This window comes from Syzygium oleosum, unplaced genomic scaffold (genome assembly GCF_021117445.2).
Source record: "Syzygium oleosum isolate NSW1041296 unplaced genomic scaffold, Sole_v2.1 Sole_v2.17, whole genome shotgun sequence".
Lineage (NCBI taxonomy): Eukaryota > Viridiplantae > Streptophyta > Magnoliopsida > Myrtales > Myrtaceae > Syzygium > Syzygium oleosum.
In genome coordinates, this window is record NW_026607501.1 from 3524275 (window position 1) to 3593483 (window position 69209).

The 69209-nt window shown below is 41.7% G+C and overlaps 8 protein-coding genes and 2 long non-coding RNA genes across 19 annotated transcripts; 4 read left to right on the forward strand and 6 right to left on the reverse strand.

The window, feature by feature from the left end:
* Positions 1-12810: 12810 nt before the first annotated feature.
* Positions 12811-15274, reverse strand: LOC115676538 (lipid phosphate phosphatase 2-like). The gene is made up of 7 exons (XM_030599491.2): positions 14904-15274; positions 14689-14776; positions 14481-14590; positions 14202-14295; positions 13516-13704; positions 13344-13403; positions 12811-13090 (listed from the first exon to the last, which is right to left on the reverse strand). Exons 1-7 carry the CDS (start codon positions 15192-15194, stop codon positions 12879-12881), a joined length of 1044 nt encoding a protein of 347 aa, XP_030455351.1. The 5' UTR covers positions 15195-15274; the 3' UTR covers positions 12811-12878.
* Positions 15275-19440: 4166 nt separating this feature from the next.
* Positions 19441-23687, reverse strand: LOC115676537 (lipid phosphate phosphatase 2-like). 2 transcript variants are annotated; one of them, XM_030599489.2, is made up of 9 exons: positions 23600-23687; positions 23196-23318; positions 21738-21963; positions 21514-21601; positions 21306-21415; positions 21019-21112; positions 20231-20419; positions 20058-20117; positions 19441-19829 (listed from the first exon to the last, which is right to left on the reverse strand). In XM_030599489.2, the coding sequence occupies exons 3-9, from the start codon at positions 21951-21953 to the stop codon at positions 19618-19620; spliced, it is 969 nt and encodes a 322-aa protein (XP_030455349.1). In that variant the 5' UTR covers positions 21954-21963; positions 23196-23318; positions 23600-23687; the 3' UTR covers positions 19441-19617. The 2 variants fall into 2 exon arrangements, with proteins under 2 accessions (XP_030455349.1, XP_056175033.1); XM_056319058.1 differs by lacking the exon at positions 23600-23687 and adding an exon at positions 23444-23473.
* Positions 23688-33881: 10194 nt separating this feature from the next.
* On the forward strand, positions 33882-36446 carry LOC115676615 (uncharacterized). Its single transcript, XM_030599559.2, has 2 exons — positions 33882-35257; positions 35465-36446. Exons 1-2 carry the CDS (start codon positions 33882-33884, stop codon positions 36333-36335), a joined length of 2247 nt encoding a protein of 748 aa, XP_030455419.2. The 3' UTR covers positions 36336-36446.
* A 2755-nt stretch (positions 36447-39201) lies between these two features.
* Positions 39202-40369, reverse strand: LOC130140260 (uncharacterized). Its single transcript, XM_056319243.1, has 3 exons — positions 40226-40369; positions 40069-40141; positions 39202-39822 (listed from the first exon to the last, which is right to left on the reverse strand). Exons 2-3 carry the CDS (start codon positions 40085-40087, stop codon positions 39362-39364), a joined length of 480 nt encoding a protein of 159 aa, XP_056175218.1. The 5' UTR covers positions 40088-40141; positions 40226-40369; the 3' UTR covers positions 39202-39361.
* Positions 40370-40872: 503 nt separating this feature from the next.
* On the reverse strand, positions 40873-43631 carry LOC115669025 (uncharacterized). 4 transcript variants are annotated; one of them, XM_056319242.1, is made up of 3 exons: positions 43349-43631; positions 41716-42073; positions 40873-41617 (listed from the first exon to the last, which is right to left on the reverse strand). In XM_056319242.1, exons 2-3 carry the CDS (start codon positions 42037-42039, stop codon positions 41030-41032), a joined length of 912 nt encoding a protein of 303 aa, XP_056175217.1. In that variant the 5' UTR covers positions 42040-42073; positions 43349-43631; the 3' UTR covers positions 40873-41029. The 4 variants fall into 4 exon arrangements, with proteins under 4 accessions (XP_056175217.1, XP_056175216.1, XP_056175215.1 ...); XM_056319241.1 differs by having other exon boundaries at positions 41716-42493; XM_056319240.1 differs by having other exon boundaries at positions 41716-42732.
* Positions 43632-45681: 2050 nt separating this feature from the next.
* LOC115676773 (uncharacterized) lies at positions 45682-51062 on the forward strand. 5 transcript variants are annotated; one of them, XM_030599757.2, is made up of 10 exons: positions 45682-45961; positions 46092-46169; positions 47971-48244; positions 48331-48554; positions 48705-48807; positions 48998-49102; positions 49215-49379; positions 50177-50347; positions 50443-50543; positions 50734-51062. In XM_030599757.2, the coding sequence occupies exons 1-10, from the start codon at positions 45689-45691 to the stop codon at positions 50791-50793; spliced, it is 1554 nt and encodes a 517-aa protein (XP_030455617.1). In that variant the 5' UTR covers positions 45682-45688; the 3' UTR covers positions 50794-51062. The 5 variants fall into 5 exon arrangements, with proteins under 5 accessions (XP_030455617.1, XP_056175070.1, XP_030455619.1 ...); XM_056319095.1 differs by having other exon boundaries at positions 48343-48554; XM_030599759.2 differs by having other exon boundaries at positions 47971-48112.
* A 1267-nt stretch (positions 51063-52329) lies between these two features.
* Positions 52330-56716, reverse strand: LOC115676670 (uncharacterized). Of its 2 annotated transcripts, XM_030599632.2 has the most exons (5): positions 55896-56676; positions 54705-54860; positions 53086-53184; positions 52826-52981; positions 52330-52700 (listed from the first exon to the last, which is right to left on the reverse strand). In XM_030599632.2, exons 1-5 carry the CDS (start codon positions 56475-56477, stop codon positions 52566-52568), a joined length of 1128 nt encoding a protein of 375 aa, XP_030455492.1. In that variant the 5' UTR covers positions 56478-56676; the 3' UTR covers positions 52330-52565. The 2 variants fall into 2 exon arrangements, with proteins under 2 accessions (XP_030455492.1, XP_056175073.1); XM_056319098.1 differs by lacking the exons at positions 52330-52700; positions 52826-52981; positions 53086-53184 and adding an exon at positions 53213-53494 and having other exon boundaries at positions 55896-56716.
* Positions 56717-56738: 22 nt separating this feature from the next.
* Positions 56739-57330, forward strand: LOC130140238 (uncharacterized). The gene is made up of 2 exons (XR_008818256.1): positions 56739-56870; positions 56983-57330. It is a non-coding gene; the product is annotated as an uncharacterized LOC130140238 (long non-coding RNA).
* Positions 57331-63991: 6661 nt separating this feature from the next.
* Positions 63992-65186, forward strand: LOC115676671 (uncharacterized). Its single transcript, XM_030599633.2, is given in 3 exon segments — positions 63992-64259; positions 64778-64863; positions 64865-65186. Coding segments are annotated over 3 exon segments (354 nt in total). The 5' UTR covers positions 63992-64081; the 3' UTR covers positions 64955-65186.
* Positions 65187-67502: 2316 nt separating this feature from the next.
* Positions 67503-68056, reverse strand: LOC130140198 (uncharacterized). The gene is made up of 2 exons (XR_008818210.1): positions 67914-68056; positions 67503-67834 (listed from the first exon to the last, which is right to left on the reverse strand). It is a non-coding gene; the product is annotated as an uncharacterized LOC130140198 (long non-coding RNA).
* Positions 68057-69209: the final 1153 nt, after the last annotated feature.

The following is a 69209-nucleotide window of genomic DNA, read 5'->3' on the forward strand; positions in this document are numbered from 1 at the left end:
CACATGCCGACACCAGATTGATCCATAGCTATTTCGGACCGTTCCACTAAGGGTCACTTCACAGTCATATTACTCTAATCGTCTTGTGTGCTCAGGGAGTCATTCCATTGTCGATCCCTAGGCCAATTCATAGACAATCTTTCGATCGAACCATGACCAACCCTCAGTACACTCGTTCCGACCATATTGTCCATTCCATTACCGATCCTCGGCTCGGACTACCTGCCCCATTTATCCCTCGTTACCTTTGGCCACCGAGGTCCAAATTCGAGGATGTCACAATTCTCCCCCTCTAATAAAATTTCATCCTCGAAATTTAAACGTGTACCTGGTTCCTCAAATAAATGCGGGTACGGACGCTTCATAATTTTCTCACCTTCCCAGGTAGCTTCTTCTATGCCATGATGACGCCATAGGACATTTACTACGAGAACGGTCTTATTTCTCAACACTTGCTCTTTACGATTCACGATCCGCACTGGCTCCTCAACATAGGACACTCTGCTGTACAATTCGACCTCATCGAAACTCAGCACGTATGTCGGATCGAGCTCATACTTTCTCAACATAGATACATGAAACACATCATGCACCTGAGCAAGTTTTGGTGGCAATGCCAATCGATAAGCCAAATTCCCTATTCTTTCTAGAATTTCGAAAGGTCCTACGTACTTGGGACTGAGTTTGTCTTTCTTCCCAAAATGCGACACACACTTCATGGGTAACACTTTAAGAAACACATGGTCGCCTACTTGAAATTCTAGAGGCTTCCTACGTTTGTTAGCATAACTCTTCTATCGGCTTTGAGCAGTTCTAAGTTTATCCTTAATCACTTGCACCGCTTCTACTGTAAGTTGGACTAGCTCTAGACTCGTGACCTTCTTTTCCTCGACCTCATCCCAACGGACTGGAGTTTTGCAAGCTCAACCGTATAGTGCATCGAATGGTGCCATTCCAATGCTCTGCTGGTAACTGTTGTTATATGCGAATTCTATGAAATGTAAATGTTCATCTCAACTCCCTTTGAAATTAATGACACATGCTCTCAGCATGTCTTCGAGAGTTTGGATGGTCCTTTCTGTTTGACCATCCGTCTGCGGATGATAGGCTGTGCTGTATCGCAACTTGGTTCTTATAGCGGTTTGAAGGCTCCACCAGAAAGTAGTTGCAAACTTAGGATCTCGATCAGATGTAATCGTTACTGGGACTCCATGTAGTCGCACAATTTGGCGAACATATAGCTCGACATAATCTTCCAACAAAAAGTTCTTTCTTATCGGAAGAAAATGGGCTGATTTTGTCAGTCTATCAACAATCATCCATATTGAATCATTTCCTCTCTGACTTCTTGGCAATCCCATTATGAAGTCCATTGTGATATGTTCCCACTTCCAATCAGGAATTTCCAGTCGGTTGCAATATTCCTCCAAGTCTGCAATGTTAAGCCTTAATTTGCTAACACGTTAAGCATTTATCAACGTGTTTGGCTATGTCCGTCTTCATGCCATGCCACCAGAAATGTTGTCGCAAATTCTGGTACATTTTGGTACTGCCCGGGTGAATACTATAATTATTCTTGTGGGCTTTCGTCAGGATTTCTTCCTTAAGTTTTTCATCGTTGGGCACACATAGATGTCCATTGAACTTTAATAATCCGTCTTCGGTTATATGGAAGTCGATTTTCTTCTTTTCTGATAACTACTTCCGAATTTTCTGACTCTCCGGGTCTGTTTGTTGCAATGCCTTAACTTTCAATATGATTTCTGGTTCAATTCTGAGAGCAGCTAATAAACTTTGCGGTCGTCCAACTTCAAGTTTGAAATCCAAGTCCCGAGCTTCTTCAAGCAAGGCTCTTTCCTTGACCATTAACTGAGTAATAGCCGATTTTCGACTAAAAGCGTCGGCAACCTTATTTGCTTTGCCAGGATGGTACAATATTTCGCAGTCGTAGTCCTTAAGCAATTCCATCCAGCGTCTTTACCTCATATTCAGTTCTTTATGGGAGAATAGATATTTCAAACTCTGATGATCCGTATAGATGACAAATTGCTCTCCATATAAGTAGTGCCGCCAAATTTTTAAGGCAAACACGATCGCAGCCAGCTCCAAATCATGCGTTGGATAATTCAATTCATATGGTCTTAATTGTCTTGAGGCATAAGCCACCATCTTACCATACTGCATCAATATATAGCCCAGCCCTTTATGAGAGGCGTCTCTGTATATTTCAAATCCTCCTAGTCCTTTAGGTATAGTCAGGACAGGTGTAGTAGTCAGCCTTTGTTTCAATTATTGGAAACTCCGCTCACATTTGTTGGTCCATTCGAATTTTGTTTCTTTCTTTAGCAATCGCGTTAGAAGAATAGCAATGCTAGAGAAGCGTTTCATGAACCTTTTGTAGTATCCCGCCAAGCCTAAGAAACTTCGAACTTCTGTTAAGGTCGTTGGTCTCGGCCAGTTAATTACCGCTTCTATTTTGGATGGATCCATTGATATGCGTTCTCCCGAAATCACATGGCCTGGAAACACCACGCGAGATAGCCAGAACTCGCACTTGCTGAATTTTGCATAAAGTGTGTGTTCCCTTAGTGTCTAAAGCACTAATCTCAAATGTTGTTCATGTTCAGCCGAATTCTTCGAGTATACCAGGATGTCGTCAATAAAGACTATGACGAAACGATCCAAGTATGGCTTGAATACTCGATTCATTAGATCCATGAAAGCAGCTGGCGCATTTGTCAAGCCGAATGGCATAACGGTGAATTCATAATGGCCATATCGGGTTCTGAACGCCGTCTTCGGAATATCTTCTTTCTTGATCCTTAGTTGATATATCCTGACCTCAAGTCGATTTTGGAAAACACAGATGCTCCTTGAAGTTGATCAAATAAATTGTCGATTCTCGACAGCGAGTACTTATTTTTTATAGTAACCCTATTTAATTGCCGATAGTCAATACAGAGTCGTAGTGATCCATCTTTCTTTTTCACAAACAATATTGGTGCACCCCAAGAAGATGCACTTGGACGGATAAATCCCTTGTCAAGTAACTCTTGCAGCTGTACTTTTAGTTCCTTCAACTCGGTCAAAGCTATCCTGTAGGGAGCTTTGGAAATAGGCTCCGTTCCGAGGGCTACTTCAATAGCAAATTCTACTTCTCGTTCTGGAGGTAGTCCGGGTAATTCTTTCGGAAAAACATCCGAAAATTCTCGTACCACCAATATATCTACCAACTTTGGCTCTTCTTCCTTTGACTTATTTTCTATTATTGCTAAGTACCCTTGACACCCCTTTTTCAAAAGTTGGGTTGCTTCTAACGCAGAAATCAGAGGAGTAGAAGGTCCTCCTCCATTTCCCACAAATGTATATCAAGGACAACCAGGTGGATTAAACTGGATTACCTTGCTATAGCAGTCTATATTGGCCCGCTGTTTACTAAGCCAGTCTATACCTATGATAACATCAAAATCATACATGGCCAGTACCGTTAGATTTATAATATCCTCCATCCCACCTGTAATAATCTTATACCCTTGGCATCCTAGAGTAGTCTGCACTTCATCTTTCATGGGAGTAAAAACATTAAGTGCATTTTCTAACGGTTTCATCTCAAATTTTGCCAGGCGTACAAATTGCTTAGATATAAACGAATGCGTAGCTCCAGTATCAAATAACGCATATGCAGCATGGTTGTTGAAAAAAACCGTACCTGTAATCACTGCTTCGGAGTTCTCAGCATCTTCTTGAGTAAGTGCATATATTCGTCCTCGTGCTGGGGAACGATCGCCATTGTTATCACGGGGCTGAACTCCATTTGATGTCGTCGCTTGCCTTTATTGTGAAGGCATTCTCTGTCGCCTTTGTAGACAGTCTCTTACCATGTGACCCTGTTGGCCACACCCGAAGCATGCTCCTGTGCGAATTGGACACGGACCATCACCATGTCGTCTTCCGCAAACAGAACAGGCATTAGTAGTTACTTTTGGGAAATTTTGTTTCTTATTAGAAATGAAAGGACGCTTTCCTTTTGCCAAAGGTCTTTTGCCCAGGGAGCAAAATAGTGGGGTTTTGCCAAAATCGCCCTCTCCAGCAAATGCTCCTCGATCAGTTGGGCTCGTTCATATAACTCATTATAGTCCTTTAAGTTTAAAGGTACCAGCTGACTCCAAATATCAAGTATTAAACCATCCTGGAATCGCTTTGCCCTATCCACCGGGTCTTCAATAAGTTTAGGGACGTACCTCGATAGTTGGGAAAATTTCGCCTCGTATTGATTCACCGTCATATTGTCCTGTCGGAGTTGCAGAAATTCCTTCACCTTTCTATCCTGAGCACAATCGGAAAAATACTTTCCGTTAAAGGCCTCGACGAAAGCATTCCAAGTTATAGGAGTATTTTCTAGAAACACAATTTCCTTCGTCGCCTTCCACCAATGATTGGCGTTACCCTGTAATTGGTATGTTGCCAAGGTCACCTTATCTTCTTCGAAACATTTTAGTAGTTCAAATATCTTTTGCAGTTCGTCTATCCAGTATTCTTCTTCTTCAGGATCTCCTGTTCCAATAAATTTCTGAGGCCGCAATTTCAAGAATTGCTCGACTAACCCGTGCATTGTACGGTCACCATTCCCATTTCCGTTTGTCGATGTATTCTCAACATTTGGTAGCCGTTGCTGAACTTGTTGTCCCAACAGATCTCCAATGATCGCAAGAGCCTGCAGAATTCCGTCTATTCAGGGTTCTTGCTTTGACTTCCCTTTCGAGGTCGTAGCTAGGTCCTGAACACTCATATTGCCGTTGGTATTCTACTAGAGCTTTCTACAACACAAGAACAAGTCAGTGATCAAACTATTATCAACAAAAACTTATTCCACCAACAATCAGTCGAACAATCACATGCGCAGGGTGTTTCCTAGCTAACTACCCCAACTTCAGCGCACCTTATCACTCCAGGTTTTTATTTTCGCTTGGCTTTCCAAACCGTTTTCCACAATTCGGTGCACAGTTCAGTTCTTCTCGTTCTTTAGCCATCCTAAAAGCCTGCCAGGAGCCGCTCAATGTTCAAGCCCTTCACCCCAGCGCCATTTCTATTTAGAAGCCGCTCAATGTTCATGTGGTTATACCCAGGCACCACTTCTACCTAGAAGCCGCTCAATGATCAGGCCTTCTGCCCCGACGCCACCTCTGTCAGAAGCCGCATAATGATCAGGTATTATTACCTCGGCGCCACTTCATTTTAGAAGCCGCACAATGATCAGGCATTTCTGACCCTGGCGCCATTTCTATTTAGAAGCCGCTCAATGTTCAGGTGGTTATACCCCGGCACCACTTCTGCCCAGAGGCCGCTTAATGATCAGGCCTTCTGCCTCAACGCCACCTCTGTCAGAAGCCGCACAATGATCAGGTATTATTACCTTGGCGCCACTTCATTTTAGAAGCCGTATAATGATTAGGCATTTATGACCCCGGCGCCACTTCTATTTAGAAGCCGCTCAATGTTCAGGTCGTATGGCCTTGGCGCCACTCCCCACCCTCATCGGATCGTCCAATTGCAAGTTGTCTCGAACTGCACCTACTGGAGAGAAAACCTGCTCTGATACCAAAAACGACACTACTGTCACGCCCCGACTCGGAATCATGATCGATGCTTGTTAATCGATCACGACCTGTTCGAGCCCGTGACTCGCAGAAATAAATTAGTGCGTCCCGTTCATTTTGAATACGCAAGCGGAAGCAATATTAAACGAGACCTCACAAAACATCATAAGCAAACATCGCACGTTATATTTACATTATTCGTGCTTTTTTTAACAAGGTTATTTCACAAGCCCTTGCAAGCTACGCTCATATTTTACATGCCTATTCCAAAGGCATTTCCGAACAAGGCCGATTATGAACAACAAAATTTCGGCTTGGGGTAATCCAACTCCACTACTCTGTCTCCTCGCGCTTCCGTCTGCTCGTGCTACTCCTCCTCATGACCCGTCCGTCTTGCCGTCTCACACCCCACCCGCAGCTTGCCCCGGAGCCAGCTAGCCCATACCATCGAAAGGGCCGTTGAACCCGCGCAGGGGTCCAACCCAATCTCCGTTAGCCAGGCCATACCATGCCACGTACGTATGGAGGACCAATTCCTCGCGGCCCTCATCCACCATCACGTACGTTGTAATCCGACGATAGGCGCGGCTTTCATGGGCATCAATCACGGTGAGCAACTCTGCTCGCATCTCTATGGGGTTGCTAAACCGGGTTGGGCGAGAGGCCATCCTACGGTCCTAAAAAGAGAAAATAACGGGGAATGAGTCAGGGGACTCAATGAGTGAATTCACTAATGTCAAGCGAGGATGAAACGATCGCCATTAACATGAGTCGGCACTTACCGCATCGGTATCGATGGCAAATCAATAGCAAAGGTCATGCTAAGAACTAACAAAAGAACATCGAGCATGGCTACCTTACGTGAACATCATAGCCAAGCTCCGTTTTCTATATCGAGATGTGAACATGAAACACAAAACATAAGCAAACAGTGAGCATCAAACATGAATATAAGGAAACAACCAAGTGACCGAGAGACGGTCCAAGCAACCACGTCACGACGCATCTCAACTTCCTTTCCCGATATTTGGGAATCCACTTACACAACGCACTAGAACACGTGAAAATAAAGAAAGCAAGTGACGTGTGGCTTAAGCACGTGAAAGGCGGGGTCTCGGACGCGAGTTTCCTAATGGCCGAATAATAAGGAGGAAGAGGATGATCGGTGGGTGTATGTATGTGGGCGTGTGTGTAGGCGTGAAAGGGCTCCCTTTACATGGGGGTTCCTATTTATAATGGTCCAATACTTGAAGATGAAGTAAAGCCATAATTGTATGCCCCTAAAGTCAAGTGAGCATTAATGGCATTTATGCACAATGGCCAAAAGAGCATGATGAACCATTAAGGGGTTTTAATGTGGCCTTATCCTCTCTCTCTCTCTCTCTCTCTCTCTCTCTCTCTCTCTCTCTCTCTCTCTCTCTCTCTCTCTCTCTCGGCCGATTCTCTCCCTTGTCCCATGCTAATTATTGGTGACCATGAGTCACCATGCCTCCATTATGAGGATAGACAACTCAGCTGGTCCCAATAATGAAGGAGGAACACCTAAGCTAAATCCAATAATGGTGGCTTTTAATGAAAATTTGATTTGGTCAACTTTTATCTCTTAGTTCCCTCTATTTTTGAAGCATAAGACCTTCTTCTCGTCCTCCATAAGTGCTGGTTTTGCTCACAAATAGCTCGGACCATTCAGCTTACATGATACTGACTAATCGATGTCTAACTTATAACCCCGCATCATAATTACTCAATGTATTTTCTGAGGGTTTTCGCAACAAAGCACACTTATTAAACCTGTTCGATTTGAGGTTTGGTGTAAGAAACCCTCCAAATATGCCCAAAGATAACCATGCAAAAGTCCAAGGCTAAATTTTGCTAGTTCGAGCCGGTCGGGTTGCCTAGGCGCGTGGTCTGTGCAATCAAGCCTGGCCCGGCACAGGGCCGGGAACACTGCCGGGCTACACGGGCACGGTGCCGGGCACATGGCCGGGCACGGTGCCGGGCTACACGAGCGACGCGCCGAGCACGATGCCGATCCACACGGGCAAGGGGCCGATTCATGGGTTCAACACATGCATTGGCTTATGCATAGGCACAATACATGGCTCACGACCAAGTTTATTGGGCACGGAATTAGATCGGAACCGGATCTGACGGGCACATTACCTGGCACAAGGGTCAGGCACAGTGACCGGCACACGGCTGGGCACGTAGCAGGTCCGTAGCCTAGCTGACGGGTACAATGGCCGGTCATGTCCGAACACAAGGTCTGGCTGGCACGACTGGCACATAGCCTAGTCCGCGGCCAAGCCATTGGGTTCGTGGCTTGACACATGGCTCGTCCATGGCTTACCCGACACAACGCGACGATCCGTGGCCGATCGACGTTCAAGTATCAATAATCCATGGTCGACCCTCGATTGTCATGTAGCCTCATGGAATCCAGTATCCCGGAATTAACTCATGGTCATTCGCGACCGATGCATGGCCGTGCGGAATCACCCGCGATCGACACATGCCGACACCGGACTGATCCATAGCTATTCTGGACCGTTCCACTAACGGCCCTTATGGTCAAATGGTCATTTCACAGTCATATTACTCTAATCGTCTTGCGTGCTCAGGGAGTCATTCCACTGTCGATCCCTAAGCCAATTCATGGACAATTTTTCGATCGAATCATGACTAACCCTCAGTACACTCGTTCCGACTATATTGTCCATTCCATTGCCGACCTTCGACTCGGACTACTTGCCCCATTTATCCCTCGTTACCTCTGGCCACCGAGGTCCAAATTCGGGGATGTCACAATAAGTCTCTATTAACAAAAAAAAATAAAGAAATGTAACTTATCCTTAATGGAATCAAAATGCTCTAGCATGAAAAGTAGCTTTAAATACGAAATTGTGAAGCATTTATTCTAAAACTACAATGAATATCCTTAGTATTTTTAAGATTAATATGACAAAGAAAGGAAATTGTCAATTGATTAAGGACTCTTAAGTTGGTGGTGTTACCGTTCAGTGCTTTTTTTTTTTCGGTCGAACCATTCAGTGTTAGGTTATTATGTAAATGTTTTTCTTTAAAGGTTTTTTCAGGCTTAGCCCAAACCGAATTGGCTCGAAAAAATGATGCCGTACCATTTCTTTCTATAAAAAGCCCGGCCCACCCGGCCCATTTGCATTGCTATGCCGAAAAGGGTTAGGGGGTCGAAAACCTATTGCACAATCAAAAAAGAAAAATAAGATAAACGCAAAAAAGCCGATGAAATGCTCTTTAGAATCTCTCTTTATTCTAGTCGCCCAAAAATATCTTTCTAGAAAAATGATAACTGTGGCACGTGTGACCCAAAAAATTATTCTTACTAGAAAATTAATTCTTTTTCTCCCAAAATCATTTCCTCAATTGGAAAATGCTCTCCTCATCCTGGTTACTTCAATCTCTCTCATTAAATTATTCTTATGGAACTAAGTTCTCATAAACAATCAAATCCAAAAAAGAAAGCGCCAATCTGACAACTATTTTGATTTATTGAGTCCTGTTCTCCAAACCCAATCATTTTTTATTTAAAATATGGATAAAAATATTATGCAATACACTTTAGAGTGGTGTTACCGTTCAATGTTAGGTTATTATGCGAATTTTTTTTGTTCGTTTTTAAAAGTTGTTACGGGCTTAGCCCAAACCGAATCGGCCTAGAAAAATCATGCCATGCCATTTCTTTTTGAAAAAGCGCGGCTCGTCTGCACCGCTACACCGGAGAAAGAAGGTCGGGACTCAGAGACCTCTTGCACAATCGACAAAAAAAATTACAAAAAAATTGATAAAATGCTCTTTAAATTATCTCTTTATTCTAGTGGCCCAAAAACCTTCTTTCTAGAATAATGATAATTGTGGCCTTTGTGGCATAAAAGAATTATTTTTTTTCCCTTTTTGCTAGAAAAAATTAACTCCTTTTCTTTCGAAATTATTTCCTCAATTAGAACCCTCATGAATCATGATCACATCATGTCTATTGCCTTGTCACCACTCCCCTCATCTTATTTACTTTTATTTTCTCCGTTAATTATTAATATAGTCTTTATATTTTTGCACAATCTTTATTCTGATGGAACTAAGCTATCATATTACTTGAAAAAGTCCACACCAACGACAATAGATCCGACATGATGATCAAAATCTTGTCCACGGTGAAACTTGACTCCTGTAGAAAGAAAGCGAGAATGATGGAACAATGTAATCCAATGAAGAATGCACCCATCCAACAACTAAGTTTTGATTTATTGATTTCTACTCCCCAAATTCAATCATTTTTTTAAATCCAAATTTTAAATAAAAATATTTTGCAATACATTTTAGAGTGATATCTCCTATAGTGAATATGATTATTGAAGTTACTTAAATAAATCTATTTAATTCAAAATTAAATTAAACTATATATATTTCCAAAAACTATAAATATTAATAACTTTAGTTACCTCAAAATTAAATCAAATGCACTAAAAGTCGTAAAACTCTTCATAAAAGTACAATTGAGTCATAAAACCTATAAAAAGTGTAATCAAATCTTAAAACTTCTCAAATTAGTGCAATTAAGTCATTCCGTTAACTCCGTTTAACTTAGGTAATGAAAAATACTGACGTGGTTTTTTTTTATATTTTCTCTCTCCTACTTGGCGATGACGTGGCTAAAACATAAAATTTAAGGCTAAAACGACGTCGTTTTGGCTAAAATCTAATTTTTAACAAGTATTTCATTTAAATTAAATGAAAAAATAAGATAAATTTTAAATTCAAAAAAGGGAAGAGGAAAATCGGCAAGGGCCGCTAGCCCTTGTCACCGTCGCCCCACCATCGCCAGAAAGGGCCAGCTATGGTTGGGGATAATTTGCTAGCGGTTGGCGAGGGTCGCCAAGCCCCGGCCATTGGCCTGTGAGGCTGGCAATGGTGGAGCGGCGGCGAGGGCCTCGTCGCTTTCCTTTCTTCTTCCCTTTTCTTTTTAATTTAGCTTATTTTTTCATTTAATTTTAGTAAAATACTTATTATAAATCAGATTTTGATCAAAACGACGTCATTTTAGCCACGTCAGCATTTTTCATTAGCCAAATTGATCAGAGTTAATGGAATAACTTGATTGCATCAATTTAACAAGTTTTAAGATTTAATTGCACTTTTTGTAAGTTTTAGGACTCAATTACACTTTTGTTACAAGTTTTTAAGACTTCCAGTGCACTTATCCCTTAAATCAAAACATAAAATTTCAAAATAATATACTTGATTAATAGAATTACCATTTGAAGTGTAAGTTTGAATTCGTAAATGGCTTTCACCAAAAATAAATTGAAATTAAATTGCAACGAATCCAGTTATTTCAAATTAAAGTAGAATTTTAAAATGGAAAAACTAAAATAATACATAGATAAGATAAAATTCTTACAATTACAATTATAATATAATTTCCATTCAGCAATATATTTTTTCTCTAAAAATATCAATTCATTTCATCGAAGTATTTTACAGTACACTTAATTGAACGACGGAATTGAAAATCAAAAAGGGGGAAATACATGTTTGTACATATGAAATAAGGTATGCAAATAATTAAGGCAATATGAAATTGCAGAATGCAAGAAAAAGGAAGGCTAAGTAAGAATCCACTTTGTATAACTTGATATCACAACAAAAATTACCCAATTCAACATAACTGGCTCGGCTACAATTCAGAAGCAAGCCTGCAAGACGCACCAGAGGACTCCTATTGGTTTGCATATATGAATTATCAACCAAAAGGTACATGAGAAACTCTATAGCAGGCACCACATAGCAGTATCATATGTATTGGTTCTTGATTGTCTTATTGATGGCATGCATATGAACACTTCCAGATGGGGATCTCCATAGGTTTCTGGCCCAGTTTGAATGGGGAGCCTTCGGAATATTTCCGGAACGGATTGCCATCGCTGTTCATTGGGACAACACCCAGCAAATCGCACCATCTTTCTGACATAAGCATCCCGGATCCTCTTTAACAGCTTGTTCGACATCGTGATCTTCAGTTGCCATTTCAGAATCCTCTTGATCTTTGAAACCCTGGAACTTTTCCCATCCGGCAGAGAAATCTTCTCTTTTTCCAGCCTCTGGTACTTCCTTCTCTTCTTCATTTCATTCCCACTAAGAGCACTGCTAAATGCCACCATCATGCAGAGAAAGAGAGAGAGAGAGAAGTGGTAATATGAATGTTAAGTGGTAACTAGTCAGGGCATTATAAAGCTAATTCAAAGTGAACTGAAGCTTCAGGGAAAGAGGCCTCAATGTAGAATAATGAGGACTTAAACACCGACACTTGCAGAAATTGACAAGAAACACCAAATATTTTCTACATTGATTGGCTATGTTGACAATGTACTTTGACAATTTCACTTCAGGAGCAAAGTTTTTGGAATGCACTACATTAATCAGTATTTAATAAAGGGAACAAGAGGACACCGTTCTGAAACCATAATGATGACTGACAGATAGGGGCATGCCTTAAGTGGAAGGGCCAAGCTCAACACACATCATGTGGAAGATTCGAAGGTGTGGTTTATTGCTGCCTCCAACAGATATTTAACCAAAGCACGCCCAGCTATCAAGAACATGATTTCGTGCCGGAACCTGCAATAGGGCTTTCTCTACAAGTAGTTGTAGAAGCCCTGTCGCTGCAGCTTGATCACTCGGTTTAAGTCGAGTGTAAACACCAGCCTCTGTCACAGATGATCTCTTAACCAATGCATCATTGTCTGACCGATCACTCGGTGTAAGTCAAGTCTTGACATTAGGCTTGTCATATAGGTAAGTTTTTGACAGGTACATCACCGCAAGCAGTCACGGAGACAATTGCGTATTTGTTGATTCAATATCCTTTGGTTCTCTTCATAAATTTGTCGTCCTTTTTCTATTATATTTACTTCATAAAATTGGTGTTGAAATTATAAACTATCAAAGGAGAAGCTTAAGCCAAACACTCTCTCAATTTGCATGTGCAACAAGTCTAAGATCTATGCTCGATCTTAGCCAAAAGGCCGCGAAAGAGATTAACAAATCTAGAATCTAGAAATTAGAATAAACGTGCTTATATGTTGAAGGTGAAATGTGACAACATTCTATGTTATCCCAGGGTATGAAAAAAAGCCTCACCCTCAGATAGTTTCAAGAAGGATATCTACAACAGAGGGTAAAGAATTCACTCGGACATCCACTTACAAAAATGTGAAGATACATTGTTTCGACAAATTTTTTCTTACATCAGTATTTTCTCCCAGCTTCCACGGTATCCAAAACAGGGGTAGTATCATGCTCACGCGAGCTTAATTCCATACTTTCCATGCCATTATTTCTTCTCATAAATGAAGCTTCGACTTCTGGTTGTTGCGGATGAAAAGAGTTAACCCTTTGAGCTAAAGAATGAGCCCCATTTCTCTCTTCCATCATCTGAAAAAATGTGTGAGGCGCCCAACCTGCTTGACCATTTTACGGGCATCACTGAATGGCATACTGGACAATGAACTGAAACATGTGAACTAGACTCTGCTGTGCCCTCCAATCATTTTAAATCCCGAGAAGTTTCTTATGACATACTGATAATGAACAGTGATATGAACATACAGCTAAAGTAGGATATATAACCCATGAGGAACATAACTTAAAAGAAAGAAGTTGCTATTGTCAGAGCTTTATTGTATGAGCTAGCTGAAAAGCGAATAGACATACCATTGATATCATTTGGCCAAGGGAAGAACTGCAAGTAACAAAATGCAGCAATGACTGATCCTGCACTATAAAAAATTAGAAAGGTTGTGGATGAAAGTTATGTATTTCATCTGCAAAGACTAATTTGCATGACCTTTTCTTTTTGATCATTCATGCCACTTCTAATACTAACCTATAAGAGCACCAGTAAATACATCCTGCCAATGGTGCCAATAGTCATCAACACGAGAAATAGCGACAAGGGCCGCAAGAAGCAAAGGGAAAAGTATGATGCAGAGTTTTGCAATGTGGCCTCGACGGTCAAATGCTCTAAGTTTCCCTGCTAGATACCATGAAAGGTAACTGAGACCTGCAAAGGACCCTGGATGTGGACAATCAATGAGCCTTCTGCAAGGTCATCGCATATAAACAAGAAAATCAACTACAAAAGCTGATTGCTCTCAGGTTACTGTCTAATTTCACCATTAATTTGAGAATTGTTGAGAGATTTTCATTGCAGTTTGTGGACCAATCTGGCATTCCAGCAAAAAACTCTGCAGATATATCAAGATTGCTCTGTTTTTTCTAATTCCAGTATCACAGTCTTTACCATTTGGGCGAGAATAGTGTAGAAGTCTGGCATCGAGTACAATTAAGAGAACTAGTGACCTAGTGAAGAGGGCGTGGTGGAGAGTGACGTTATTTAATGTTGGCTATTTCTCCTATCCAGGTGTTCCAGTTAAAAAGGCCTTTCAAGGAGAACTCCACAGTGAGGTTGACATTTATTGATTGAACAAAGCCACGTTATGAGAATCGAATTGACCCTTTTTATCTTTTCACACAAGCATGATGAAAAACCAGTCATTCACATATACTCACAAGAGGAATGCCCACTGGGGAAGCTTTTGTAGCCTTCCTTTATCACGGCCTTATCTCCATGACAGATGACATTTTTCGTTATAGGATCAAAAACCTGGCATGCAAACGACCATTGGAAGTTAAGGATTGAAGAATGCTAGAAAATTCTTTTGCTTATGCCTGTAAGGGTATCGGTTTATTTGAAGAAATTTGATCTCTCTGTGTCCTGTCATGTCACGGAATGGGGAAGGGAGGGGGATGTTAAGCGAAAACCAACTGAATTATGAGGATCGAACTCACCCCTTTTCCATCAGGGAAACACCGCCAGAAGAAGTCTGGTCTTGGTCGTCCAACAGCATCTTTTATAGCATCGGTAATCACCGCAGTCAAGAGTATCGAAAATAGAAGGCCTGCAACTTGCATATTCTCCACATCAGCTAAAATTTCTCTCAAACAATATTTCAGGACGAACAGAATATTAAATCAATGGAAAGGATAGAGGAAGCACCCAAAATCGCATGATGGAAATCATAAACGTCTTTGCGGGTGAAGTAGATAACAAGAAAGACAACCAATGGAAGCACTATGGCGAGAATCTGCCCAAGACAAAAGGTCAGGATTAGTCTTCTTTCTCGAGAGAACTTGGCCATTGGGATAAAGATTATGTCGCAGTATGGCAGCACCTATGGAGTGAATATTTCAAAGGCTGGCGAGAACACTTACTGGGACAGCCCAAAAGGGCACAGTATTGGCCTTCAGAGGATATTTCATGTCTGTCATCATGTCTTCTCCAACAAAACGGTGAAATGGTTCTATCAAAAGTAAGACGGCTTCTATCACCATAAGCAGCAAAAGAATGAGCCAGTCATGCTTATGCGTTGTTGCCACCTTGAATCCATGGGATTTAATAGTGTGAGATCCCAACTCAATGTCTGGCATTTCTGTGTGCCTGTGCACAACAGAACTGATTACTTTGGAAGCAAAAAGGAAAACTAGAAAGCCATGAAAACTCATCAAAACTCAGATAACTAAAGGATTGCACACACGAAGCATGGGACTTGAAAAACACCTGGATACTTAACAAGTGATCTTGAAAGCCACGAACCAGACAGATAGTTAAACAAAGCACGTTATGTTACAGGACAATGTTCTTTCCCCTAGAACTGTACCATTTGCCCATTGGTCAAAAGCTTTTAGTGCTGAAAAAAAAGTGTGGCAAGATAAAAATAGACAAATAAGGTACATAAGATCTACAGGTATAGGAAAAAAGATTATGAAATTTCTACTCAGGGAATTGTAAAAAAAGGGAAAGAGATTTAAAAGATATTTATCCTAAAATTCCTGCTTGGCCCATTAATTTATATATTACCTGCCTTCGATAAATATTTTCTATTACTATTTTATTTAATAAGAAAAATAAGAGGAAGAAATATACATAAAAATTTTATATAGAAATAAAAAAAAGAAAATAATTATAAAAATATATATAAATGAATTGCCCAGATTTAGTTATAGATTGGAAGACATTGTTGTTTAGCTCAAAAAGTCAAAATAGAGAAAAGTTGCAACTGTTGGCCGGGTACGCCTATGTGGGCCCAGCTAACTTTAATAAGAGAAAAAAGAAAGGTCAAAAAGTCAAAAAGAAAAAGAAAAAGAAAGAAGGGAGAAAAGGCTTGAATTATATTTCTAAATCAGTGACTCTTATTATAGAAAACAGCACAAGAACTTAACCAAGAAAGTTTCTAAGTAATGACAACAGAGGCAAGCCAAAAGGAGGGCAAAATCAAGGCCAAGGAGGACTATGAAGTGTTATAATTGTCATAAGATGGGACATTATTTAAAAGAGTGATAGTTGCCAAAGAGAGATAAATCACATAAAAGAAATGGAGATCGAAAGAAAGAAGAGAAACAAGTTACAGCGACAATTGCATCCGATCGCGATATTATGTTTATTTGTGATGATGCCTGTGTAAACCTTACATGCCAAAACTCTAGTTAGATTGTTGATTCTACAGCCTCATTTCATGTCGCCTCACGGAGTGACTACTTCACTTCCTATCGCAACAATGATTTTGGTTGTGTTAAGATGAGAAACAGTGGTGTTTCCAAGGTTATTAGCATGGGAGATGTTTATTTGGAAACCGATATTTGGTGTAATTTGCTTTTGAAAAATGTGAGATATGTTCTGGACATTCGACTTCACTTGATCTTTATATGTGCCTTAGATGATGATGGTTATTGGAATTCCTTGTATGACCTCCTCCATGTCGACTTAAGACAACAAAGATGAGAACCTGGCCAATTTCCTCAAGTCTGAGATCCTCTCCAAGATAAAAATCCGACCCCTATTCATTTCAACTCACCTTAATATTTGATTTTTTTCCTCAATTTTGATTTTTAGAGTAATTCGATTTGATCTCCATTCTTTTCCCCAGGAGAGCATCGACGCCGTCAAGACGGAAGCAAAATGACAACGTTTAGGAGGAGAAGAAGCGCAGAAGGAGAGACAAGGTGATGGCAAAAGTAACAGAAAAATGCAGCCTCGCCAGCAACGTCGTCGTATAAGGTGGTGATAATCTTTTGAGGTGTCTGGCAGAGGAGAGGCAAGAGAGAGGGAGGAAATTCGATGAGCAAGAGAGGAAGAGAGATTAAATTGCTGGGGTTCTTCCAAGAACACTCCTTGTTGGACACCTGTTTAGCACAAATACAGCACACGCAACGGCTTCTGCCCAAAACTTCTTGGGTAAATTTTTAGCCTTTAGCATACTTCTTGCCATTTCAAAAATTGTCCTGTTCTTTCTTTCTGCTATACCATTTTGTTGAGGAGTATAGCTGGCAGTCAACTGACGTTTCACTCCATGAAATTTACAGTATTTGTCAAATTCATTCGAAGTGAATTCTCCTCCTCTATCTGATCTCAACGTCTTTAAAATAAAGTCACTATGCTTTTCAACATAGACTTTAAATTCTTTAAATTTACCAAAAGCTTCAGATTTTTCTCTCAGAAAATATACCCATGTTTTTCTGATAAAATCATCCACAAAAATTAACGTGTACCTTTTTGGTCCGAATGATTCCACCTCAACAGGGCCACAGATGTCTGTATGTACCAACTCCAATGGTTGTTTTACTCTTCTGGCTTTTCCAACTGGAAAGGATTCTCGATGTTGTTTTCCAACAAGACATCCCTCGCATGGTCGATCTGGACTATCAATCAGAGGCATGTCGGTCACCATCTTTTTCTGGACTAGTAATTTTAGTCCACAAAAATTTAGATGACCGAATCGAAGATGCCACAACCAGTTTGTATATTTCATCATCGCTCGAAAACTCAAAAGATTCTTCGTCTGAAGAGTCAAAAGGAACATTCGGTTCTTCGTCATTTGCACCATCGTAATCAACTTATCATTCACACCTTTGATGGTGCAAACTCCATTTTCAATATGGACTTTATGGCCTCTTTCGGAAAGTTGTCCAACACTTAACAAATTCCAAAAAAGTCCCGGTACAAAGAAAACATCTGCAACAGTAACATTAGTACCATCTTTTGACTTGATATTAATGTTACCTTTGCCCATTACGAGAACTTTGGATTTATTCCCAAAATTAACTTCACCACGAACCGTCTCGTCCAATTGCGAGAATAACTCCTTTCGGCCAGACATATGATTACTACACCCAGTATCAAGGTACCAGATGTTGGTGTCCACGATGCTTGAGTCATCCTTCTTACACGCCAGCACCACATTTTCCTCGTTATCAATGGCATGTGCTTGTTGTTCTTGCTCGTACGCTACCTTTGCTTTACATTCGGATTTGTAATGTCCGAATTTGTTACACTTAAAACACTTGACCTTTGATTTGTCATGTGTTTTATATTTTCCGGTGAAATTAAAATTTCCACGTCCACGTCCTCGACCACCTCCATGACCTCGGCCACCTTGATAGCCTCCTCAGCTTGATTGAGTGACCCGACTCTGCAATGCTTGCTCGGGAGTCGAATCGACGGACTTTTGATTCATTCTTTGCTCATGCGAGCACAATGAACCCATCAACCGCTCCAACGTCATGGTTGACACATCTTGCCCTTCTTCAATCGCCGCGACAACGTAGTTAAATCTTTCGGTCAAAGACCTTAAGATCTTTTCTACAACTCGCACATCTTGGAGTTCTTCACCATTAACCCTCAATTGGTTAACAATGGTCTGCACACGGTCAAAGTACGCCGAGATTGATTCAGAGTCATTCATACGTAAAGACTCGAAATCTCGTCGAAGTGTTTGAAGCCACACACATTTGACACGATCATCGCCTTTGTAGGATTGTTGCAAAATATCCCACGCTGCTTTCGCGGTTTTCGCGCTCGATATTTTTTCAAATATCATTTCCTCTACGGATTGAAAGATCGCAAACAATGCTTTCTGATCTTTTTTCCGAGATTCCACCAAAGAGTCTTTCTCCTCCCTTCTCAAAGCATCGAATTCTTCAGCATTGGCCACTTCGGTGTAGCCGTTTTCCACCAAGTTCTACAAATCTTGCGATTTGAAAAGAACCTTCATCTGGACAGACCAGTTATTGAAATTCGTCCCGTTCAACTTTGGAAGTTGTAACTGAACGGAACTAGTAGATGTCATTTCTAGCTCTGATACCAAATGTTGGAACCAAAAGAATAATAATAAACTTTGGAAACTTGGATTAAGAGCACAAATAATTATTGGAGGGAGAACTTTTTATTCAGAATGCTTTGTCTTTGTGGCTTCGTGTTTGGCTTAATTTACAACTCACGACTTCATCCCTTTATATAGGAATCGAAGTTCACAAACTCCAATGATTACATTTAATAAAGAAAACATAACAATCCACAATCATTAAGAAAGACAATAAAACAGATTAATCTGTTGAAGAAAAATGAAGCCACGTTGAAGTCTTTATGACTCTTCTTTAACGCTTGTAGCTTCCAGCAACCGACGTGCTCAATCACACCAATAATCAATTTTATGTTCTTCCAATACACTTCCAGATGGCGATCTACAAAGTTTTTGACAGATACATCATGCAAGCCGTGACGGGGACAATAGCGTATTTGTTGATTCAATAACCTTTGGTTCTCTTCATGAATTGTTCCTAAAATTCGAGTTGAAATGAAAAACTATCAAAGAAGAAGCTTAAGCCAAACACTCTCCCAATTAGATGAACGAGTTTAAGATCGACACTTGATCTTGGCCAAAAGGCCGCAAAAGGTATTAAGGAATCTACGATCTAGACATTAGATAAACGTACATATATGTTCAAGGTGAAATGTGACATCATGGTTATGATAAAAAGCCTCAACCTCAGAGTGTTTCAAGAAGGATATCTACAACAGAGGTTAAAGAATTCACTAGGACATACACTTACAAAAATGTGAAGATACATTATTTCGACAAATTATCTTACATCAGTATTTCCTCCCAGCTTCCATAGCATCCAAAACAGGGGTAGTATCATGCTCGCGTGAGCTTGATTCCGTACTTTCCATGCCATTAGTTTTTCCCATAAATGAAGCTTCGACTTCTGGTTGTTGCGGATGAAAAGAGTTAACCCTTTGAGCTGAAGATTGAGCCCTATTTCTCTCTTCCATCATCTGAAAAAATTTGTGAGGCGCCCAACCTGCGTGACCATTTCACGGGCATCAATGAATGGCATACTGGACAATCAACTGAAACATGTGAACTAGGCTCTGCTGTGCCCTCCAATCGTTTTAAATACTGATAATGAACAATGATATGAACATACAGCTGAAGTAGGATACAACCCATGAAGCACATTACTTAAAAGAAGAAGTTGCTATTGTCAGAGCTTTATTGTATGAGCTAGCTGCAAAGCGAATAGACATACCATTGATATCATTTGGACAAGGGAAGAACTGCAAGTAACAAAATGCAGCAATGATTGATCCTGCATTAGAAAATATTAAAAGGTTAGTGAATAGAAGTTATGTTTTTCATCTGCAAAGACTAGTTCGCATGACTTTTTTCTTTTTGACCATTCATGCCGCTTCTAATACTAACCTATAAGAGCGCCGGAGAATACATCCTGCCAATGGTGCCAATAGTCATCAACACGAGAAATAGCGACAAGGGCCGCAACAAGCAAAGGGAAAAGTATGATGCAGAGTTTTGCAATGTGGCCCCGACGGTCAAATGCTTTAATTTTCCCTGCTAGATACCATGAAAGGTAACTGAGACCTGCAAAGGACCCTGGATGCGGACAATCAATGAGCCTTCTGCACGATCACCCCATATAAACAAAAAAAATGGACTACAAAAGCTGATTGCTCTCAGGTTACTGTCTAATTTCGCCATTTTATTTGAGAATTGTAGAGAGATTTTCATCGCAGTTTAGATAGTCTCAACATCCGCTGCATCTTATTGACCGTCATTTTTCACTTCTTTCTGAAAGGTTACGAACCATACTAAGCTGTTTCAATTCCCGAGTCAAATTTGTAAACAAATCTGGCAATCCAGCAAAAAAACCCTGCAGATATATCAAGATTGCTCCGTTTTTCTAATTCCAGTATCACAATATCTACCATTTGGGCAAGAATAGCTTCGAAGTCTGGCATCGAGTACAATTAAGAGACTGGTGACCCAGTGAAGAGGCGTAATCGAGTGTGACATTAAAAAATGGTGGCTGTTTTTCCTATCCAAGTGTTCCAGTTATAAAGGCCTTTCGAGGAGAACTCCAGAGTAAGGTAGACATTATTGATTGAAGAAAGCCACGTTATGAGAATTGAATTGACCCCTTTTATCTTTTCACACAAGCATGATAAAAAACCAATCATTTCACATATACTTACAAGAGGAATGCCCACTGGGGAAGCTCTTGTAGCCTTCCTTTATCACAGCCTTATCTCCATGACAGATGACATCCTTTGTTATGGGATCGAAAACCTGGCATGCAGATGACCATTGCAAGTTAAGGAATTAAATAATGCAAGAAAATTCTTTTGCTTATGCCTGTAAGAGTAGTGGTTTATTTGAAGAAATTTGATCTTGTTCTGTTTGTGTCTTGTCATGTCACGGGACGGGGAAGGGAGGGGGATGTCAAGCGAAAACCAACTAAATATTGAGGATCGGAACTCACCCCTTTTCCATCAGGGAAACACCGCCAGAAGAAGTCTGGTCTTGGTCGTCCAACAGCATCTTTTATAGAATCGGTAATCACCGCAGTCAACATTACCGAAAATAGAAGGCCTGCAACTTGCATATTCTCCACATCAGCTAAAGATTCTCTTGAACAATATTTCAGGACGAACAGAATTCCAAATCAAGGGAAAGGATAGAAGAAGCACCCAAAATTGCGTGATGGAAATCATAAACGTCTTTGCGGACGAAGTAGATTACAAGAATGATAAAGAATGGAAGCGCTATGGCGAGAATCTGCCCAAGACAAAAAAAAAAAAAGGTCAGGATTAGTCTTCTTTCTCGAGAGAACTTGGCCATTGGGATAAAGATTATGTTGCAGTATGGCGGCACCTAGGGAGTGAATATTTCGAAAGCTAGCGAGAACACTTACTGGGACAGCCCAAAAGGGCACAGTATTGGCCTTCAGAGGATATTTCATGTCTGTCATCATGTCTTCTCCAACAAAACGGTGAAATGGCTCTATGATAAGTAAGACCGCTTCTATCACCACAAGAAGCAAAAGAATGAGCCAGTCATGCCTATGGGTCGTTAACACCTTGTATCCATGGGATTTAATAGTGTGAGATTCCCACTGAATGTCTGGCATTTTTTGGTGCCTGCATAACAGAATTGATTACTTTGGAAGCAGAAAGGTAATCCAAATGGCGTGAAAAACTCGTGAAAACTAAGAATTCACACACGAAGCATGAGACTTGAAAAACACCTAGATACTTAACAAGTGATCTTGACTAGGGGTGAGCAAGATGGTCCGCCCAAACCGAGACCAAACCGAACCGGACCAGACCAACCGGTGTGGTCCAATTCTCGGGAATATCGGTCCGGTTCCCGGTTCTTAAAAGTGGAACTGGTTTTCGGGCGGTCCGGTTCCCGGTTCTAGGGTGGGAACCGGACCGGACCGGACCGATAAATATATATATTTCTAATTTTTTCATATACATTTATTTACTTTTTAAAATTTTTGAAAAATATAGAAAGCCTAATCTGATATTCCCAATTCTCTCTTGCCTTTACCAATAAGTGATTGGTCCCATTGGAACTTAACCGGACCGATGGTCTGGTCTAGTCCACGGTCCCAAGACTAGCCGGTCCGGTCCCCGATCCTAAAAACTGGGAACCGGTCCTCCCGGTCCGGTTCCGATTCTTGGGTTAGACCGGATCGGACCGGGAACTGCTCACCCCTAATCTTGACAGCCACGAAGCATGCAGATAGTTAACCATACAGACAATGTTTTCCCTAGAACGGTACCATTTACCCAGTGCTCAAAAGCTTTTGGCGCTGAAAACTAAAATTCACTTCTCAAATTTAGCTATGGATCGGTAGACATTGCTGTTTAGCTCAAAAATTCAAAATAGAGAAAAGCTGCAAGCAGATTAGAAAAGCTGTGGGCAGACAAAACTTCACTCCAGAAAGTAGAGTCCAAAAGAATCTTAAAACCCCCTTGTCCATCTCTCAATACACTAGATGACATAAAGTTGGTGAACATGAAAGTAGAGCCAAAGAGTAAGAGTGACGACAATGCCTAAACCATTTGTCTGATTCTGAAACTACCCTTTCCTCGTCCGACAAAAAAAGCACAGCACAAGCAAAATCCTTAGCGCATCGCATACAAAGGTCAGAAAACCAAAAAAGGGTTTGTCAAGAAGAGCTGAAATTGATCTTTTGCCCCGTCACTCCATCTTCAAGAACCGTCACCACACCATGCAAGAAGACCATTTCCGGAAACCCATTACATCCGACCCAAACCAGGAACGAAGAGCCGAACAGCGCACGACACAGACAGCGAGCGAGATCGAGCAAGAGCGAGAGAAAGCCGAAGAAGGAGCTGACCTTGCAAAACACCGATTTCAATCCGCAAGAAGCCTCGAACACAAGCAAGAGCCGAGGGAAATCCTCTTCAAGAATGCCCGCTTTTGTGGGTCCACTGACAGATACAGCGTCACCGGATGAAAGCTGCACAGCATACGACCCATCATCAGAAACCCAGTTGACACGATCCGAGTTCCAACCCCCATAAATGCATAAACAAAGCGGAATTGGGGAAGCCGCGACGCTCGTAGCTCCCAACGACGACCCACATGGCAAGACGGACGTGTGATGACAAGATTTGAATAACAAATTACATTGAAAAAGGATTGCTTAGCGAGCAGGAGTTGTGCCGAAGTCAAGTGGACGGTATCCATCAATTCCATCGACGCACGCAAAGCGCTATCAACAGAGGGACCATCACCTACCCTGATAGACCCACCCGGCCCTTCAGTTATCCGAAATTGGTTTAGTCGCCCTTCGACGAGGGGCAAGCCAGCGCGCGGCGGCGGCGGCGGCGGCGGCGGTGGCGGCTGCGGAGGCACCTTCGTTCCTCCGGCCTCCGTCGACAGCCGGCCCAAAACCGATCCGAAAACTGAAAAGAAGTTCGAGGGAAGTGGCGCGAACTCGCCAGTATGAGTCGAACCATTGAACCTCCGCATGCGATTTCGGAACTCGGAACGTTACGATAACGGACGGAACCGGAGGAAGGAAATCGCCGTCGAGTTTTGGTTCTTGCGGCTTGCGTGGTTTCGGAGTGCAAACGGCGGAGTTCGTCGGCGGCGACGGTTGGAGTTTCAGTTGTAAACTGAGGACGCTCGAGCGAGTAGTATTCATCTGACACATGATGACGATGATATTTTATTTACTTATTTATTTATTTATTTTGATTTGATCATACTTGGGGTGAAATTGGTTTTTTTTTATTTTTTTTGCAACTAACTTTGATTACAAGGAAAGCAATCCAGTTAAGCAAGTTTACTTTTAAATTTTTCTAGTTTTTTTTCTTAATTTTATGGCTCGCGTGATTCGATTTTTATTCAATACCGAATACTTGATATCTTTCGAGACATACGAATATTAACAAGTAAAATCACGGATTATTATTTCGAAGTTTCCCTAAAAAATTTTGGAACCCGCTTTCAAATTTTTTTTCGAAGGAGAGTGTGTAAAAGAGAAAGCAAAAATTTCTTTGGAGACTTATATGCCCTAAAAAGTAGGGGGCATGTCGACCCGAATTTGAGCCGACACACAACCGAGCTCGACTTGTATATTGGGTACCTCGAAAACTGGCTCGGGCACAATCGAGTGTTTAACTTTTCTGCTCGAGCTCAATTCGATCGGAAAATCGAGATGTCCGAGCTTGACTTGATCCGGCTATTACGATCAACTTATAAATGAGCTCGAGCTCGAGTTTAATAAGCTCAAATGCAATGTAATTACGAGAATTTTTGGGGTCATTTGTACAACTTTACGTATTCTTTCAAATAATAGGAACCCGACCAACTTGATTAGACACTTGCTAATCTTGTATTGAGTTTGAGCGGGTCGACATTTGGACGAGTCCACCTTGCAAACTTGAAAATAAGAAGAAAAAAGGGTGTGTGGGGAGTTGATTCAACTTGCACGTTGCAAGCAAAACTCATATCCACCTTGCACACTTAGATTTTTCTAGGAATAAATGCATTAGAAGTCCTAAAATTTATAACGAAAGTGCAATCGAGTTCTAAAACTTTTCAAATGTGTAATTAATTCATAAAACTTGTCACGAAAGTGTAAACGGATCCTGAAACTTGTCAAATAGATCCAATCAAGTCCTTCTATTGATTGCACTTTTTAAAAGCTTTAGGACTCTCATTGCACTTTCGTGACAAGTTTTAGGATTCGATGCACTTTCAGAAAGTTTTGGGACTCGATTACACTTTCGTGATAAGTTTTTAGGACTCGATTGCACTTTTAGAAAGTTTTAGAACTCGACTGCACTTTCGTGACAAAGTTTTAGGACTCAATTACATGTTTTTGAAGGTTTTAGGACTCGATCATATTTTCGTGACAAGTTTTAGGACTTGCAGTGGACTTATCCCGTTTTTTTCTAACAAAAAGCATGCCATCTAATTGGTAAGCGGCTCTTGGTAAGAACTTAACAAATATGTATGTAAATCATCGAATTTCTAATCCATAGATTACATACTACGTGGCGTGGAGACTTGGCTAAATGTTACTTCTTCATTTTCCTATCTTATGAAATATTCAATTGATATCATGGACCGGGTACGACACGAGATAGAGCCTACATGGGTAGCAAAAGATGAAATCGGTCAGGGAATAGCCGAGATCTAAAGATGCGTCGCGTGTCTTAGCTCACCTTACAGATCCGCTCAACCACTAATTAAATAAATCAGGCTCGTAGGGACATGTAGGTCAAACTTTTCCCGTGTCGAAGAAAATATTGCGTATGAAATTGAGTGTGCGTATGTGTGTGTCCACGCTCATTATATTTTACGTGAAGCGATGTTTTAAAAACCGTACCGGAGGGCCATACGGATGGTGCGAACACTACGCGGTTCAACCGAAAAAAATCGGGTGGCTTGAAAAATAATTGATATATAAAGTGTAGCGCGAAGGTTAACGAGTATTTGCCCATAGTCAAGCTGGTAAAGTCACATTCGTTTATTTTGGTTTTTGGTATATGGAGAAGCCGAAATTCGTGTTTTGGTTCATCACCTTCATCTGATCCGACAGAAAATTATCCAAAAAGTCTTAAATTAATTGCGCTTTTGCCAATTCAATTCTAAACATTTTAATCGTGTCAATTGAATCATAAACATTTTCACGTTTTGTCAATTAAATCCATCCGGTCAATTTTGGCCAAAAACCGCTGGCGTGGACACCGGCTATCCTATGTGGCACGACCGGCGCTGATATGAACAATTTTTAATAATATTTTTTCGAAGTTTTTATTAAATTTTTTTTGTTTTTCTTTTCTTCTCTTTTCCTTCTTTATTTTTTTCATTTTTTTTCCTTTCCTTTTCTCTTCTTTTCTCTTCTTTTTTCTTTTTCCCTTTTTCCCTCTGTCCGGTCTTGTTGAACCTCCGCCGGCCTCAGGCGAGAGCTGTCCTTGCCAGATCGAGCGAGGGTCACCATCGATATCCATAAACCGATCGGCATTTTCCTCTTGCCGATAGTTTTATCCATAATCAACCAAACCCAGTTCCCATCGACTAAGTTTATCGATTATAGTCAAAAGTTTGTTAGGTGTAAACACGATCACAAAGACAGAGCGAGAAAGAATCGAAGAACCGAACCTTTCAAAACCGATTCAATCCGCCCACAGAATCCTCTTCCAAAATGCGGCCTAAATACAGCAGCACCATATGAAAGCAACACAGAATATGACCCCATCAGAACCGTGTCGAGGTGGTCAGAATTCAAACCGCATCCTTAGGCATCAACTACCACATGGGCCAATGAACATGTAATAATAGCTTCAAGAAAACAAAGACTGCTTAGCGAGGAGGGGGAATCATCCACCAAAAGTCAAATGGACGGCATCAATCAATCAATGCGATCGACACACACACACGCAAGCGCATTTGCATTAAGAGAGAGAGATCATCACGTACCATGTTATAGACGCGGCTCTTCAATAACAAGCAAATCATCCTAAACTTGTTTAATCCATAACGCCAACGGGTTCCAATCTCTTCAACGAGAGCCAAATGCAACCCTTTTGTTCCTCGGGCTCGGTCGATGGTGTCCGCACGGTTCGGAGGAAATCGACGCGAACTCGGGAACGGTCGAATTGGAATCGAAAGTCGCTCGGCCTCGCCGTGGAATTGGAGGAAAGGATTGGGGCTAAATGTCGTGCTTGTGATTCGCGTGATTTACAGTGTGGGTGAGTTCATGATTTCGGCGATAGTTGAGAGTTTCGGTTGTAACTAGGGCCAGCATAATGGGTTAAGATTTAATGAGCCTAGTTCGGTATGGGTAACTCGTTTTTTTTTTCCACGAGTGATCCATATTTTTACCCATTTTTCCAAAGCCCGCCCTGCATAATTTTAACTCATTTTTTTCACGTGCTCGGATTCGCAAATTAGGGTCTCCTCTTTGCTCCATGGATCAATGACGCCGTCGACAAATTTAATGAGCCCAATTCGGTAGGGGTAACTCTGTTTTTAGTAGGATTTCCCTTTCGTGTCCATTCTAATATGCTTTGATGTAAAGTTCTTATCCAAGTAACATATACACGTTAAGGGCTTAAAGTAGGATAAATGTGATAGGAAAATTTGAAGGTGAAAACGCTCACACAACTCAAGGAAGAGAAGGAGGTGAATAGGCTTTTTGTTTTCATTTTTAGTTCACCTTATCAGAAATGATCACAAAACTTGTACGGGCTTGTTCCATGACCATTACTCTTAAATGACTCATAAATATATTTAGCATTTCGAGAAGATAAATTCCTGAGAATTTGCAAAATATTAAACTAGACATAAAAATACGAAAACTCTTGAAAATAACATACAGAGATGAGGGACGAAGATGGAAGGAGAAGGAGGAGAGGGTCGAGACTGAACAAGAGATTCTTGGACAAAGCAGGCGGAGGAGAAGTTGACTACAAGACCAAGGCGGCCACGGCTTGGAGCCACTCCAACCTCAACCAGAAGCCCTCACACCCGCTCTCCTACCCTAACCAGCCTCGCCAGTTGATCATCGAGCAGCTCCAAGCCGAGCGCAAGCGCCGCACTGTGCCAACGAAGTTGCTCGCAAGTTCTCTCTCCTGTTCATCTCGTGCTTTTCCGATTTGTTATCCAGTATGATTCGAACAACCGGGCAGAGCATTGGCTGAGCATGGTGAGAAGTGGGGTTGATTGAGAGGACGCCTCCTCTTGCCTATAGACGAAGATGGTGGTGGCCAAGTGCTCCGGCAGCTCACGATGGTGCCGAGGCACTCTCATTCCCCATCTGGCCGAGGAACGGCGGATTGCATCTTTATTTTTTTATTAATTTTTATTATGTTAAATTTTGATAAATGCTTAATTGGTATAGATGAAAAAAAAATATGAGTTATATATGTGGGGTTAGGTTGGGTATGGGCCATGTAAATTGTATAGAAAATAAATGAATCAATATAATATGAGTTAAATTGGTGAATTTGGGTTGAATCCATTTATCACCCACACAAATCCAACTTAACCGTTCATAGAATTTGATGGAGATTTAAGGTATTGATATAGAGACTTAAATATCTCGAGACATATGAATATTAACAAGTAAAATCATATATAATTTTTCAACTTTTTCTCGAATTTTGCAACCTGCTTTTAAATTCTGTGAAGGAAGTATTTTTTTTTTTATAATAGAAACAATCAGACTTGATTCAACTTGCAAGTTGCAAGCAACCTTCAATCCACCCTATTCCAGCATAGAATTCTAAAGAGAGAAAGTGTTTAGAATGAGAAACTCTAAAGAAAACTTATATTGCTCAAATCACTTATATGATCCAAATGAGGGTAGCACACTCAATATATACACGAGTCTCTCTCTTCACAACTGTAGATCTACAATCCGATCTAACGGTGGAGATTGATGGGAAGTCTCTAGAATGCAATTGTATATTTCTCGTATTACCCACGAGAATAGCCTATAATATCATTATGTACATTTTCTATATTGCCCAAAAGAATATTCCAAAGTATTCAAAAAATTTCAAGGTTTGCTCAGTTACCTAGGCCAGATTCTTGATCCATTGGGCCTCGAAACCTTTGGTCAAGGATGAAAGGCTTTTGCTCCCCATTCAACATAGATAGAGGTGATTAAACAATTTTATAGATCATGCTTAAAGTATGAAAACTTATTAAAATGATCTTTAGAGCACATAATAATTTAATCCTTTTGGGGTTTGTCCCTTGACTTTTCTAGAAAAGAAGATTTAACCCGTTGACTTGGTTAATCTTGCATTCTCCAAACTCCTCTTCTATGTATTCACGTGACGAGGACTTTGTTAAATGTTTCTTTCTTATCGAGATAGGTCGAGTTCGGCTCTATCATTCCACTACCCCGACTCCATATATATGCAGATTTATACTTAAGTAGGTCGACTTTATTTTTAAAGACTAGAAGACGAACTGTGAGTTGGTACATCTCAAACTCATAAAATATTCAATTAGCATCATGGATTAGGTAAGACACGAGAAAAAAGCCTTCGTACACGGCCAAAACATGAAATCATTTGCATGAAAGTAGAGAATTAAACATGGGTCGCCCGTCTAACCCACCATACCATTCCGCTCAATCGCTAAGGGTGCGCATGAATACCATTCTGTGCCCGGGCGCTATTTCTGAACAGAAATGATTTTTTTTTATTCTGTGCCCCGGAAATAATTTCTGAGTATTTGAAGGCGTTTGATAAATGTCCAAAATTTCTATTCCTAGAGTAGAAAAGAACAGAAATGCGTTTGGTAACTACACAAAATTTCTGTTCCCAAATAATATTTTAATAATATTTTGAATTGTTTAAATTTTTTTTTTCTTTTTACTTTCTTCTTTGGCCATGGCCGGTCGCCGGTGGCCGGCCGCTGGTCGCCGGCGGCCGGCTCAGCCAAGAACAACACCACAAAATAAGAAAAGAAAAAAAAGAAAAAGAAGAAAAAAAACTGATTCTCAAAATTGTGCCGAGAAATAAGAAGCAACTTTTTTTTTACTTCTTATTTCTCTTCCAAAACTGTTTCTCGGCACAAATTTTTGCAAAAATGTGCCGAGGAACAAAAAGTTTACCAAACGCATTTCTGTTCCCAAACTATTTCTGGGAACAAAAGAACAGAAATTTTCACTATTTGGCACGTTACCAAACGGGCCCTAAATCAGTCTAATAGAGTCTTGTAGGTCAAAACTTTTTCCATGCGTAATAGCGTTAGCATGTGTGCCACTTATTATATTTATGTGAAGCAACATCTTGAAAATCGCACCAAAGGTCATATCGACGAGACAAATAGTACACAAGTTCAATCTTTAAAAAATCGGATGGCTCGAAAAATAACTGGTATATAAAGTATGGTCAAGTTAGTAAGGTCGCCTCCATTTATTTTGGAGGTCATGGGGTGGAATCTCACCATGTGTTTATTATAACCTTTTATTATAAACTTAGTTATTTTCCAATTATAGAGCAAAAGCTATATTCAGCTCTAATCGTAAAGTGAATGAATGGTGTTCGAGAAATTAGAGGCTCGAATGATGCCCTCTACAACAAAACTTATATCGTAAAGTTCAACAATTGTTCAAAATGGACCGGCCCGATCCGATCCGGTTCATACCGAAACGGTTTGACCGGCAAGGCCGATTTTCACTAGCTTGGCTGGCTTTTTGGCCATCCACGGTAAAAGGGTGTGAACCGGACCCGTGGCTCCACGGATACCGGGTCGAACCGGTCGGTACGACCCGATTTTCAAATATTGGCGTGAAAGGCACAATCTAAAAGCTACGCAACCAACATCTTAGACGTGTTCCACATCTTGAAGTCCCCTATCCAAGCCCGCCCATTTCGAACTTCGGGCCCAACGGGCTTGATCAGGATTGGGTGGGCCCCATCGAGGTCCCTGGATAGCAAATAGGATTTCCACCGGAAGCACTAATAAAGAACCACTAAACATAACCCGCAGATTAATGGAGAAATTGAGCTCAGAAGAGCTCGACTTCTTTTAACTAATTCGAAAATTGCTCAATACATCTCCAAAATCCGTCTCCAATTAACGAGCGACGCACTTCGAAGCTGTCATGTGTCAAGTATTGTGTGCGCGCTGTGTTTGATCACGACACCATTCACCGATCAGACGTTATTTGAGAGCCAATCTCCGTTGGTTTTTTTTTTCCCAGGAGTAAACCTGTCGAAATAGATCAAAAACCCATTTCTTAATCCATATTTGATAGGCTGAGTTGCTATATAAGTTAGTTATATTCGATAAATTGATCATAAATTGATATAGAATGGTAAAAACTCGAAACAATATAGATGTTAAATGGGCTTACAACTTACTTAGCTGCAACCCACCTCAATGACTCTCTCTTCACTTTTTCTCGGACGATTACTCACTGGTCTCTCATCTCATTTTGTGTATGAGTTTTCCTAAATTAAGTTTAATATGAAAGTGCTAATAATATGGATCAGGTTGGATCGAGTATTGGTCACTAGGTTTTTATTGCACTGAAATGGGTAGAAACGGGTTAAATTAGCCAATTTGGATCGGATCATTTTCGACCCGACCCCAACCCAACTCGACCCACCCGTTTGACAACGGGATCCAGCCGGGAACACCACGTGGTCGCGATTATCGCGGTTAATGTTTCGATTAAGAAGAGATTAGCGAATCTAAACCTTCCTTGTCGTCCGTGGGTGGGGCCCACCGAGGCCCAAAGGGGTCGCCGGCATTGGCGCTCTCGGGTTCCATTCCTGACCAACACCTTCCTCGTATCCGAAACGAGCAAAAAGCCGTTCCCCTTTCTTTTTTCTTCCTCTTTTTTTTTTCTATTTCTCTATTTATTTATTTCGTCCGGCGTGTACACGTGGAAAGAGAGAGGGGTTGCTTTGACCGTCCGCCGCTTCAGATGGAAGCGTCGTGCGGTGGGGCCGCGCCCGTGCCCCCATGGACGCGCACGTGCGCACTCCCATTCACGTAGTCATCTTTGTGGTGGTACACCTTGCACAAACTTGCATGGCATTGGCCAGCTCATTCTCCCACTCCTTCCAAGTAATAATAATAATAATAAAAGGTGTATGCTTTGGTTTTTATTAAATCCGGGATCAAGCGACCAGAACAATTTGAACTTAGTTGATGAGAGCGAAATTAGGGATGAGTATGGTTCAGGTGAGCAATTCCTATTTTTGGAATCGGAAACCACACATTAATAACCAGTTTCCAAAAATTGAAATCGAGAACTGTTCGTTGGTTCCGTGGACCGACTCAAGAACCGAACCGTTCTTAGATGGGTCCATGGCACCAAATCAATCAATACCATAATATACCTAGTTTCTATGTAGGCATTTCTTCGGTTTCATCACACAATTAATCAAAAAAGTAATAATTCTAAGCGAGCACATTAAGACAAGGTTATTCTCAAGGGAAAGCAAACTAGAAGCCATTCTCCAAATAAATATTTCGTCACTTCATCGAATAAAAGTTTTCCTTGTCAGCTTCTAGAATTATTGGACTTTGTGCAGGAATATTACTTCTTGTGAAATCAAATAAGCAAGTTTCACAATATAACTACAACATGTAATTTTTAAAAAAATATATTTTATATAAATATGTACCGGTCTGGTTTGGGGAGGCGGTTTCGTACCTGGAACTGGGAATCGGACGGTATGCACCGGTTCCAATAAATTGAAACCAAGAACCGGACCGGTCCTCATGGATCACCAGTTCCAGGTCGGCCCGGTCCGGTTCCGAGCGGTTCCCGATTCCTTTGCACACCCTTAAGCTGAACGAAAGATCTCCAGTTTCTCCAATCGAATTTGTTCTCGACCCAAAAATACGATAATCTCGATTACTTTATTCAATTTGTACTTTTTATTCGAATTATGACATAATCATGCCACAGGCATAGAGTCGTAACTACCGAGCTCCTCCCAATCCCAAGCTTCGCAAATAACTCCGTCAGAAATTGCTTTTTCGGTGTCTCTTGCTCCTTTGGTTAGGTTCAATATGAACGGCATTCACGAGCACTATCGTTATTTCTTTCGTGTCATCAAATTCATGAGAAGTGTGTGGTTGAATAGGGTTAAAACGGCCCAAAGAAATCATTCCGGACTACCTAGTTGAACCGGACATTGTTCGACTTAATTTTGTGAAATGAACTTTAAATGTTTAGCCAAATGTCTGTCTAGGGTTTTTCGATTTAGATAGAATCTTTCTCTAGATAGATTGGAATCTTCTTTTGGACAGAAAAGCATCCTACCCAATCATTCCAAGATACCATGTTTGAAATCGCTTTTGATCATATTTCTAGATTTCTCCTTTTATTGCTTGGCTTGAGGATTGCTTGATCTTCACCATACCATTTTCTTTTAGACTAAAATACAATCCTCTTTTTTTTATGTTAACTTATCAAATTAGCCTTGATGACACATCTTTTTAGGCAAATTAATGATGTACGAGTTATTACTTTCCCATCTCGATTTATTTCGAAATTTCCCTTTTGACCTTTCGCGAACCTAGCTTGAAGAAAACAATTTATTTTTTCTTTTTGAAATTGCAAGGAACATCAGTTCGAATGCCAAGAAGTTATAGCTAGATTTGGACTTCGGTCAAGATCACTTAAAAATAGAGTAAAGAACAAATGAACAATTCCCTAACAACTCGAATTAGCAACATTATCAATTTAAATTCACGATCGAGGAAATCACTTAGAATTAAAGAAGACATCTTTCTGTCTTTCCCGATTCAAAAACATCTCAGAGCTAATTTATTTTGGAAATAAAGCAAGGACATAGTATGGAAGGAGCGAGGCGACGAGATTAATTTTTTTCTTTTTTGAGAGAGAGGTGGGGGTATATATTAATAGTAGATATTAAAAAAATCAATCGATCGACACGAAAAAAGACACGTCTTAATTAAATAAAATGGGACGTGAAAATAGCGACGGCAGATATACAATTATTGTTATTATTATTTTTGGGTGGACAGAAGTGCAATTATTAATTAGCAAAAATACCAGCCAATGGAAATAAAAGGGAGGGGCCCCACCTCGAGCCTGGCATGGGGGGGACTCTCTCTATCCAGTCCAGTCCAAGAACTTGCCTTGCTCGGAGTCAAAAACAGAGACGATCCATCGTCGCACTCTTCTATTTTACCCCCACACGCCGGAGACCCCAATCCGCCGCCGCCGCCGCCGCCGCCGCCGATGGATCCACCCCCCCTCCCGCCGCTCCCCGCCGCCGCCGTCGCCAACGCCACCGGCATCCCCCTCTCCTACCCCTCCTCCCCCCGGGACGACGCCGCGGCGTCGGCGGCGGCCCACGACGACGACCCACTCCCGCCGAAGCTCCGCCTGATGTGCAGCTTCGGGGGCCACATCATCCCCCGCCCCCACGACAAGTCCCTGTGCTACGTCGGCGGCGAGACCCGGATCGTGGCGGTGGACCGCCGCTCCTCCCTCGCCGACCTCTCCGCCGGCCTCTCCCGCACCCTCCTCCACGGCCGCCCCTTCGGCCTCAAGTACCAGCTCCCCTCCGAGGACCTCGACTCCCTCATCTCCGTCACCGACGACGAGGACCTCCTCAACATGGTCGACGAGTACGACCGCGCCGCCTCCCCGCTCCGCCCCTGCCGCCTCCGCCTCTTCCTCTTCTTCGCCAAGCCCGAGACCCCCACCTCCATGGGCACCCTCCTCGACGACTCCAAGTCCGAGACCTGGTTCGTCGACGCCCTCAACAACGCCAGCATCCTCCCCCGCGGCTTCTCCGACTCCGCCGCCGCCGCCATGGACTGCCTCGTCAACCTCGACCCCCCAAACCCTTCCAGCGATCTCGCGGCCCAGATCGAAGATCATCACAACAACGCAGCCGCCGCCGCCGGCGCGGCCGACGACATCGGCAAGCAAGTGAAGGCCGTGCAGGACGTGCAGTTCGCAATGCCCGATTCGCCGGTGGTGGAGAACTCCTCCTCCTCCTCCTCCTACGGATCGTCGTCGTCCTCGCCCTCGATGTCGAATCTGCCTCCGATAAGGGTCCGGGTCGATCAGAGGGCCGCCGGGATCGAGGACCAGTTCGCCCAGATGAGCATCGCCGCGAGCCATCCGTACGACGTCTACGGGCCCTTCGTGGCTCCGCCGCCGCCGCCGATCCCGAGCGCGATCATGACGGGCGCGGCAGTGAACGCGGCGGCGAGCGCGAGCGTCGTGGCGAATCAAGCCGGCGCCTGCGGCGAGAGCATGAGCAACAGGGCGGTGTCGGACGACGAGAGGTCGGATCACGGAGCGCCGCCCATGTCGTTCCGGAAACCGCCGCTGCCGATGCTTCAGCCCGTGCAGGTTCAGCAGCTGCACCAGAAGGCATCGGTCGCCTACAACTTGCCTTCCCCGGATTCGGTCGCCAGGTATGTCTTCTTGCCTTTATTTTATGTTTCTTGGGGTGGTCCGAAGTTAGATTTTTCATTGGCCAATTTACATATAATTTAGGTCTCTCGTTTGGATTGAGACAGACTTAGCACAAACGCAGCACGAATCAATCTGACATGAAACGGTTTTTCAATATGAATATCTTACGGTGAGATGGTTCAACAAGTTGTATGTGATTCATGCAGCGATAGTAGCATTGCATCCGCAAGCTCTCTCTCGAGGCCCATGTACTTCGAAGACCAGTCTCAGTTTGGGCTCAAGGAACAGAGGAGTGGCCCTCTCAGCCCGACCCCGAAGACCGATCCGGCCGACCCGGCCCCCCAAGCCCTGGTCCCGCAGGCGGCGGATCCCGGCTACGCCCTGCCCCCGCCTTCAGATCATCTGCCCCCGTTGCCCCCGCAGCCGATGCAGCCGCAGCAGCAGCAGTTTGTGCACATGAGCACGCATTACATCCCGCACCCGCACCAGCACCCGGCCCAGAGCCAGAGCCCCGTCCTGGTCTCGTCGTACTACCCGGTCTATTCGACGCAGTCGCAGCATCAGCAGCAGCAGCAGCTTCACCACCCGGTGTACGTAATGCCCGACGGGTCGGTGGTGGGCCAGGCCCGGCCCATGCCATCTTCCAGCCCGGCCCTAGTCCAAACGGCGGGCGGCTACAAAGACTTGAACCCGCCGTTGTATCACGCCAAGACCCCGGCCCAAGCGACGCACGAGATGGCGTCCAGCATGTACAACTCATACATGGCCTCGCCTCAGCAGCTGATCCAAGTCCCGGCCGGGCAATACCAGCAGCAACACCCTGGGATGCTTAAGCAGATCAGTCAGCAGCCCCAGCCCGCCACCGCCGCCCCCGCGACGGCAGCCAACAACTACGCGGGGTTCGACTACTCATACTCCGCTCACGATCTGGCCTACTACTCTCAGCACCAGGCTTCCGCGTTGCCCCCTCAGTACCGGAACTTGGCGACCGCCGGCACGATGGCGGATGCTCCGAAGCAGCCTTCCGGCGACGTCGCGAAGCAACAGATCATCATGACATCGCAGCAACCACTTTGAATGCCACCCGAAAAATTCGAAGCATTAATTTCCCCCCATGTTAAACTGTGTCCATGCATCGTTGCTGCCTCATGTGTGAACAAATTAATAAGAGAAGGACTAGATTTTTCATCCTTGTGTCAATAAGGACAAGATTGGTCTTTGGTTGTTCAAGATGGGCTTCATTAAGGCACGTCTGTCCAGGCCCAGCTCATTTTCAGTTCCAGGCATTGTTAGGCGAAGATCTCCATTCTCCCCATTTTCCATCACTGATTTATTGTAATTGTATCAATTTAATTCTAAATCTTTTTTTTTTTTTGCATAAATTCAAAAGGCTTATGATTCAATTTGTAAAATAAAAAGACTTAGGATTGAATTGCGACAATCGCAATAAGTTTAGGTTAATTTTGGTAATTCTCCCACGATAAAGAGACGATGGACAAAGACTAATTTGTTATCACATGTATATTTCATAGCTTCTTTCTTTATTGTTTCTTCACCGATGATAAAAAGAATGCCCGATAGCAGAGATGCACATTGATTTTTTTTTTTCGTGCTTGGGATCATGCATCCATCTGTTCCTGGTTAAAGATCAACTGGTATTTCGAATCGTTTAGCTACGAATACGGACATCACTCACATCTATTCGAAAGGTATCTCTCTCTCTCTCTCTCTCTCTCTGGGGCGAAGGAGAAACTAGAAACCTTCCTCTCTAGTGCTTTGATGGACGGGCCGTGGAACATGGGGTCGACCCTCAACCCATTATCTAATTCTAATTAAATTTGCATTTGTATGAAACGCATGTTTATATCGACAACATGATCAAATAAAAGGGTCCGTTTGTTTCACATTTTTCATGAAAAGTTTTTATCTATCTGGTAGTTTAGGGAATGTGATTTTCTTATTACCCAAAGGAGGAGTTCGTTTTTTCCCAATCTAAGTTTTTTGTTGTTTGTGAAAAATAATTTTCGTACATTAATTAGTTTTTCGTCATCTAAATATCGAAAAGCTAGAAAATAATTTTCCTAAAATAGTTTTCTTTCAAATAACTGGACCCGAAGCACGGGAGATTAGCACTTTCGTCCTACAAACGCAAACGGTCGATCGGGTTGGATTTTTTTTTTTTTTTGGTCAAAACACATTTCACTTCATTCATAAAACGATGTATTACAGGGGCCAGATTGACAAGAGTCTAAACAAAATAAATCCCAAAGAGGTTGGGGTGGTCTAGAACCCCAATTGGAGGGGAGGGTCCCTGTTCGGTGAGTCTTGGTGACCCAATCCGCGGCTTTGTTGGCTTCTTGAGAACAGTGGGCTAGAGAAACATCTTGTAATTGGGCAAGCAGCTCATGGCATTCGTCAAAGAGGCTTCTCAAAGCCCACGGGCTCAGAGAAGGATGAGCAGCAAAATTCACAGAGGAAACGTTATCAGATAGAATAATCACATGTTCCACAGATTCCTTCCTCTGTTCCGACATATCCCGCAGCCAAAGCAGAGCTTCCTTCACGGCCGTGGCTTCAATTTCCAGCGGAGAAGATCCTATCGCCCTCTTAGCAAACCCAGCCCTGAGCAAGCCTCTGTGATCCCGACAAACCCCAGCCGCCGATCCCTCCGTTGATCCTTCGATCCAAGACCCGTCGACATTGAATTTCCACGACCCTGCTGCTGGTGGCGTCCAGTGTTCTGGTAAGGTTTTCTCCACCCATCGACTCTGCTGAGATGAGTTTAGCGTGCGATAGTTGCTGCTGAGGAGGAAGGCGTCGTCAACAATTGTTCCTGGGTTGGGTGTTCTGTGTTGGAAAATCTGGGCATTCCGTTCCTTCCGGACCAACTAGAGTATTACTGCGACCAGCTCTCTTGAGGACTGATTTGCGCCACCAGTAAGAGTTTCTTCAATCCACTTGTCCATTCTTGTTAAGTTTAGGGGTGAGACGTCCACCTTTAGCCTCGGGTCTGACCAAATCTCCTTGGTCCAGTCGCACAAGATGAAGATGTGCTCTGTGGTCTCAGGATTTTTCCGGCAAATTGGGCACAGCGGGTCAGGTAACGCCTTTCTCTTGAATAAGTTTTCTGTTGTGGGAAGAGCATTACGGCACACACACCACAAGAAGAAACGGATTTTGGGCTCGGTGTGTAATTTCCAAATCTTAGTCCATAGGGCTTGGGGTGGTTGATATGAAGAAGATGGTTGTTCTGCGTTTTGCTTTGGTGTAGATGCACGGAGATTGGAGTACCCATGTCTGACTTTGTACTCGCCTGTTGAGTTTCCTGTCCAAATGAGTTTATCCCTTTGCTGGTTTGGCTTGATCCGAATGGCAAGAATTTCTGTCACAATGTTCTCTTCAAAAAGTTCATACAAATGGTTTTCGTTCCAAGTATTAGTCTCGTGATTAATCAATTCGGCTACTCTTTGGGGGTCTTCTCGATTTGCTGGACCCCCGATAGTTCCTTGTTCCAACCACTTGTCCTCTCTAATGTTGATATTTTCTCCATTCCCCACCAGCCATTTAGGGTGCGAATGGTAACCATTCTGCTCCAGAAATCAATTTCTTGCCAGAAATTGATTTCTGGAGGAGAAATCTGTTTGGTAAAACATGACTAATTCTACTCCAGAAATTGATTTCTGGAGGAGAAATCTGTTTGGTAAAACATGACTAATTCTGCTCCAGAAATTGATTTCTGAAAGAGAAATCTGTTTGATCAAATAAGAGGAAATTTCTACTTTTGGATGAGAAATATATTTGATAACGACGCGTTGGTTCTATTTCCGCAACAAATATAGTTCGAACTCAATTGCAAAATTTTATTTATCTTAACCTACAATGCATGATATTTAAGATAAAATCTAGTACATTTTTTTAAATCCTCAAATAAAAAGAACGGAAATTCCAAATTAACATGTCATTACAAGAAGACCTGGAACCAAATCCTCAATTACACATAATACAAATCCTACAATATAACATTATATTACAAAAGGCAAAAAAAGCAAACAATCCTTGAATAATAATAATGGAAGTACAATACAATAGTGGAAAACCGAACTTCATGGAATCTCCGGCATATGATTATCCCTAGCCATTTTATTGGCAATACGTTTCCTAATAATGTTCATCTCGGTTCCCTCTTCAATCGTTGCTACATCGTCTGTACCCTGTTCAGTAGGTTCATACACATAATCCGGATCTCCATATATGGACAAACACTTATCCATCCTTTCTTGCTCAATGATGTAGTTATGGATCGCACAGTATGCAATTACAATCTGTGCTTGTTTTTCAAATTTAAATGGAGGCATCTGTCTCAAAACAAAAAAACGATTCTTTAAAGCCGCAAAGGATCTCTCAATGATATTCCTTAATGAAGAATGCCTGTGGTTGAACAATTCCTTTGCTGTTGTTGGTCCCCCACTTCGTCGAAATTCTGGTATATGGTACCGTTCGCCTTTAAATGGTGTTAAAAATCCTGGACTTGAAGCATAACCAGAATCGACGACGTAGTACTTGCCTACAACAAAGTATTCATGGATTGATCATGTAATGCAATCCTAGCAAAATCATAAACACAAATACTCATTATATGTCAAAATAGCACCTGCGGGTGGTCAAGGAAATTGTAGGTGAGGTGTGCCAAGTGCAGCTGACAACACCCGACAATCGTTGGCTGATCCTTCCCAACCAGCATATACAAAAGTAAATCGCATATCAAAGGAACACACACACAACACGTTCTGAGTAGTTGTGCCTTTTCTACCTCTAAATCGTGGCTGCATATGTTCAGGTACGGTAGCATGAATATGGGTGCCATCAATAGCACCTACGCACCCCTGTCATTTAATTAAATACATACATTAGACAAGATTGTGAGCAAAACTAATCAAATGGTGCATGAAAATGTACGAAAAACATACCTTGAAGTAACGATTAAACTTTGGCTCAATCCGAATTTCTTCTGGGACAACATCAAATGAAGGAGGTACGATAATCTCCTTCGCCAATTCTAAAACAGCTTTCAACACCGCTACAAAGTACTTGCTAACAGTCTCTCCTGAACGTTAGAATCTCTCACATAAAGCTCTGTTGGAGTTCTTGTGATAAATTATTAATAAAAACATGGCAACCTGTTCATCTACTCTAACATATCGACTGTCTGCCAACCAACCTCTTGACTTGAGCAAACCACAAAGGTTAAGAAAAACATGTCTCTCCATTCTAAATGCTTCGTATACTCTATCTGAATGTCCATGAAGAAGCTCGCTAACCCATTAGGGTCCTGTTAATACACTGTCCCTAATACGTTCTGTCCTGTGCATGGACCTATGCAACCAAGCAGTACACAACCATGCCAACAATATTTTCAACTCATCCTCATCAAAGTCTTGTTCACCTGATACAATTGTTTCACTTGATGCTACTTGATCATTAGACCAGCTACTTTGACCTCCTTCCATATTACCTAGGCCATCATCCGAAAGAAGAAGACAAACTCAACATGTTAGTAGGGAAGCCAATACATTTGAACTGATATGTTGGGAATTTAATACCACTCAACAGATAATTATGGAATTCAATCACATTAAAGCAAAGTTTCAACATTATCACAAACGCATAGTCATAAAGACAAGTCAATGTCTGAAATACATAAGTGAAAAGCTGAAATGAACTCAAACATAAAACGGCATACTATAGCCTAACAACTACTCAACAACCCCCAACTACTCATCCATAGCCTCAATAAAGGCAATTCTCATTTCGGGAAGACATGTTAGGAAGCCCTCTCTCCAAGAGGCATTACTAACAGCATGTTTCATAGCTTTGATGTAAAGAACCTTGTTCAAGTCAGGCATGGCATTTAGGACAACACCCACATTTGTTATAGAGTAAGGGTCCACAGGTGTTGAGGACTGTGAGGTGACGGAGGCACTTGATGTTTGAACCGTCTTAGCTTTGATCATCTCTTGAATGGCTTTGCAAGTCGCGTCAAATGAATGCGAACTGCTCTTTCTCCTCCTCTTGGCATTTGGAGTCCTATCCAACATGTGACTTTTTGGAGGTGGGCTCGTCGACACGTTAAATTGTTCCGCATCAGCTTGAGTTTCAAAAAACAGTTCAGGTTCGCTTAGGTTGACATGAACATCATTGTCACCACCACCACCGCTGTCACCTGTACCCTCCGACGGTGCCACGCTTTGCGCATTTCCCATTGCAAACTCCCCAGTGGCGTATGTATCCCCAAACACAACACAAAGCTGTGAATACAAAGGAAATCCGTCCTTCCTGAACTTGGCCCATTCAGTATTATCCTACACCATTTTAAAAATAATGTCAGGTAGTACTCAACATTTTATAAATCTGAAATTTGAGGTTACAATAATAAGATGACCTAAGTAAGTAACATCACCTTAATGTGATTTGCCCAAACAGTTTCATCATCCACAACAACCTTCTTGCTGTCATCGTCCCATCCAAATCCCGTTGTTGAAAGCAGTTTCTTAAAACTACCATATTTTCTCTTCAGTTTATGTGCCTTGTTCTTGAACTGTGTTAGACTAAAGTGAAGTCCTGTTTGTTCATTGAATTTTTTTTCAATGTTAATCCACCCAACTTTGTTGTAGGTACATGACGTGCGAGTTCCCATTTTTACCTCATCTACCATCAGACTTACAAACAATTCGGTCAACGGCTCAGTCCACTTTGCCATGTACGTGCATTTGGAGGATTCCATTTATGTAAAATCGATGAAATTTCAGGGGCAAATGCTGGTAATGGCGATTCAACAAACAAACAAGAATTAAATAGAGGAGCACATCTACAAAAGAGAACATAAATTGTACCTGAGCAGAGAATTTCACACCCTAATGTCATTAGTTTCAAGCTATTGAGAAAGGAAGTACACCACCAGCCAAACTTGATAATCACTATTCAATCAAAGAGAACATAAAAGGTGCATAGTCCATATATCAAATTATGTAAGGGGCTTGCCTACTGGTGGAAACATGCAAAAAAAGCCGAAATGAACTCACGTTAAAAAAAATTATGCTAAAATTTGAAACAAGTCCCAAGCTGAACTGCACCATCAACCAAAGAGTGATTTGTAAAATTAGAGAATGAACTCACTATCTTAGAATCTAGGATCAAGTCCGATGTTCTTCAGAATCTGGTTTGTGCGAGAAAAATGCCTATTTGATTTGTAAAATCGGGTTATTGTCTCAATTCACAGCGAGATGTCGACCACCGAGTATAAGCCCTCGAGTCGCTAGTCATACACCAGTTCTTGTGGTCAAACAGCTCGAAAATGCTGATCCGTGGTAGCGGAATTGCAATTTCGGTATAACCATTATCATTCGCAGGCTCGTTGAGATGCTAGCATAGTCCACGAACAATTTGCAAACTCTGGAATTCTTAGCATCCTATCCTACTACACAACATCAAGATTGCCCAAACATCGGACGACGAAAACAAAGGTTCCGATAGGCAACGAATGCACCAGAAGATACTTTCCGACGATAATCAACAATCTCCCACGAAATTAATCAACCGAGCACCCGGAAAGACTCCAATTACAACCAAGCAACCCAGCAACAAAATCCAATCTTTAAAACCACTAACAAACCAAATACAGGGGGGGCTGGAACCCCAAAATTTACATACCAGCACACATCAATATCAACACGACGAAACCCACGGCCATTTCTACACATGACCATCAATTACCCAGCACATACGCCGGCAAGTTAACCCAACCACGCCACGAAACATCAAAAAAAAACTTTAAAAGAAATCGAAAAATGAAACCCTAAACCGCGCGCCGCCGCGGCCAAAAATCCGGGCGAAACCAATCGGCGCGCAGGGACGAGGAGCGCATCGGGGGCGCGAATCGAAACCCTAACCCAATTCCCCCCCCCCCCCCCCCAAATCGAATCCGAATTGACCTAGATCTCCCCGACCCAGAACCGACGACCCCCCCACAAAAAAAAACCGAAGGAAAAAGCTAACGAGAGGAAGTGAAACGGTTGGAGGAATCAAAGACTCACCAGGGAGAGCCAAATCGATCTCCGCCGTGTGAGGTGATGGTTTTGGTACAGTCGCGAGGAGGGATGGAGAGCATGAAACTGAAGAGGCGGAGATATAGGGAGGGCAAAATCGATCGCCGCCGCGTGCAGTAGCCGTTCCGGTGCAGTCGTGGGGAGGGAAGGGGAGGGCACGAAACTGAAAAGTTGAACGAGATGGATGACAAAGAAAGAAATTAGGGCTAGAATGAATTCCAAAAGAAAGAACAAAGGAAGAGAAAGAAAAGGAAATGAGGGCAGAAGAGTTCCGGGAAGAGAGAAGCTACTTTTTGTAGCTTCTCTTTTTTTGTGGAAAAGTCATTCTGGAGTCAAAATTTGATTCTGGAAGCAAAAATAGAATGTGTTTTTATCAAACACATTTTTTTTCCAGAATGCAAAAATTACTCCAGAATGCATTCCGGAAATTTTTTAACAAACGCATTTCTGTTCCGGAATGCATTCTGGAGCAGAAATTTTGCTCCAGAATGGATTCCATGCGCACCCTTAACTTCTGAACAAATCGCATCCCTTCCCATTAACAAGCTTTGCCGCCACCACGAAGGGCGAGAGCCCTTCTTCGCATACCATAAGCTTCCGTTTGGGAAGTAAATTCCTTTAATTAGCCGACTCCATAATGCATTCGGATCTTGTGCAAGTCTCCATGCTTGTTTTCCTAGCATTGCCTTGTTAAAGATAACGAGGTCCTTGAAACCCAAGCCTCCATCTATTTTCCTCTCTTTAAGGGTCTCCCACTTTTTCCAGTGGATACCCGATGTGGAAGAGTTTTGTTTCCACCAGAAGGATGCGATTTTTTGCTCAATTGCCTTGCATACCGATATGGGGATTTTGAAGATCGACATGGCATATTGGGGCAGTGCCTGTACCACTGTTTTGATTAAAATCTCCTTGCCCGCCTTTGAAAGCAGTTTTTCCTTCCAACCCTCCATCTTCATATTTACCCTGGCTAGAATCCACGCGAACATTTGTTTTTTTGTTTGCCCTCAATCTGATGAGATGCCAAGGTACTTGCCAGTTTTCTCCATGATAGGTACTCTTAGTTCGGCCGCCAGATTGCTCTTAAGGGACTGAGGGCAGCCAGCACTAAAGAATATCCCTGATTTGTTGAGATTGATTGCTTGTCCCGAAGCAAAGCAGTATTGATTTAAGATATTGGTCAAGTTCTGACACTCCCTTAAATTCCCATCCAAGAAGAATATTGCATCATCGGCAAAAAGTAGGTGTGACAATGTTGGGCAATTCCTGTTCATGCTGATCCCCTTCAAGTTCCCATCCTCCACAGCCTTATTTAGGAGAGACGAGAGCACGTTGGCCATGATAATGAATAGATAAGGAGAAAGTGGATCACCTTATCTAATTCCCCGAGATGGGTGGAAATACTGTAAGGGCTCCCCATTTACTTTGACACTAAAAGTTACAGTGGATATGCACTTTTGCACTAAAGCCACCCATTCTGCATAGAAACCCATTTTCAGCATACAGGCGCAAAGGAAATCCCATTCCACTCTATCATATGCTTTTTGCATATCCAGCTTGAGAATCGCCTGGAACTTCCGTTTTCTTTCCCTGATTCTCAGTTGATGAAAGATCTCCTGAACTATTAGAATGTTATCTTGAATTTGTCTCCCACAAACAAAGGCGCTTTGTTCTTTTGCGATGATGTTCGGGAGTCAAGGCTTAAGTCGATTCGCCATCACTTGAGAAATGGTCTTGTAGCTGAAGTTACAAAGGCTAATGGTTCTGAATTGTGTGATACTTTCTGGGGTAGAGACTTTGGGGACGAGAACTATATGTGTTTTATTGATTTCTGGGTCAAGGTAACCTGTTTGGAAAAAAGTGCTGACTAGCCGGTGTAAATCGTGTTGAATGTCCTCCCAATGATGTTGATAGAACTGGCCATTCATCCCGTCAGGTCCCGGGGCTTTTGCTGCCCCTTGCTGAAAAGTTGCCAGTTTTACCTCTTCCAAAGACACCGGCGCCATTAATGCTTCATTCAAGGGTTGGATTTCAATCGGAGAATTTCTGATGCCTGATCCGCCAACTCAGCCCAATGCTGATAAGCTCGATTTTTCCATTCACAAATATCATCTCCATTAAATCAGGCGCGAAGAGATGGGCCCCGCCGCGCAAATAATTTAATCAGATGCGTGACGTCCCAGCAACTCCTCCAGATCACGGCCGTCCATTACGAAGACCCGCCCCCCCGGTCAAATCATGCCGCCCCAACTCCTCCGCCAAAACTACTAAAAAAAGCCCACTTCAAATGCACGGAAGGATCGCTCCGCCAGCCCCACCTACCCCCAGAAAATGGCGGGTCTTCGTTCGGATCTCCTCCACCCGGTGACCCGCTTCGCCGGTCCTTCCGGAAGAAATGGCGTCGCCGATCATCCGCCGGCCGTCCGGTTCGGTCCCCCGCCTGCGAACCGGCGGCCCGGATCCCCGGCCGCCCCGCGGCTGAGGGCGGCATTGGTCGCCGGAGGCGAGAAGCCGGCGGTCTGCACGGCCGACGAGCTCCATCGCGTTCCGGTGTCCGGCTCCGAGTGGAAGCTCGCGCTCTGGCGCTACTTCCCGTCGCCGAATGTAGGATCCCGCTGTCGTCGTCGCCGTCGTCGTCGTCGTCGTGCTGTGTTGCATGCGCGATTGCGAAGAACGTCGGTGATTATATCTTTGCTTTATCGGGTGATGATTGCTTCCTTGTTCTGTTTCGCAGGCGCCTCGGAGGAATCACCCGCTTCTGCTGCTATCCGGAGTTGGAACCAATGCAATCGGATACGATCTCTCTCCCGAGGTTAACGTTACATCCGTATTTCTTTGTTCCGATAGCATCTCGTCACGTATCCTGATTTCAACTTGAGCTTCTGTGATCTGTCTAGCTTAGGAAGCTGGTTTTTGCCTTGTCTTGTATGTTCCCCTCGGTCAAAATTGAGATGTGCAGGGTGGTTTCATGCTCTGTTTGGTTAGAATTCTTCTCGGCTCTCGTCCGGTTTGCCGAATCCCTTTTTGGATGTCACGTTATCTTGGGCTCTTAATTATGGAGTTCATCTATGGAAGGTCCTATTATTAATTTTGTGTTTAAGAAAAAGGAAGCAACCACATGATGTATGGACACTAATGGAAATTGCTCTTGAGGGCTTGGATTGGACGTGACGAAATGAATTTCGTGTGAAAGGAGGTCGTGCTTCGTTGCTCTGCCGAGCGGTTGGTATTTCTTTGTTCCGATAGCATCTCGTCACGTATCCTGATTTCAACTTGAGCTTCTGTGATCTGTCTAGCTTAGGAAGCTGGTTTTTGCCTTGTCTTGTATGTTCCCCTCGGTCAAAATTGAGATGTGCAGGGTGGTTTCATGCTCTGTTTGGTTAGAATTCTTCTCGGCTCTCGTCCGGTTTGCCGAATCCCTTTTTGGATGTCACGTTATCTTGGGCTCTTAATTATGGAGTTCATCTATGGAAGGTCCTATTATTAATTTTGTGTTTAAGAAAAAGGAAGCAACCACATGATGTATGGACACTAATGGAAATTGCTCTTGAGGGCTTGGATTGGACGTGACGAAATGAATTTCGTGTGAAAGGAGGTCGTGCTTCGTTGCTCTGCCGAGCGGTTGGTATTTCTTTGTTCCGATAGCATCTCGTCACGTATCCTGATTTCAACTTGAGCTTCTGTGATCTGTCTAGCTTAGGAAGCTGGTTTTTGCCTTGTCTTGTATGTTCCCCTCGGTCAAAATTGAGATGTGCAGGGTGGTTTCATGCTCTGTTTGGTTAGAATTCTTCTCGGCTCTCGTCCGGTTTGCCGAATCCCTTTTTGGATGTCACGTTATCTTGGGCTCTTAATTATGGAGTTCATCTATGGAAGGTCCTATTATTAATTTTGTGTTTAAGAAAACGGAAGCAACCACATGATGTATGGACACTAATGGAAATTGCTCTTGAGGGCTTGGATTGGACGTGACGAAATGAATTTCGTGTGTCGTGCTTCGTTGCTCTGCCGAGCGGTTGGTGTTTCTGGGCTCATTCATTTTTTTCGCTGATTTTACAGCGGCTCGGATGGTCGGGTGATTTTGTTTCGCAAAAGGACCGGGTTAAACTAAAACTACCTGGCTGTTTTGGATACCGTTGATTATAAATTGCTCGTGGTGTGTTGTCCCATATCTAGAGTGGGTGAGCATTGCATAAACAGTCACTAGAAGCTCGAAGTAGAACGTGATTATCACCGGGTGAAGTTTCCTTGCTTCCGCGGCCGACAGCATGTTCGAGGGAGTTGAACAAAAGTTCTTATTGCCTTCCCCACTAACGAAAATTATTTCCCGCCAAAGCAGAATTGACTTTGCTGATATTGGGGCCGGCCATTCACATATTACAATGCCTAGTTTGTCACGCCTTTTATCTTTAAAGAGGTCTAGTTGGAAATGTGATGCTTGATCAATTTGACGAGCGAGTTTGTTCCTGATAAAATTTCTGCCATATTTTGCTGGAAATAAAATGTGGAAAAGTCTATATGTGTTGCGCTGATTGTGCAAATTGTCACGTGCAAAACTCAATTGCAGCATGTCATTGTTCTCCTTTAAAGGACATCGCTGATTCTGATTTTTCCAGGCCTCTTTCGCACGACATATGAGTAGCCAAGGATTCGATACATGGATACTAGAAGTTCGAGGTGCTGGGCTGAGTGCAAGACAAATGGACTATGAAGAGGCTAAGCGATCCCTTAACAGGGTGTCTGATTGGACAGAATCAGGTAACAAGTATAGAACCCCTGTTCTATCAGCATCAGGATTGCCATCAACCAGTGCCACTGATTTATTTGCTGCCAAAGCCTCTCCATCCAGAATGAACGGAACTTTTTTGAAGTTAATTCAGAATTTATCAGGTTTTATGACTGGAGGTTACTTAGGAACTACTCTGAGGATTAGTAGTAATGCTTTATCCTTAATGTCTTTATTCCCTGAATTTCAGTGTTGTTAGCAGGGCAAAGCTCTAACATTATTAGCCAACTGAGGGAATTGAGTCAAAAACTAGTGCATATCATCGGAAAAGGTCAAAACGTGGTCCCACCACCATTGGTTGGCCTGCAAGAGCACCTTTCCAGCACATTGGAAGATTTCCAAAAGCAACTGGATGTTATTGAGAATTACGATTGGGACTTCGACCACTATCTAGAAGAGGATGTGCCCACTGCGGTGAGGTGACATTTCTTCAATTTGGAAATCATATTTAACTACTTGGCTTTTGATGTGAGCGTTCTTTGCAGGAGCTAGGCTAGAATTAAGCTTCTATGTTAATCCAATTCGCGGTGATAGATAAAATCCAATTTGTTGTTATTGTGGTAGATGGATTACATAAGGACATACTCCAAATCAAAAGATAGCAAATTGCTTGCAATTGGTCACTCCATGGGAGGTATCTTGCTGTATGCAATGCTCTCAAGATACGGTAATCCAGTTTCTTGAACTTTATCATTTCAACTTTACACGTATCGACACAATGACATATGATAGATACAGATCAAGCTGCTCGATCTGTTAGATAATGAGAAGAATTGCAGTTTACGTGGTAGCTATATCCTTAACTTATACATTTGTCACCAGTATCCTCTTACCCATTAAATGTGCCTTCCCTTTAGGTTTTAAGGGGAAAGATCCTGGGTTGGTGTCAGTTGCGACTCTGGGGTCATCACTTGACTTCACACCCTCGAGATCATCATTGAAATGGCTCTTACCTCTGGCAAGTGATACTATTTTTTTTTTTTTTTGCTTTTCAAAATTGTTCTGTTTTATCTAATCACTGTATTTATGGCGGTCTCATCCTGAATAATATTTGTTTGATGTGCACACAGGTAGAACCTGCGCAGGCTCTGAATGTCCCTGTCGTTCCTCTTGGAGGATTGATTGCTGCAGCTCATCCATTTGCATCACGTCCTCCTTTCTCATGGTTGCATCTGCAAATATCTGCTCAGGACATGATGCACCCAGATTTGATGGAGAAGCTTGTTATGAACAATTTTGGTGAGTGGAACTATGTTTTTCCTTCTTTACCCGTGTAAGTAACCGATTTTCATTTTGCAAGTAGGTATTTTATTTTGTCTGGTGAAATTAAGCTGCAAGAAATGGACTGAAGAAAATGGAGAACTAAGTAACAAAGTTTGACGTTTTTGAGGTTGACACAGGTAGTTCCACTAGGCTGAATTTGTTGCATGCCAAATATTCTACTTAAGAATAAATATCCGGAGACAAGGCATTTCCTCCAAGAAATATTGTCTTTTACATGCATATTCAATAAGGACATCTCATGTATTACAGTATGAGGTATTTCATGGAATTTAACTTATTGAGCGATCGTAGCCTGAAACTCAAGCTCTATTCATATATTCATCTTAGTAAGCTAGGATTTAACCTCCTGCTCTTACATATAGATGAAGGGGTGATGAGGCTTTTAACGGTGCTTCACTGTTCCTTAATCCACAACATTGGATGTAGTAGTCTTCTGTCCACAATTAGTTTGATAGTTGTGAATAGTTTGGTTTGGTACTGCAGGAGGTATGAAACTCTATCATATTGAATACAGTCTCCTACAGTAATAGCTCACCCATATGATTTATTGTACTCAGCGGATGATTCTCTTCATCAAAACTGCCTCTGTATATTATGCTAAACAGATATTCCACGAGCTATTTGGGTATTTGACATTTATGTAGGAGATATTGTGAACAAATCATTTAATTTCTAAGTATTTCATTGCCTTCAGTGAGATGTCATTGGCAATAAGATCTGCGTCGGTGATTAAATCTCACCACCTTATGCAGGCACAGTTCCTGCTAGGCTTCTCTTACAGCTGACAACAGCATTTCAAGACGGTGGATTATGTGACCGGAGTGGGACTTTCTTTTACAAAGATCATATAGATAAATGCAATGTCCCAATCTTAGCCCTTGCTGGAGATCTAGATCTTATATGTCCACCCGACGCAGTATATGGTACGCTACTGGTGTATTCCTTCCTCAACTAGTCCGTACATCAACTCTGTATCATAATCTTTACTCTCTGGTGACGGTGATTCTATGCGGTGCAGAAACGGCAAAGCTTATACCGGAGCATCTGCTGACTTACAAAGTGTTTGGTGAACCCGGCGGTCCACATTATGCTCACTATGATTTGGTGGGTGGCGGAATGGTATGGAAGGCTCACCATCTCTGTTTTTTTAAACACCAACTGATATTCTGTGCTTCCACACCTGTATTTTGTTCAATTCTTCTATTGTGACTTATGATTGATGGCACTCAATATTCTTCTACTCGTCCATCAATTATAAAGTCAATTTGACTTTGATTGAATGACGACTCAAACTTATTTCTTCATGTAGGCACCTTCTCAAGTCTATCCATGTATAATCCAGTTCCTTGATCGTCACGACAAGATTTGACTTTTTCCTCCGATTTGATTCTTTTGTCCTCAAATCCCAAAATCCAATGCAGAATCCAAAAGGGAGGTGCACTTGATTTGGGTCATATATATCGCATCAGTGACTGTACAGTGTTGATTTGTAAAATTTTCTTGTACTACTAAAAGTTGTCAAAAGCTCGTAACAATGTATGGAAGAAACATCTTTGTATCTGTGTAAGGACATAGAAGTAAACTTGTCAAACCGGTGGATCGATTCGAAAATGGTTCGATTCAAATTGATTCTTTTAACCCGTTTTGACCCATTTATGTCCGATGCAAATATAGTGACCTCTTCTCAATCCGATCTACAATCGACCTGAAATTCATTTTTAGCAACTTTTCTCCTTTGATTGTTGTCTTTGAAAAATGGGCCGCTCCATGGACCGACTTGTCAAGTTAGTGAGGGATCTAGGGGGTCGGGTTATGCATGGGGGCGTGAAGGTGGTGGTGAAGGTTTGGGTTTCCTCAAAAGTGCAATTTGTCACGGTAGTGTGAATTTAGTGTGAAGTTGCGAGACAGAGGTTGAAGAAAACCTAACGATAGGGAAATCAGATCGAACGAAGGGAGAAGGTCAAAGAGTCACGGAATCGAAGAGGGAGAAAGAAAAGACCGGCGAAGAAGGACCAAAGTAGGCTGAGCCTGACATATTTAGCAAATGAATTGAAAGTGGGTTTATAACAGACCTACTAAAACCCATCCGTTGCAAGCTTTTAACTTTAAAATTCATTATCACCCGTACTTTAAATTTGAGGTGACCCATTTATAATCTGTTTAAATAAATATTAATTAAAATTTGAATTTGTGACCCATTTTGACAGCTCTTGCTAATGACCATACCAAACCCCGTCTAGGGTTGAGTTAGTCGTTTAAGATCCCAAAAACACAGCTCAGATAACTCTTCCAAACTTCTCATCGATCAGCTGACGCACAGGATTGGATTGAACAATTTTAAAGTAGAACCGATGTGAAACTTAGGAGCAAGATCCAGGATAATCGATACCCACTTCTTCCAAAAGAGAGAAGCACAAGGCTGATGGTTGCGAAACTTGGTTACTCGAAATTATTGGATTACAGTTACTTGCACAACACATCTCAGATCTTGAAATACACAGACAGGAGCCTGTTGGCACAACAGACAAACACATATCCTCTCCAAATGGGTCTGTCCGATCCCACTCAATACAAGAAAACCCTGCAATTACCGAAAGTGAGAGTAATGCAGTGGGGTGAGCAGCAAGAACTAAGGACATGGAATCATCGTTTGTTCTGTCTAACTTTGGTCGATCAGTTTTGGTGCTAGTCACCGCAAATTCACACTCTTGTTACCGCTCAAAACTTCCATATCATTGCCGGCCCTGCAGTAATCGTAATTTTCTTCTACGGGCCCCTTTCTTTCCCCCTTCCCAAAAGACACTAGACAAGAGTCACCAAGCAAATCATTTTAGCAGTACATCTGAAGCATGTATTGATGAGCCTCTATACAAATGAAAGGGTTGTGTCATGAGAGAGTATAAAATGGATTAAATTATCATCAGATTGAAACAACTCAGCCAATTCTGAATCATATTTTTAGAATTGAAAACAAAAAAAAAATTGCCAAAAGACAACAAAAAATCAAACTTCAAACAATGAGCATGGGTGAAGTGAACTGCATCTCGATCGAAAAGAATGGATTCTCCTAATATAGGAAACAAAACCTATACACTTGGGGGCTGAGGAAGCAGTTGCCAAGGCTTAAGATGCAAGAGGATTCTAGGACCGAGCCACCGCTTCAGACTTGCAAACCGGGCATGTGTTTTTTTGCCCAAGCCACTGCTTTATGCATTCCATATGATACCCATGCCCACAATTCAACTTCCCGAGCTCATCACCTTCTTCAAACTCTTCCTGCATCCAGAAATCATTAACAGCAAAGTGAATAAAAGAGAGAATCAGGGTTAATTGACCCAAGAATGCAAGTAGATCTATTGTCTTTATATTGTGAAAGAGATTAAAAGGTTTTCTCATCTTACTTGGCAGATGCTGCACTTCCTATCTGCTTTTGCAGCAAAATGACGTGCCAAATCATTCAGATTTGTGAGCTTAATCTTTCTGATGCAGTGAGTTATCTGATCTCCTTTGAGGCCAGTACTCACATAGCCAATCCTATCGCCAAGCTCAAGCAATTGCTGAGAGTAACACCCAGAAAGAAGGTGTTGATAAGTAATGCATTGAACAATCAGTTGAGATCAACATGATTGTCAGACGGAGCTTGTCCTGCAGATATATTTACCTCATAAGTCATATTATCGATGTCGAGTCTCCAGCCTCGGTAACGATCAAGCACGTCTAACCTTCCTCCCATTAGAAGACTTGTGTGAATCATCATAATCTGCAAAGATTCAGATGACCAAATCTACATTAATCAACCAACTCGACAGCAACTCAGTAAAATGCAAAATCTTTATCGGGTACTAGCTTTGAACAGCTCATAGAACTCTGAAGTCCTGGCACAGCTTTGCCTGTAAAATAATCAGCAGCGTTACAATGTAGATTGTTAATCCTAAGAATTCCAGCTTAAAATTTTCATTAACAGACCCAGGTAACCTCAAATGCTTCAAATGATCACTGATCAGCCAAAACCAGCAACAAGGTTTCATGTGATCCATCTCCAATTCCAGCCTTGAATTATCACAAAATTCCTACCCACACATATTGAAATCACACATATTTTATCACTAAAGGTCCTTGTGAGCCATCCAGTTGAGCAGCAATTTCAGAATCCGTATTTTCTTAGGCAAGACACAGCGTGCATGTGACGCTATAACAGCTCCCTTCTAAGAATGTTCACTCCCAGGTTAAGTAGGATGAGTAAAAAATAAATAGGACAGAACAAACATAGACAAACAGATTTCTTCAAAAAACATTTTCTGAGGGATGAATTGGAAACTAATAACATCTATCCACATTAATTGCACAGTACAAGTATGTCTCAGAAATTACTCGTAACAGCCAATTCTAGGTTCTCCGAATGAATATAAATTCGGAAATAACACTATTGATATATCTGCTAGCTAACGGGTCATCTGTATCTCCACTCATTCTTCTCTCTCATCACAGAGGAAAAAGTCAGTTGTCCTGTCCATTTAAGCCAGTCTACTAAGTAGTTGAGAACAATCGTGTGATATGCATTGTGTTGTTTCAATTTATGTCACCAACATTTAACTCAAATTTTCAAGATATGAAGCAACTTAACCAACGAGCAATGTGGAGTGTGAGGAGCTTGATGTGGTAAGTGCCATTAAGTCCACCCAAATGAATCAGATAAAACAAAACATATAAGTGAAGTTAGCCTCTGTCCTTAAGCAGACTTCACATAGGTTACAGACTTAACAACATTACACAAAAAAGCTAGAAAGATGGGAACTTTTTCTCAATGATCTATTCTATTTCCCCACCCCTGATGCATAACTGTCAGTTACATCCAACCAAATCATCCAAGCCTCTGAAGAGGGGAAAACAATATATGAAGAAAACTAACCACTTACAGTGTCAGAAGTTAGAAAGATGAAGCTTTTCTTCGCTTTGTGGATGCAAAGCATAAAGCTTTTGCGTATAAAAGAAACTTTGATACAAGATTACTCTAGGCACAAAAGTCAATGTAATTTACGACATGAAACCAACTAGAGACATTCTTTAATCTCTTACATCTCGATGCAGGTGAATCCTAAGATAGACACACCCATCCTCCCACAGAAGTTCTTTTTTTCTTTTCTATGGGGGCGATACACGAGAGGGGTGTCGTTTCATGGGACAATTGAACCAAGAGAAGAACCCTCAGTTCATCTCCTCACTCAGAAATTACTTGGAAGAGACATAGCATGATCAAGAGTGAGCGCATCCGAAACAAACCTCAGCAAGGCCTTCAGGTGAAGGATGTCGAATATGGCGGTAGCGGCGAGGTCCAGGCACGTATGTTTCCGGCCCTGGGTGAGTGGTTCCGAAGGCGGGGTCGGACTCCAGAACGAACTCTTCCGGATTCACAGTCCGCCTTGAGACACAGTGTCGCTGTAAACAAGATCAATAAGCACATCTTAGAAACCATCTATGACTGGACACGTAAAGGGTGCAAAAACACCAAAACTTTCCGTCTCCTTGCAGAACAGCAAACTATCAAGAGAACGTGAGCGGATGATGAAGATCACCTCCCACAAGACGTTCGATGCAATCCCATGAAACAAAGTAGGATCATCCAGAAAACTACGTAAAAACTTTCACACAGCACGCACGCACAGACCCAGAGAGAGAGAGAGAGAGAGAGAGACACTCTTCCTCCTCCGATCGATCAAACCATGGTGAAATAGAATAATAGATAAGACAGCAAACAGAACCGTGATTATCTCCACACAAATATGAACTCTGACTCTTGTGATCCTACTTGAAAAAACAAGAAAGAAAAATTTTAAAACATCAGCAAGTTTTACCTCGAAACAGATAAGATCAACGCCAATCTTTCCAAATCATCGGTCAAATACGAGCTCAACCAAAAACAAAGCAGGGTGTGTGATCAGTCCAAATCAGTGAGCGGCCTTTTTTATATGGAATGTGAGTGGTGCCTGGGCATTCACTTAGGGAAAGACTTTAAAGGAATGACCTTTTGAACACAAAAGACAAAAACAAAGATCACATCGTATAATAATAAGATTACCCAGCTACATTAACCCCCACAAAATCAAATACATGAATCCGTGTGCAAAATGCTATCTAACCACGAGAAAATAGCCCAAATTTAATATTTCAAAAAGAGTCATCAAACCCCACAAAAATAGAGGAAAATTCAATGAGCTCTAAATTCGAGATTACTTTTCCTCTTCTTCCCTATCTAGAGAATGCCAAAAGATTATTTATTACTCGCTGATACAGAGAGAAGCAAATGTTGTTCATCAAAGAAAAATGCAAAGCATCAATCTTTCGCTCTCTTTTCCGTTCAGAAATGAGTAAAAGCATCCATCTGTAGCATTATATTCGTATTAGAAAGCCCACCCTTAAGGAAAATTAAGAGATTGATGGTAAAAATGAAGAGAACGATGCAATTTTTCTTACCTCTCTTGGACCAAACTTATCGCCGTCAATCGTCCCCCTTGCAGACAAGTTCCTCCTACCGACCACGACACAATCCGCATCAGCAGCTGAGAAGCCAATTCCAGGACCACACCAAGCATCCTCAGCCACCACACAAGAGGACCCAGAATTGCAACCCCCAAAGCCTGACCCACCGCCGTCAACCACAACTGTTTGATTGCCGCCGCCGCTGCTTCCGCCGCCACCGCCGCCGCTACCGCCGCCGCCCCTCTTCTGTTTCTTCTTCTTCACCTTCCTCTTCTCCCAATCTGCGGATGCCCTAATCACTGCGGGCACGGAGACCTGCTGCGATGCAGAGGCCGTGCACCCGAGTCCCCTGAATCTTGACGATGCGAAATGCTTCTTCTTGGCGGGGTTCATGGTCGGGGGCATGTTCTCATTGGGGGATACCGAGTGGAGGAATGAAGATATGGTGGGTTTGGGGCGGTTTGGAGGGACGAAGAGTGATGGGCTCCGATCTGTGGTTTCTTGAATGGGATTGCTGAGTTGGGTTCTTGGTCTTCTGGGTTTGGTGTGCTCAGAGCTCTCTCCCAAGACAGGCATGGTTTGTGTGTGTGTGTGTGCGAGAGAGAGAGAGAGAGAGAGAGAGAGAGAGAGAGATGGATGGAATATTTGGGGTGATTAAGCTTAGAAGAGAAGAATGAGGGTTGCAGAGAGATGGATTCTTTTAGTGGAGATGGAGAGAGAGAGGGGAGTCTTTGAATTCTTGATCTTGGTTTTGAATTTTCCTTTCCTTTCCTTTTCTTTTTCTCTCCAAGCTTTTGCAATTTCTGTGACAAAGATTTAATATTTCTTTTCTTTAACTGGCCATAAAGATTTAATTTTGGTGATGTCGGGTTGTTGAGTGGGCTATGGTTTGTCTTGTTGTAGGAAGCGTGGGGAATTATTTTGCCAGGAAACAAGAAAGGCTGTGGGACTCTGCTGGAACCTCTGCAAGTGAGCTTTTGCTTTTTTTCTAAGTTTAACAGATGCTGCTACTTATCAAGGGAGGAGGCTAAGGACTGCTTTTCTTTATTACATAAGCATTTGCCTTTGTTTTCCTCTCAAGCTGGTTGTCTTGTTTGAGGTGGGAGGAGAAAAGTTGCAGAGGAGTAAAAGACACAGTGTACAAGAAAAGTCAGGTCTGTGCAGCAGTGTTGGACAGCATTTGACCGGGGCCCAATTCATCATCATCACCCAATGTTAGGAGATTACAAGGTCAAGAAATGTGTAACCAGCTTGCGTTTTTTTGCGTTGTGGAAGTACTGTCTTGTTCCGTTTTTCTCTCCGTTTGCTTAGCATTGGGATTGGGACTCCAACTATCATAATTTGGCATTTCATAAGGCCCCCAAAACAGTTGTAATCATGTGAGCTGCTAATGTGTCTTCAGGCAAAAGCATCCAATTCAGTGGGGACCCATCCGTGACTCTCACAGTTCCATATTCAAAGCCTCTCTCTCTCTCTCTCTCTCTCTCTCTAATTTCAATACGTGCTCTTTGCAATGCCCCCAAAAACTCCTCTCTTCTCATCTTTCTTTAATTCCATAGGCCTTGCTGATAGATCAAGTTAAATTGGCACGTGAATGCATTGGGATGGAAGATTGCTTGAAGAGGAAGGACAGTTTTGAAGATGAAGCAAAACAGCAGCTCTGGAAGTTTTCAGATTGGTGACACGGGAATTCCAGAGGTGCAAAAGAAGCACGACATTGCAGTTTGCAGAGGGCAAAGAGCTATGAGTGCCTTCGAAAACCCACATAGGGTTCAGTCATGATTCGTGATTGCTGCTAGAACCCGATCAAATGGGCAAATTCTCAAAATGTCAATTACTGGTCATCCGGCTAGACTTCTCCATACATAAAGTATCTTTTTCAGGCTTGCCCGTCTATGTTTTCGAGGCTAATGCAAAACCCCTGATCGAGCCTAATCATGTTTGAGAAAAGCAAAATCGAAAGAATTAAAGTTAAAGGATACCCAAGAATCCCGTAAAATCGAAATGCATAGAAGGGCAACAGAACAATGAAATTCAATCATATACCCTCGGCAGGTCGTGGAATAATACCATGAGCTAGAAAGTGACGTATCGCGACCGACGCGAGGGATGGTCCATATCATCGCCGCTCAAATTGTACCGTAAGTTTTTTCTGTTCTCTCCCCTTTTTCTTTCCCCTCGTTATCATGCTTTGCTCTAGCAAAACCATGTGACGGTATTTTCTCCATCAATTTCGGTCAGAGAGAGAGAGAGAGAGAGAGAGAGAGTGATGTGAACAGTGTGAAGCCAGGTCAATCAAAATCCCCCAGATGCACATGCGTCCGATCTGATCAGAAGGTGGCCGGCTTTGAAATTTCGAGGACATGACCAATTTAATGCGGAGCGAAAGCTGGGTTAATCCTCTCACCCTCGCCACGGAAAAACCTTCCCCGGCACGTGAAGAAAGCCCACGCCTTCATTATCATCACAAGCCGTAACTGGTAATTGTCATTGAATTTTTGTTTCGTTACCTAACTTTCTCTTTTGTCGACTCTCAATAGTCAACTGGTGTCCACGCAAGTCCCCCCTTTGAATCTCTCTACGGTATCGAGACTCCATAATTCAGCGTAGTGTCGCGGTAATTGACGAAATTTGGAAAATAAAACCAAGCCAGCGTAAGTATATGGACCCCCAACAAGTCGAATCCAAACGCGTTTACTGATTTTTAGACTCGTGGAACATTGTTATGTCTCAAGTCCGTTCGCCGGAAGATGATCCGAATCTAGGGTTTCGGAGTACGAAGTCCGCCTCGAAACGCGATGATTCGAGAGAAGCGGCGTGATGAGAGGCGCAAAAAATTCGCGCGACCGTGCGGTTCTTTCTAGGGTTTGAGCTAGCTCGTGAAAACTTGGAAAGCTTGATTTTGATAATCTCTCTTCTTGCCAAGATCAGCAAGTTCTAAAGGTGTGCAGATGGTGTCATGTGAAATTGCTGTGGCGAGGGATCGAGAAAGGGACCTTTGCTTATTTATCTTCTTTTATTTTTTTTGCTTTTTCTAAGATGACCCTTTCTTGATTTGCCCGAGATGGGTGTTGTTTGGTAACATGAATGTGACCTATCGACTCAGTACTTCCTCGAAAGAAAAGAGAACAGAAAACTAAATTGCTATCTTCCAACATTAATATATATATATATATATATCTAATTTTTTTTTAAAATTGAGTTAGTGTCACCTATGATTCATGTACTTTCGCTAAAAATTCGAAGTCGTCCGTCTACTTTTTCTTTGTTTTATTTGTCAGTTCCAAAGTGTCTCTTCTTTTTCAAATGCTCAACCTGTTAATTCTTTCGTCATACTGTATTGTTGGTCAGTTTTTGCTTCTAAATTGACTGTCGAATTACTGAAGTAGACCGTCGGAGTACTCATGTCGTGTTATGGTATGCTCGAAATTTTGATATGGCACTACTTAGGTGGCAAAATCATCAACACAGGAAATCTGGAAAATAAACAAAACACTAACTCCGAATCACCCACGTGGAAATCCTCCTGACCATCGATTCCTGCCCTCCCCCACCACCGGCCATCTGATGTCGACCATGCCGCTTGCTGCCGACCTGCTCGGATATGGTGGCCATGGCCATGGACGCTGCAAGCTCAAGCTCAAGCACCCCTGGATACCTTGAGCTCGAGCGGCCATGGTCGGACCATCTCAGAGACAACCGGCAATTCCTACACTTTTTTTCGCTCTAACCAAACGATTCTTTTAGTCCGCCAGGGTTTATTCTTTTCATTTACAACCTTAAAATTTTCATATGAACGGAAAGTGATACGGGATCGGAATTACCCATAAACAAAGGCCGACGATGCCGGAATACCGTAGAGATAGTGATATATTTAACCCTATCTCCCCCCCATGATGAAGAGTGATAAGTTCTCGTTGACTAGCAATAAAGTAACAGTGCATCAAATTAGGAGGAGGAACGCCTCTACAGATATAAAAGGAAAACGAATATCAATTGTTAATCTTGAAAATCATTTAGTAGTGTCAAGTATGGTCGCAAGCTCCCAGTATAAACAGCATCTAATGGAGCCGGTTGAGTCTCGAGTCAAGCCCCCACTAGAAAAAAATGTTCCACCTTCACTACTTAGCCCTGTCGAAGAGACTAATTTTCTGGCCAATGGATTACTATAATACGTGATCAAATACGTAATTGATAAGATTTAAATTAGTCGGTTCGATATGTTCTCGGACCGTGTCGAAGTCAGATATTATCTAATTCTTCGTATCATGTCGATTACAAAATTTCCCTCGACAAATCTAATAGCTAATCACGACGGCTATAGTTATTTGCCTCGTCGTCGTTTTCAAATATTGTTGCGTTTTAATCCTAAATTTTATGCAAGAAATGAATGGCCATTTGGTTGGTGTAATTATCTTTTTAATTGCCCGTTAACTGACTTTTGAAGCTTAAAGTCAGGTTCCTATTCATTTTCCAAAGCACAGAAAAGATGTTAGCATTTGAAAATCATGGTTGTTATTATAATATCACTCATTATGAATCACTAAAATAAGGGTTAATACCACGAAAAATTCCAAATTAGTATACATGTGACAAATTTACCCCAAACTAATTTTTTGATTACAAAAAACCCCAAATTGATATACCTATAATAAATTTACCCCAAACTAATTTCTTGACTACCAAAAATCCCAAAATGATATATTTGTGACAAATTTACCCTCAATTAAATTGAATTAATACACAAAAAAAATCACAAACTAGTACTTTTGTGATAAACGGAGGGTAAAACCCCAAACTGATGCATTCATCAACTGCCTTGAGTCATTTAACTTAGCAATTTGACAATAAAGTTTAACAGAAATTAACGGGGGGTAAATTTGTCACAGGTATACCAGTTTAGGATTTTTGGTGGTCAAAAAATAAATTTTGAGTAAATTTATCATATGCGTATCAGTATAGAGATTTTCGTGGTAATAATTCTTAAAATAGTGCACAATCTCTATGTTTTTTTTTTTTCAATTATTCCTGCCATTAAAAGTACCCGGCAAAGATCTGAGTCATCTGGTGGAAAGCAAGGCAATTTGGCAGAGGGTGATTATTGGTAAGCGTGTAAATTTAACCAAGAAAAGGAGCGAAGCCTATTGGGTGCTTTTCCTCTTTTTACAAAGCTAGATTAGCAAAGAAAGAAAGGGTAAATAAAATGCTTTTTGACTCTTCTTTCTTTGCTTCTACTCTTCCCATATGATCCACTCACTCTCTCTCTAGGAATAGAATATAGAGCCAATTTATCAGTGGTGGACCTTTTGCTTCATCTTATAGTATAGCCAAAAAAAAAAAAGTTCAATTGGTTATTCTAGAAAGTTGAAAAGCTTTTGCCCCTATACCTAACAAGGCAAAATACAGTCACAGAGTCTAGGGTAGCTTGAAGCAAAAACACAGTGAATAAATTTGTTGGTTGTTTTTTTTTTTTTTTTTATAACCGAGGTGTTCGGGTCAGTTTGCGCGCACCTCGACTATTCCTCGAGGGAGATTAGCACAGTAACTCACTGCCATGGCCCCCCACTTAAATCACAAGTGCTCAGCTGGGGAATCGAACCTGGGACCAGTGCGCCTAACCACACAATCCCAAGTACGCCCTAACCAACTGAGCTACCCATGGGTGGGTTAAATTTGTTGGTTGTTGATGTCAGTATATCTTATAAATACGGTGTATGGAAAAGTAATGATTTTATGAAATATTTTCTTAAAAGATCGCCTATATCGCTTTTAAAAAGTGAATAAATGTAAAATATTTTTATCATCAATAAAAAAAAATTGATGTTTGATTGATAGAAATATTTTCGGTCGACTGATTTTTCTAAGCAATAAAATTGTTATTTTAAAGAGATTTTTCAAATCAATGATTTCCGCGGAACATGCACTAAAGCACTTCTTTCTTTCTCCAGATTGTCCATAAGCATGTTGTTCAACCTAGATTGTTCAAACTACATATTGTAAAGTTTGATGGATGATAGAAGATAAGGACACAGCTTATTGGTTTTTTTCTTTTTTCGTTGATTCGTTGCGATGAATGAAACTTGTAGATAGACACCCTTAAGTCACTTTCGTGTATGACGTCGGGTGTGCAGAAACTTAGGTCGCAAGAAAGGGATAAAAAGAAGTTTATAAGGCGAGATATATATAAATTTACATGAAATTTCACAGATTATAACGTATATTTGTCAAAAATGAAAATTGCGCTGAGCATCAAGAGGTCAGAAAGGGCGGCGACGTGCTCCCGCCGGTCCTCCACGGCTCCCTGTTGTCTGCGTGGCTAATCATCCATCCATTTAAAAAAAATGTACAGAGGGCATACTTAGCAATCCATGATCGTGTTTTAGGTCACGGCCTGCTTAGCCCCAAAAACAAGCTTGGTTTTGTCCCTATGGACAGCATCATGAAATGTCGCGCCTTTCCACATGATTGAGCTTTAACTCGCTTGACAACAGCTTATGATGCATGCTCATCAAGATTTACCCCACCCTTTCTCATTCCTTTGCTTTTCCTTTCGTCCATGGTCCATATCCCTTCAATGAAAACCTTCTTGGCACCCTAGATCTTGCTAATTTTCATTCTTTAGATATATGTATATACATGTTAATTTGGACAAAAGAAAAAGAAAAGGGAAGAAGAAGAGCAACCCCATTTCTTTAATGAACTCAAGTGCGGCTCAATTTGATCAAGAAGTCTCAGCTTAGCTAATAGAGAAGTTTAGTAGGTGAGCTCAACCAACAAGCAAGAATATGCACTTCAATTATTGATGGACACTGATGCAATCTGGTCCTTAAACCCTAGGACACCCAATAACCTTAATCACCTGTGGTTTCCATTAGCAAGTTTGACCTGGCATTACTAAATTTGTCTAATTTGCTGACATGCGATGGGCAAGTGTGCTTACTAGATATACGAATTGCGTGTACCACCCACTAATCTTTTAAGCAAAAGACGGCCAATCTTGGTGTTTCCTGATGCCTCATGACACTTCGTGGTTGATACGTCACGACACTTCGTCGTTGTACAATGACGTGTTTGTTTATCTCCACTAATCAAGTTAGGCATCTCTTTTTCGACGGGCCACGGGTGAAATTCTTATCATATTGGTGGTGAGCATCGAGTTATATTTATATAGGTTCTATGTATATTTTAATGACAGAGGAGTGTCCAATTTATGTAAAATTGATATCGTGTCGTTGTAATTAGGTCACTTAATACACTATGTTACGCCCTTTAGCTAAAAAAAAAAAGTGTTTGATGCTAGGGCGAGATTGTTGAAGGAGATCAATACCGTAACGGGACTAATTAGGAGGTGAAGTCCGCGACCGGAAAACTCGAAAGTCTCCTCTTTAGTCTAAAAAAAGAAAAGAAAAGAAAAGAGGAAACAAAAAGACTAATCAAATGCCCTTTTTGGTCATTTAATTTTTTCAAGGGATAAGTGCATTGGCTCTTAAAACTTATCACGAAAGTATAATTAAGTCTTAAAATTTGTCACAAAAATGCGATTAAGTCTTAAAACTTTCAAAAAGTGCAATCAAGTCCTAAATTTTGCCAAATTGGTCCAATCAAGTCCTTCCATCGATTACAATGTTTGAAAATTTTAGGACTCGACAGTACTGTTGTGACAAGTTTTAAGACTTGATTGCATTTGTTTTTTTTAAGTTTTAGGACTTGATTGCACATTTTAAGGGTTTTAGGACTTAATTGCAATTTCGCTACAAGTTTTTTACGATTTCCAGTGCACCTATCCCTTTTTTCAAAGTATCGCACATCGCTTTCATACGAAGTTTAAATGCTATTTATATATATATGCGGTCTCTCTTTACATGCTTTGTTAAAGTATGCCGCGTCGCTTTTCATCGCAAATGAATCGAAACCACCAACATAAGAAGAAAAGAGTCAAGAGAGGCTCAGTGACAGTTCCGGCCCAAATGGAAGGCCCAGAACCAGAAACTGGGCTGAGATCACCTTGCCAAATAATTTGAGCAAAAAGCCCAAGAATCCAAAATTGGCCCAAAAAGCCCATCATCTGCGAACTATAATGGTAATTCTCCCCGTTATATAAACCCTAGCCTTAAACCCTAAATCTTGATTCTTGATTATTGATTCTTGATCTGGCCTTGATACCCTGGACAGGAGAAGCCATGAGTCGGAGTTTGCTCAGGAGCTTCGCTCTCTACTCTCGATGGAACCGACCCATCGTTCCCTTTTCTGCTCCGGTCGTCAAGAGGGTCAGATTCTACTCCCACGACGAGCAGAGCAAGCCCCAAGATCAGGAGAACGATGCTGCTTCCCATGCCGATGATGATGTTGGCAGAGAAGGTTAGGGAATGGAGAAACTTGCCGTTTTTATTTTATCTCTTGCTCTTTCTTGAATTCGGTGGGCGAGCGCTGGTTGGAGAAAATCGATTGGTTTGCTCTTTTGGCAATCATGCAAGTGAAAATGTTTGAGTATAACGCCTGAGAAATGCGGTCTTTTTCAATGCTTTTGAGCTTGAGACAATTGCAATTGCCATGAGATGTGAATGTTAATCATCATTTTGTTTTTGGATTTCTTTTTTAGATTGCCAAGTGCTTATTCTCGAATGCATTTTTGTTGCTTTGGTTTTGAGATTGCCAAGTGTTTTTTCTGGGACTGGCTTTGTTCTTCCAAATTGATACATCCATTAGGTCATCAGCTTGTGATACCTTTTGACATAGGAAAAGGGCTTGAATTGCATGTGCTCTATTTTGTTTGGATGGTTGTAAAATTTAGGTGATATTTTTTTTTGGTGGACAAGTGATTATTTTGTGTTGTAGATTTTTTACTTCCGTTCAAAGTGAATTCTCACTTCTTCCAGAACTGAAGAGGAGGATCTTAAAATTTTACGATGATGGCAACATGGAAGCGATTCCGACGATTCTTGAGGAAATTTTGAAGCGGAAATTTGGCAGGAAAAAATGACGAGAGCTTGCTTGATCAACTTCCCTCTAACATTAGACCTGAAGATCTTGAAAACGGTGAAGACAGTGATTGAGAGACTGGTAATCTGTTCGTTACCAGGTCATATGACAGTCAATTAGGAATAGATAAGGTTAATTTATACATAGCACTCTAGATCTGTTATCCTGCGCTTCTGATGCAGGCGATTTATTGTTTTGTCTGGAGTAATGTAATTTACTTGTGTAAAAATCTTTCCAATTTCCAGCATCAGATGTAAATGATGAAGATATTTGCTTCAAGTGCAATTCATTTAAAAAAATTTTCCATATTCTTACCTTCGGAACTTTTTATATGGTTGAACTGGTACAAGATTTCAAAAGGGTATATTCTGATTTTCGTAAAAATGAAAATAGGTGGAGACTGGAGGGTCCATTCTGATGTGGTTTGTTGCTACAGTGAAACAGTCAGAATGAAGCAAAACCTCATTAACTATCGAATTACATCTATGGCGTTTTCTCTATCCATAGATTTGGTTGACGATGCAGTCGGATGCTTGCTGAAGGCAAGGCTCTGTTCATGCTTCTTTCATTTATTTTTTTCACCTTTAATTTGCTTGTGTTGAAAGATTTAAGACTACCTGAGCTGACGTAATGGACTACCTTCGCTTGTTCGCTATTTGCTAGGGTAGTTTTCATACTGACTGAAGGAATATATAGCATCTTACGGGAATCATTGCACTACCTTTGAGTTTAAGAATATAGCATCTAAAGGGTGTGTAGAAAATGCTTTCCCTGGTGCTAAGTTGATAAAGAAGGGTCAAAAGGGGTTCAGAAAAAGCGGGAGTAAGTGAATAATCTGGACGGTGTTTGATAAGGTGTACTCTAGCAAAAAGTATAAAAAGTGGCAGAGAAGGAAGAATCGGGTTCTCCTTCTAAAAGAAAGAGCTGAAGTACATTCTCTGATAAGAAAATTCCTTAGGCAATGTCCATACTCTCTTGATATAGTGGTACCCGGTTTTGAGGTCAACAGCATGTATTTTATTCCAATTCCTCATAGCAGAAATGAAATGGAAGCCTTCTGCCTCCTGCTCTGATTTAACTTCAAAGGCAAAGACTTCCGGATGCTGCTACAGTGCTACAGAATGCATGTGTTCCTGTTGCTTGTTGTGCATAACGTGTCCGCTCGCCATTTTATTGCGTGCCATCGAGACACCTTGCAGGGTCGGATTGTATGCTTTGAAGAAAGTGAGGCAGCAGACGTGTTGCGGGGCAAAGAAGAAAGTTTATGCAGCTTATTCTACATTCTCAGATACTGATTCTGATAGCAAGCCATTTAAATTGCAGAGACGGCCTTGATAATGATCAATTTGGTATGAGTTTGTTTTGGAGTAGGATGACACGTCTTGCATATCATGTTTGTTACCCAGTATTATTCTTCTTTGCTACGTACACGGGGCCATAGTTCCTTAGTTAGGTCAGGAGTCGATGGACTAATGATCAACCATCTCTTGTGATGTGGGAGAGGAAAACACATTTTGGTCGGTGTACTGCTCTCATTTCTAATCATCTCCCCCGTAGATTTTAGTCCATCTGATTCACTTTTTTTAACTGGGGATTCCACTTGCCGGACCTTGAGTCTATGTTCTACTGTCATGGATTTCGAAGAATCTGGTATTCTAATGTCTTGATATTGCTTTGGGTGGACTGTTCTTGGTTCTTTTAAAAGGATTCCTCTTGCCAGATCTTGAGTCTATGTTCTACTGTCATGGATTTCGAAGAATCTGGCATTCTAATGTCTTGATATTGCTTTGGGTGGACTGTTCTTGGTTCTCTTTTATTCCCTGGTTCATCAGTAACAGCACAGGGGAGCAATTAAACTAAGTAATGAAAGTGTTCCGTAGCTCTTATTTTATGCATAATCAAGGCCACTTGAGACTGAGCAACACCTGTCCCTTACATGATTCGTCCGAAAAGTACTACATAGTCTCAGTCTACATATTTTATGGTGCGGGCTTTGCGATAAGCGCATGATCAATGATTATGACGATAATTGATCTACATAGACATGGTATTCTCCATGGACTCACTCTCTGCAATTACTCCTGTGGTTTTTCACCATAAGAAAGTTCTTTGTTCTTTTTTTCGACGCCACATGTATCAGTAGGAATATGAAATCATTCTCGGCATTTTCTTTCGCCAAACAGTATTGGGGAGTCCCTTAAGGAGTTTCTCATGACCCGTTCTCTTTAACTAAGAATCTACTGTCTATTGATGAATCATTATCATATAATCTCATTTAATTTAATGGAGTTTAAATATTGCCGTCCATGAAATACCCGTCTAAGCTCATTACCCGAAAAAAAAAAACATTAATACTAATGAGAAATTTTTAGGGGTGTACACCGTGTGTTTGACTTTGATTTTGTGCTATAATTTTGACATAATGTTGAACTAATAGCATGCCAACCACACTAGTAGATTCTTTGTAAGTCAAACATGCAGATATTTTGCTCAACAAAAGGGAAATTATAGCCACAAAGACGCTGGTTGGACAATAGCATCTGAATACCCAAATAGGAGCTTTCTTGGAAAACTTCAGAAAGCTTATCAGAGGTGCAAAAATCACCCAAGAGAAGAAAATCATGAAGAAAAATTGATGCAACTAGTTAAACTTAGTCATATGCAAAACTGCCTCTTTCTTTGGCCACGATAGCCATATTGCAAATACCAGCTAATCACTTTAACAATTAGTAAAGTGGATCTAGATTAACTCTCGGGTTTTCCTTGATGTACAAACAGAATGGTGTAAATTCTCGCCACATCTCAAATTCATGAGAAGTTAGTGAGAATTAGAAACCACCCACAGCATCATCAAGCGCCACAAGCGGCGCCACAACCGGCGGCGCATCCAGCACCATAGAAGCCGGAGTCGTCAGCAGGAGCTGATCTGTCCTTGGAGGAGGATGGCGCACCCTCTGCACAAGACAAGAGAATGGCTGATATTAGAGAGAGAGCAAGCAAAGCTGCCCACAACAGTAACAGGCGTTCACTAACTCCGCCACCACCGATGATCCCATTGTTCTGCTCCTTCCATTCCCTCCACATCATTTGATCTCTGTTTGTGGGTGTATGTGTGTCAGAGAGAGAGAGAGTGTGTGTGTGTGTTCCCTCTGTGGTTGCTTTGAGGTGTTGAGCTTTCATGCACTAGCTCTCCTAGCTATATAAGTAGGGGCTGCTTGGTGGGGGTGTGTGTAAGCATTATTCCTAATGAGGTCGCCTACTCATATAGGTGTAGGTTCTCTCTCCCTCTACAAGGACTAGGGTTTTATCCACTGAAAGGTTTTATTGCTATTTACTTTGCAAAATATACTTTCATCATGATCGTTCCGAAAGTAAAACGACACCAAGACTGCTTTTTGCATGTGGTTAGCTTAAGAGTAGGCAGACAAAGACCATCACATAGCTGACATGAAGGATAGTGGGAGTCAGTCAGTGAGGCACTTAAATTTATTTACTCTCTTTGCGGGTGTGCTGTGGGATGTGTTCATGAACATCTACTATTACTAGCATTTGGCTGTGCACACACTCGTGTTCCTTTCCTTTTCTGGGGAGAGAAATTGGCAAGTGTGATGTGAGAAAGGACAGTCATTATTGTGCTTTCCCAAAAATAATGTGAGTAGCTGCTAGCAAAACCTCACTTAGCACCTGAGTATAACTTACGTGTGATTAGCACTGATTAGGACGGCCAAAAAGGAGTGAAATATAAACGTGATTCCGCGATCCACTTGGGCTGGATTCCCTTAAGATTGGTGTGCTTTGAGTGTCTCCGTTTAGCTTTAGCAATACCTTCATTCTTAGTATTTTCTTGGAAAAATGACAGAATGGTCCTTGAATTTTGGTCCAATGTGTAATGCGGTTCATAAACTTTTAATTTGTTTAATGTGATCTCTGAACTTTTGCCTAATAAGGCAATATTATCCTTGAACTTTTGGGACATTCAATCTAGTCCCTGAATTATATGAAATTGTTCAATGTTTTCTCTAATAATGAATTAATAGAAAGACAATATTGAATATTTTCATATAATTTAGGGTTAGCATTGAATATAACCAGGAGTTTAGAGGCCGTATTGAATAAATTAAAAGTGCATGGATAATATCGAACAAATTAAACGTTTAGAGATCGTATTATATATTGGGCCAAAATTCAGGGACCATTTGTGCCAATATCCTTATTTTCTTTGATAAACTATGGATACCCTTAATCGATGGCCTAGGTTTAGGTGATATCTTTAGATCTTGTCTATTTGGAAAAAAAATGGGAGAATTACCAAAAAAGTCTAAGACTTAT

Coding starts and splice junctions, on each gene's coding strand:
- LOC115676537 (XM_030599489.2), bottom strand. CDS start 21,953: ATGCCAGACATTCAGTGGGAATCTCACACTATTAAATCCCATGGATAC. Junction 21,416..21,513: donor TTTCCATCACGCAATTTTGG/GTGCTTCTTCTA, acceptor TGCAAGTTGCAG/GCCTTCTATTTTCGGTAATG. Junction 19,830..20,057: donor TTGTCCAAATGATATCAATG/GTATGTCTATTC, acceptor ATGGTCACGCAG/GTTGGGCGCCTCACAAATTT.
- LOC115676670 (XM_030599632.2), bottom strand. CDS start 56,477: ATGCCTGTCTTGGGAGAGAGCTCTGAGCACACCAAACCCAGAAGACCA. Junction 54,861..55,895: donor ATAAGTTTGGTCCAAGAGAG/GTAAGAAAAATT, acceptor TCTTGTTTACAG/CGACACTGTGTCTCAAGGCG. Junction 52,701..52,825: donor GGAAGTGCAGCATCTGCCAA/GTAAGATGAGAA, acceptor TTCTGGATGCAG/GAAGAGTTTGAAGAAGGTGA.
- LOC115669025 (XM_056319242.1), bottom strand. CDS start 42,039: ATGGAATCCTCCAAATGCACGTACATGGCAAAGTGGACTGAGCCGTTG. Junction 41,618..41,715: donor TTTGGGCAAATCACATTAAG/GTGATGTTACTT, acceptor AAAATGGTGTAG/GATAATACTGAATGGGCCAA.
- LOC115676773 (XM_030599757.2), top strand. CDS start 45,689: ATGGCGGGTCTTCGTTCGGATCTCCTCCACCCGGTGACCCGCTTCGCC. Junction 48,245..48,330: donor GTTAATTCAGAATTTATCAG/GTTTTATGACTG, acceptor CCTGAATTTCAG/TGTTGTTAGCAGGGCAAAGC. Junction 48,808..48,997: donor TGCAATGCTCTCAAGATACG/GTAATCCAGTTT, acceptor CCTTCCCTTTAG/GTTTTAAGGGGAAAGATCCT.
- LOC115676538 (XM_030599491.2), bottom strand. CDS start 15,194: ATGAGTTTTCATGGCTTTCTAGTTTTCCTTTTTGCTTCCAAAGTAATC. Junction 13,705..14,201: donor CCCCAGTGGGCATTCCTCTT/GTGAGTATATGT, acceptor GTCCACATCCAG/GGTCCTTTGCAGGTCTCAGT. Junction 13,091..13,343: donor TTGGCCAAATGATATCAATG/GTATGTCTATTC, acceptor ATGGTCAAGCAG/GTTGGGCGCCTCACACATTT.
- LOC115676615 (XM_030599559.2), top strand. CDS start 33,882: ATGGAAATAAAAGGGAGGGGCCCCACCTCGAGCCTGGCATGGGGGGGA. Junction 35,258..35,464: donor TCCCCGGATTCGGTCGCCAG/GTATGTCTTCTT, acceptor TGATTCATGCAG/CGATAGTAGCATTGCATCCG.